We start from the raw sequence: 72,089 nt of genomic DNA on the forward strand, positions 1-72,089 counted from the left end.
TTGTCAGGTGGAAGAGAATGGCTAGAATGAACTGGAATTGGGCAATTCCCTTCTTCATGTCATTTAGGCTCTGATAATACCCCAGCAGGTTAGGTGCAGGTTAACTAGTTCCTCCTGAAGGTAGCACCTTAAGAAGAACAGAATACTCTGGGATATTTCAAAATGATTTTTTCATCCTCCCTTGCTGGAAGCTCAAAGGGATGTTGCTATGATATTTACTGTGGGACTTTATTCAAGCTCATGGTAGTATATCTCACAAAAGGGGGTAGGGTAGGTGGGTGGTGCCGAGATTGATCAGGTTCTTTTTGGAGTATTTTACTCTAAGGTTTGTCTACACCAAATCTCCAGCAATCAATCAATTCCAGTTCTGACTTTCCTACTTCAGTATTGGTTTTTTAATTGTTTTCCACACAAGCCGGATATGGTAAGAAATTATTCTTGGGCTCCCAAATCTTTGGGGGTAGCAGTTTACTCTGTTTCCTTATCTGTCTTTTAGACTGTAGAAGAGTTGTTCATTTTCTCTGACTTTCTGCTTTTTACTTGATAAGAAAGAATAGTGACTTGCCAGATTCTTATATCTGAGAACAGAAACAAGAATAGAGTTTCTCTCTTCTTTCCTTCTTTGTTAGAATTTTCATCTCTCTGCTTATATTACCCATATGGTCTTGTTTTTTGTCCACATTTCCATTAAAGTACTTAACATGTTAATCATAATTTTTAAAAAAAATCCCTGGTCTGACAATTCTAACATTCCTGCCATATCTGACTCTGGTTTCCATTTTATTCACTCTTTTCGACAATTGTCTTATCTGATAATTTTAACATTCATGACATATCTGACTTTTGTTTCCATTTTGTTCAGTCTTTTTGAAATTATATATATATATATATATATATATATATATATATACTTTTTTTTTTTGCCTATTAGTATGCCATCTTATTTTTTCATGAAAATTGTAAATGACATTTTGGGGAAAAATAACATTAAACAGGCTATAGTGCCACCTCACATCTGTCAGAATAACTAAATTCAACAACGGAAGAAACAAGTGTTGGCAAGGATGTGGAGAAAGGGGAAGCCTCCCGCACTTTTGGCAGGAATGTAAACTGGTGCAGCCACTTTGAAGAACAGTTTTGAGGTTCCTCAAAAAGTTAAAAATAGAACTGCCCTATGATCCAACAATTGTACTACTAGTTATTTACCCAAAGGATACAATCTCACAAAACAAACTGAGGGTTGCTGGGGGGAGGGGGTTTGGGAGAAGGGGGTGGGATTATGGACATTGGGGAGGGTATGTGCTTTGGTGAGTGCTGTGAAGTGTGTAAACCTGGTGATTCACAGACCTGTACCCCTGGGGATAAAAATATATGTTTATAAAAAATTAAAAAATTAAAAAAAAATGCTAATTCAAAAGGATATGTGCACCCCAGTGTTTACAACAGCATTATCTACAATGGCCAAATTATGGAAACAGTCCAAATGTCCATCAGCTGATGAATAGATAAAGATGTGGTGTGAAATATATATTATATAAAGATGTGTTGTGTAATATATATATGTATATATGTAATATATACAGATATATACAGATGTAATGTATATATATTCTGTAATGCATGTATACATTATGTATACATACATAATGTATGTAATGTATATATATTCTGTCTATATATTCTGTCTTAATATATACAGATGTAATGTATGTAATATATGTTATATATATATATATTACACACCACATCTTTATATAATATTTCATTTTATACATATATATATAATGGAATATTACTCATCCATCAAAAAGAATGAAATCTTGTCACTTGAAATGACATGGATGGAGCTAGAGAGTATTATGCTCAACAAAATAAGTCAGCCAGAGAAAGACAGATAACATATTATTTCATTCATATGTGGAATTTAAGAAATAAAAATTATCATAGGGAAAATAAAAGAGAGATGCAAAGCAGGAAACAGACTCTCAACTACAGAGAACAAACTGATGGCTACCAGAGGGGAGATGGGTGAGGGTTAAATAGGTGATGGAGCTTAAGGAGTACACTTGTCATGATGAGGATTGGGTGTTGTCTGGAAGTGTTGGATCACCTGAAATTAGTATCACATGTATGTTAACTAACTGGAATTTAAATAAAAACTTAAAGAAAAAAAAAGGCCATGGTAATGTAGTGAAATGGGTAATCATTCTACAGTCCTATGATTTGGTCTCAGACTTTTGGTGAACCTATGACCTGAATTGTAAACTTCATCAGTGCCTCTCTGGGTTTTTCTCCTGTTAGGTAGAACAGAATGGCAAGAGGGGACTGAAGTTGGACATTTTTTTTTTTCCACTTTGTGTAACATTAGAGCCAGATGGGCTTGGGTATTACCCTGCCTCACCTAGGTTAGATTCTGATACAATCCAAGATGGTTAGGCTTGGATAACATAGTTTCTCTTGGAGGGCAGGTCTTGTTAAGAACAGAATGCTCTAGGGGCACCTGGGTGGCTCAGTGGGTTAAAGCCTCTGCCTTGGGCTCAAGTTGTGATTTCAGGGTCCTGGGATCGAGCCCTGCATTGGGCTCTCTGCTCAGCTAGGAGCCTGCTTCCTCCTCTCTCTGTCTGCTTCTCTGTCTACTTGTGATCTCTGTCTGTCAAAAAACAAAAAACAAAACAAATAAAAACCCAGAATGCTCTAGCACATTTCTAATGGTTCCTTTTCCCTCACCTTGCCATATGCATAAGTGTATTCTTCTGTATTTATTACAGTATGTATAGTACTCCTTTAGGTAAACATCATGAAGTTTGGGACCCTTGGATCCTTTTGGAACTTTAAATTCTCAGACTTATTCTCACCGAGCCTCTAGAAATTTGTCAGTCAGTTAGCTTTCCCCACCCAAACAGTGTTTACTGCGGAGATTGTGATATTTGTTAGTTGTGAACTTTATATACAATTGTTTGTCTCTCCAGTTTTGGGATCCTGGGACCTCACCTCTCACAGAAATAAAATAAGTTGATTTTTCAGTTTGTTTGTTTAGCTTTTTACTTGTTAAGATGGAATTATAACTTCTAAGTTCCTTAGCTGCTTGACCAAAAACAAAAAAGTCAGATAGTTTATTTGTAAAGTTGGGAGAAATAACAGCCTATTTGAACATTGTAGAAAAAACACAGTAGAGAGAGAAAATTTGATGATTCAAGATAAGCCTTAAACTAAATAATTGAGTAAGTGATGCAAGGTGAATCTAGGGAACAAGTTGGATTAATTGATTAGTAATCTGAATTGAATCTTTTGGAGTTTTCAAAGTATTAACTTCTCAGACAATGCATTTAGAATAATTCATACTGGAATTTAAATGCTGAATTTGACTATAGATCTTACATTCTTTACATAAACGAATGGTTGCTTTGAAATTATCTTAACACATATAATTATTTTCTTTCCCTATAATAGCAAGCTATTTTTTTTTTTTACTCAAAATATTTTCTGCTCCTAGAGAAATAAAATTTTAAAGTATATTTGCAATGTTTTCTTTATGGATAATTTTATTATAGAGTTAAGGTTACTATTTAAAAATTCATCTGATCACTCATTGCTACCTTTAGTATTTTCTTTTTTCATCTTTGATATTTCCAGCTTGATTTATTAAGGAATGTTCACTCACATAATTAAACTCAATACTTTTAAGATTAATTGGGTTTTATGTATTTTTAAAGTTCTCCCTTCTCCAATTTATTATTTCTTAGAAAAAATATCTAACTAAATTGAGGATAATGGAAAAATATTTATGTGAAAACTATTATTTGTGACAAATAATGTGAGGAATAACCAAATACTACAGTGAATTTCTTTTTTATATGTTTGATGCTATAATTACTTGGGAGAAATAAAACCAAATAATATTTTTACTTCAAAGTTGACTTGTCTCTGGAGTACAGATGGTAAGAATTTTCAAAGCCATCCTGTAGAAAACTATTAAAATAATTAGTAGAGAGTGAAACAATAATCAAAGAGGATGAATAAATGTACATTTTTAATAATATCGATCCTTATCATGTTTTAGATTTCTGCCCTTGGAATGGTTTCTTTTGCCCTTGTGAAAAATAAAATGGATATTTTTATTGATTTATGAAATCACTCAAAAGTAGTGAATTGTATATTTCCTATATTTCAGGCAATTTTATACCATGTACAAAATGAATAAGAAGTGACCTCTGCCTTCCTAAACCTCATATAAGGGCTTGTCTTTCAAATTTCTGTATTTCTAAAACACAATTCTTACTATTGGTGTTTGTGTCTTGATCAACTGTCACGCTGAAAATGATTTTTAAAGCTGAAAATTAGTTCTGAAGATATGTTCTAAAGGATTAGAGAGCTGCCACTGGAGTGTGGAATTAGGGTCCAAGATCCATGAGAGAAGAGCACATTGCTTCCCAGAGGTGTTGGCAACTTTGTCAGCTGTAGTTGAGGAGCTAATAACCTGAGCAGAGCTTTTGACAGGCTGAGAAACACAAATCGAAATTTTGAGTTTACTAAGGAGTAAGGTCTATGGAAAACACTTAACATTTTTGTTGGTCCCCTAGAAGTAGAGATGAACTGGAGATAGAATAAATTTTCAGGGTTAAAAGTCCAGATATAAGTTATTTCAACTTCTTCCTGAATTAAAGTAATCAGGCAAAACTAGTGTCTCCAAACTAGATACTTTTAGAAAAAAAGAAAAATGATAGTGGGGCACAAATAGTATGCCAAGTTTCAGTTATCCATAAAACTTTTCAAGAAAACATCCAGTACACAAACAAAACTTATCAGTAAAATGAAAGGATGAGCCATGACAGAGTAACAAAAGGAAAAAAAGAGAGTAGAGGCATGGATTTCTTAGGATTATCAGATACTTCAAGGTATTATTACACTAAAGTGATGAAATACAAAATTGAAATTTTAAGAAAGAACGAGAAATTCTAAAAACAAATGACCTTCAAAGTGAAAAAAATACAGGGGTGCCTGGGTGGTTCAGTGGGTTAAAGCCTCTGCCTTCGGCTCAGGTCATGATCGCAGGGTCCTGGGATTCCTGCTTCCCTTCTTCTCTCTCTGCCTGCCTCTCTGTCTGCTTGTGATCTCTCTCTCATCAAGTAAATAAATAAAACCTTTAAAAAAAAGTGAAAAAATACAATAACACAAAATCAATGATGCAAACAGAATTTTTATTTCTTGGGATGTAAATAGTTATGTTTATTTTTTACTCTTATGGTAAGAGAAAAAATTAAGATAAACAAAATGGTGGATGCATAAAAGGCTTGATATGCTCATTTTTTAAAAAAACTTTTTAAAAGTTTATTCATTAGAGACAGAGATTGAGAGCACAAGCAGGGGGAAGGATAAGAGGGAGAGGGAGAAGCAGACTCCTCGCTGAGCAGGAAGCTCAAATGGGCTTAATGAGGGACTCTGGGATAATGGGATCATGACCTGAGATGAAGACAGACACTTAACTGACTGAACTACCCAGGATCCCTCCTGGTGTATGAATTTGAAGTGGGCAGAGCCTTTCATAGATGAGTAGCAAGCTATTGTAGCTCAGATACTGGTCTGTGTATTGGCAAAACAAGGTGGGTTTTATGTTTGTTTGCTTGTTTTTGTTTTCTTTTTGCCAAACACTACAAGAGTTCATTTCATCTAGAAGGGACAAGTGAGATATAAAGTCATACTGGGACACGCTGAAATGGAACAACCACAGATGCAACAATACTTTGCATGACATAGCAATCCTCCATGCCCTTTTAAAATTTTGCCTAGATAATGAATGACACTGATAAGCAGAAATTGCCCATAGAGTGTTGCATATTCATATCATGCCTGGAATGTCTGAATACAAAAGTCTTATGAAAGGCCAACTCACTCCAGGCATCAACATCAAACATTTAAGTAGATATACCTTTAGGCAGTTACAATCAAAACAGTGTAATTTTATGAGTTTGATGAAAAATATATCCACAAATCCAAGAAGCTCAGTGAATCCTGAACAGTATTAAAAAAAGCTCAAGAAAACCAAACAATATATTTAAAATACTAAAATAAAATATCAACCTAAAATTCTAGATACAACAAAAGGTGTTTAAATTTGTGACAGAATCATGATTTTTTCAGAAAAACAAAGGCTGTGAGTATTACTACTAGCAAAATGTATTATAAGAAATATTAGGAAAAAATAAGATAAAATTCTTTGGGCCAAAGAGAAAGCATAGCAGTAGGAAACTCAGATATTTAGGAAACACTAAACAGCATCAGAAGTATTACATAGAGGGTGCCTGGGTGGCTCAGTGGGTTAAGCCACTGTCTTCGGCTCAGGTCATGATCTCAGGGTCCTGGGATCGAGCCCCGCATCAGGCTCTCTGCTCAGCAGGGAGCCTGCTTCCTCCTCTCTCTCTCTCTGCCTACTTGTGATCTCTCTCTGTCAAATAAATAAATAAAATCTTTTAAAAAAAAGAAATTATTTTTAAAAAGGTATTACATAGAAAGTAAATATGAAAGACTCATTAAATAATTTTTCTAGATTTTGAAATATATTTGCTATTAACATCTCCTTCCAACAGCCTCTCAGTTTGTCAGTGTTGTCAGTGAGCCACTTCGAACCTCAAGCCTACAGCCCCAGTCAAGTCTTCAGATAACTGTAGTCCCGGCTAGTATCTGGGATAATATCTCATGAGATGGCCCAAGTTAGAACCACCTACTCAATTTGTTCCAAATTCCCAACAAACAGAAACCATCAGAGATAAAATGATGATGGTGGTTTTCAGTTTCTATTGTGATATGTTATTCAGTAATTTATAACTAACACATGTGTCTTTGGCTGACAATAACTTTTATTTTGTCTTTCAAGTTTCACTCATTTTATTTTTCTTGTTTTACCACTCAAGCTAGGAACTGTTTTACAATGTTGAATATGTTGCAATAAAAGAAAACTTGTCCTATTCCTAATTTTAAGAATAAGTCATTTCACCATGAATTATGATGTTTCCTGTAAAGTTAGTATACATATTTTATTGTATCATGGAATTTTTTTCAATGACTATTTGCTTAGAGGTTTTTCTTTTTAAATAAATAAATTTTTTTAAGTAAATGTTAAATGATCCTTTTTTCCCATCTCTTAAATGTTCATTTATTTTTTACTTATAAAGGTAAATGTCATGGATTTTCTTTTTCTTTTGTTTTAGTCTTATTTATTTATTTGACAGACACACAGAAAGCACAAACATGGGGAGTGGTAGGCAGAGGGAGAAGCAGGTTCCCTGTTGAGTAAGGATCCCAACTTGGGACTCAATCCCAGGACCCTGGGATCATGACCTGCACTGTAGGCAGACACTTAACTGAATGACCAACCCAGGTGCCCCTGGATTTTCAAATATGATACTATCATTGCCTCCCTAGCATAACCCCACTTAAAGTGAATTGACCTTTCTATACATTGTTGCAGTTAAATTTTAAAAACTGTGTAGAATTTTGCATCTATGGCTATATGAATGACTGGTCAATGATTTCCTTTCCTCCATTGTCAGTTGTTATCAAGATTTTCTGGCCCTCAGGGCACCTGGATGGTTCAGAAAGTTATGTGTCTGCCTTCAGCTCAGGTCATGATCTTAGGGTTCCTGGTATCAAACCCCACATGGGGCTGCCTGCTCAGCAAGGAGTCTGTTTCTCTTTGTCTCTGCCCCTCCCACTTGCTCATGCTCTCTCTCTCACACTCTCTTTCTCAAATAAATATATAAATAAACTTTTAAAATTAAAAAAAAAAGAAAAAGAAGATTTTCTGGCCCCACAAATTAGTATAATAAGTGGGCCAAATATCTATATTGTAGAGGATTAGTGTTATTTTTTCTTAAATGTTTAATAGAATGTACTGGTGAAGCCATCTGAGCCTTGAGTGGTTTTTGTTTGTTGGTTTTTGGGGTTTTTTTTTTTTGTTTTGTTTTGCTTTGTTTGTTTTTTTTATGGAAGATGTTTAACTGGAATTACCCAATATTCATGTTAATTCAGTGTGGGTCTGCTCTGGTAAATTCTTTAAGTTTTCTCTTAAACTTTTATTTTTTCCTTTGTAAGTATATGGCATTGGATAAAGAATTTGAGCTTGGCAATAGTTTTATTTCAGTGCTGGAAAAAGCTCTGAGACTGAAATAAAAGAAGATTAGTGGCAAATAAATCCTGTTTGGGGAGAAACTTCCCCCTTGGGAAGATAAAGAAAATGAAGTCACATGTATAGTGAACCAAGATTTCAAATAGCCAAATTCTTGGGCAGAGGACAGACATTGTAATAAGACAAAATTAAAGGTAGGAAAAAAACACTCTTGTTCTCTTACTTTAAAGACAAGGAAAATAACATCAGAGTAATAAGATGACATTTTAGAATTAATATAGCTTGTTGAGAACAAAGTCTAAACATGAACTCACATCCTTAATTCATAATCTGAATTGAAAATAATTCACTATACCATTATGTTTAAGATGAGTAAGCCAGCAAAGTGGGGATAGCACACGTGACTAAGGTAGAGAAAAAAATCAAAATTAATCAAGGGGACATAGTGATGGGAGCTCTTAGTAATATGTCTATTCAAGTTTCTTACAAGGATATATGTATATAGATATATATATATATATATATATATATATATATATATCGAGGTAGGTTTTATGTGCATGGCCTCATATCTTATATATTTTAAAATAACTCTGTAATAAAAATTAACATTTTGTACTAGCAGACTGATGCAGTGTGTTAATTACAAATCAGTACCATATGGTACTGAGCTGTGTTTTGGAGGTTAGCACCACTGGTCATATTAACACACTGCCAAAACAAAAGCATATTAAAATTGAATTACTCCAAAAAAATTTAAAAAATAAAAATCAATTACTTCAATTCTAACAAATGCAAAGGAACTCAAGTAGTTGGACATTAATGATTGTTCTTTTTGAATGTTTTCAATATATTTCTCAAGATTAATTTTTTGAGAGAGAGAGGAGAGAACAAGCACAAGGGGGCAGATGGACAGAGAGAGAAAGTATCAAGCAGATTCAGTGCTCATTGCAGGGTCCCATGAGAGGCTCAGTCTCATGACCCTGAGATCATCACCTGAGCTGAAACCAAGAGTTGGATGTTAACCAACACCACCATCCAAGCACCATGAATTGCTTTCAATATTAAGCAACATATTGGGCAATAATTTTTTTTAACAGCTCTACCACAATGATTTGAGCTCTCTTAGCAGCCATTATGTGTCAAAATTACCGTAAAAGAAAAGAATACTTTGGTGTGTGAAGTTTTAGGAAGTGAACTGAGGTTCACTGGCATTAGCACCACAATATGTTTGTCAACAATACCGTGTATGTCATTTGAATGGTGAGTGCTATGGACTGAGTTGTGTTCATCTCAAAATTTATATGTTGAAGCCATAAGCCCCCATGGAACTAGATTGGAGAGGGACTCTGAGAAAGTGAATACAGTTAATGAGGTCATAGGAGGGGATCCCTAATTTAACACAGCTGGTGCCTTTATAAGAGAAAGAGATACTAGAGTTCTCGCCCTCTACCATGTGAGGACATAGTAAAGAGGAAGAGAGTCTTTACTAGAAACCAATCATGCTGGCACCTTGATCTCAGACTTCTAGACACTGGAACTATGAGAAAATGAATTTCTGTTGTTTAAGCCACCTGTCAATGATTTTACTATAACAGCCCGAACTGGCTAATATAATGAAGTATGCATTATATTATCTGATGTAATTGAAATATGACTCCTTAATTATACTGTCAATTATTCCAGTTATGATCCTAAGTATAAGCTATATCTTTCCCTTTAATAATTATAAATTATATTTTATGTGTATGTACATGCATTGATTTTAAATCATGTGGACAATTAATGAAACTAAGGAATATTTCTTTGTAAATGGAGCACATTTCTATGCTTTAAAAATAGATAAAGCAAAATTAATAATATGTATTGATAAAAATATTTTTTCATGGTATTTCTATTGTATTGACTTGATTGTCTTTAGAGGTTTAGAATATTTTGCATTAAAGTTGATTTTCTATCCTAGTGGCCATTTGTTTTGATGCATACATTTTCTTGGAAGAAATAACATGACAGATTTTATTTCTAATTTTTCAATTACTGTATATTTAGGGTTCTTTTCAAGCCTAGTTTGATGTAATACTTATCTATTCTGAAATGACTACAAATTTCATAATCTTAGGTAATATTTAATTAGATCTTGTTAATTTATCAACTCAGAAGGTATTGAGTGCCCACAAAACTTATAAAAGAGACTTAGAAAAACAACCTAAATAATTTCCATGAAAATATTAACATAGGGCACATGATTTTTTTTAACATTTTATTTATTTATTTGACAGAGAGATTTAGAGAAAGAGTGTACAAACAAAGGGAATAGCAGGTAAATGGAGAAGTATGCTCCCTGCTAAGCAGGGAGTCCTATCCAGGGCTTGATCTCAGAACCCTGGGATCATGAACTGAACTGAAGGCAGACGCTTAACACACCCAACCACCCAGATGCCCCAAGGCACATGATTAAACACTGTCCTATGTAATACAGATATCTTATTAATATCATTTATGTATCAATTCTAAATAATCCCTATTCATATACATAGTTTTAAAGACATCCTTGATATTCAGAAAAAAATAGTAAAAGAAAAGATAAATGCAACATAGAGTGAAGTATAAACCTGTTATTCAGTTTCCAGGGCTTGCTAACTGGACAGTAAGGGTCTTCTGCTTGTAATTCTTCCTTATAAAGTTGGAACCTGCAGTGAGAATTATCAGAACACAATATAATGAGTTGGATCTCAGAAGGACAGAAGGAAAAAAACAGAAACAAATAATGATAGCATTAAAGTCACAACAAATACCTTAGTAAACAAGGAAAGAAAGTTCAGTGAATACTTTTTTCTACCAGTACCACCATCTGGGAGAGGTGGTCTCTGTTGCAGGAAGCCCACACTATATGACTGTTTTCTAAATAAAAATTAATGTATGTACTAAAAATATTACAGTAAGCAATTCATTTTCAAGTCTCTAGGGGTGGTTACTCTGATGTATTTCAGAAGTTGTGTTATGATTTAACTGTAATTTTTAAAAATATTTAGATGGAATTGTTTTCAAAGCAAGACACTCAAGCTTTACAAAATCATTTAAAATTAATAAATTATAGGCTAAAAATCAGTGTTTGCTGAACTTAAAAAATGTGTTTTTCTAAGAAATGGCAATAGTAAATGGACTTACTTTAATATTGTACTGAGTTACCCTTAAAAATTCCACTTAGTGCTTGGACCAAGTTCAAATATTCCTTTTACCTACATATAGTTTAAAAATTTCATGCAAGTTTTCACATTTCATGCAGTCCAGAAAGAGCAGCATAACATGTTATAAGTGTGAAATACTTTTTTAAAATTAGATGGAGCTCCTGGGGGGCTCAGTGGGCTTAGTGTCTACCTTTGGTTCAGTTCATGATCTCAGGGTCCTGGGATTGAGCCCTGCATCCCATCAGGCTGCAGTGAGGAGATTGCGTCTCTCTCTCCCCCTGTCTGTGTGTGCACTCTCTTTCTGACAAATAAATAAATAAAATCTTTAAAAAAAAAGTAAATTAAATATACTATTTTGAATAAATATTAACTAAATCAGGGTGAAAATAATAGTATAAGTAAACCATAACGCAGACTAGGTGAATCATGTAAATTTTGGTAATTTTAATCATATATGGTTGAATATTATGGATGGACTGAATTGTGTTCCCCCAAAATTATATGTTGTAGCCTTAACCTCTGATGTGACTATGTTCTGATAGGGCCTTTAGGGTGATAAATAAGGTTAAATGAAGTCATGGGGGGTGGCTAATATGATAGGATGGGTGTCCTTATTTGAAGAGAAAGGGACACCAGAGCTTTCTCTCTGCACACGTGCACAGAATAGAGGCCATTTAAGGACACAGAAAGAAGGCAGCTGTCTGCACCAGGAAAAGAGACATCACCAGATACTAACCCTGCCAGCACCTTGATCATGGATTTCTAGCCTCCAGACTGTGAGAAAATTAATTTCTTGATTTAAGCCACTCAAACTGTGGTATTTTATTATGGCAGCCCTAGACAACTGATAAAGTATATTAATCACAAATGAGTATCATATGGTACTGAGCAGCATTTAGGAGGTTACCACCGTCAGTCTAGCTATTATCAATCCTGCTATCTGTGAGATAATGCCTTGAGACAAAAGTTGATCACAGTACTACAGCGGCTTGGAGAGTGAAAAATTCATGAATGGGTGTTTCAAGCAGAAACTGTGCTTTCTTCTGTGTGTTTATCAAAACCATCTCCTTTAGGGATCTTGTTCCAGGAATAGAAAAAGCACATTCACAAAGCAGTGGGTGTTAGTTACAGCTTTTTTTAAGTGGGTCTCAGAAATAACAGCTAGGTGGTATTGGAGGAGCTACTACATGGCCCTTAAAATTTGGGGAGTAAATGGTCACTGTGTTTCATAAAAATGTGTCTGTCTATAATTTAAAAGGTTAGTCAATGAAAATGTGACACTGCCATACCTTGTGTTCGCAAAAATGTACTGATTACCAAAGCAAGTTATATAGTAAGCACATAGATCAGCAAGCACCTTGGTGTACTTTGTTTTCTTTATTAACCAGTGACTCTAATTCTGGATCACATCCAGATTTTTTTTTCATTTATTTATTTTCAGCATAACAGTATCATTATTTTTTCACCACACCCAGTGCTCCATGCAATCCGTGCCCTCTATAATACCCACCACCTGGTACCCTGACCTTCCACTCCCCTGCCACTTCAAACTCCTCAGATTGTTTTTCAGAGTCTATAGTCTCTCATGATTCACCTCCCCTTCCAATTTACCCCAACCCCCTTCTCTCTAACCCACCATGTCCTCCATGCTTTTTGTTATGCTCCACAAATAAGTGAAACCATATGATAATTGACTCTCTCTGCTTGACTTATATCACTCAGCATAATCTCTTCCAGTCCCGTCCATGTTGCTACAAAAGTTGGGTATTCGTCCTTTCTGATGGAGGCATAATACTCCATAGTGTATTATGTGGTCCATAGTATGGACCACATCTTCCTTATCCATTCATCTGTTGAAGGGCATCTTGGTTCTTTCCACAGTTTGGCGACCGTGGCCATTGCTGCTATAAACATTGGGGTACATATGGCCCTTCTTTTCACTACATCTGTATCTTTGGGGTAAATACCCAGGAGTGCAATGGCAAGGTCATAGGGAAGTTTTATTTTTAATTTCTTGAGGAATCTCCACACTGTTCTCCAAAGAGGCTGCACCAACTTGCATTCCCATCAACAGTGGAAGAGGATTCCCCTTTCTCCACATCCTCTCCAACACATGTTGTTTCCTGTCTTGCTAATTTTGGCCATTCTAACTGGTGTAAGGTGGTATCTCAAAGTAGTTTTAATTTGAATCTCCCTGATGGCTATTGATGATGAACATTTTTTCATGTTTCTGATATCCATTTGTATATCTTCATTGGAGAAGTGTCTGTCTATATCTTCTACCTATTTTTTGATATGATTGTCTGTTTTGTGTGTGTTGAGTTTGAGGAGTTCATTATAGATCCTGGATATCAACCTTTTGTCTGTACTGTCATTTGCAAGTATCTTCTCCCATTCCGTGGGTTGCCTCTTTGTTTTCTTGACTATTTCCTTTGCTGTGCAGAAGCTTTTGATTTTGATGAAATCCCAAAAGTTCATCTTCGCTTTTGTTTCTTTTGCCTTTGGAGACATATCTTGAAAGAAGTTGCTGTGGCTGATATCGAAGAGGTTACTGCCTATATTCTCCTCTAGGGTTCTGATGGATTCCTGTCTCACATTGAGGTCTTTTATCCATTTCGAGTTTATCTTTGTGTACAGTGTAAGAGAATGGTCAAGTTTCATTCTTCTACATATAGCTGCCCAGTTTTCCCAGCACCATTTATTGAAGTGACTGTCTTTTTTCCACTGCTTTCCACTGTATATTTTTTCCTGTTTTGGTTAAGATTATTTGACCATAGAGTTGAGGGCCCATATCTGGGCTCTCTACTCTGTTCCACTGGTCTATGTGTCTGTTTTTATGTCAGTACCATGCTGTCTTGGTGATCACAGCTTTGTAGTAAAGCTTGAAATCAGGTAACATGATGCCCCCAGTTTTATTTTTGTTTTTCAACATTTCCTTAGTGATTCAGGGTCTCTTTTGATTCCATACAAATTTTAGGATTATTTGCTCCAGCTCTTTGAATAATACCGGTGGAATTTTGATCGGAATAGCATTAAAAGTATAGATTGTTCTAGGCAGTATAGACATTTTAACAATGTTTATTCTTCCAATCCAAGAGCATGGAATGGTCTTCCATCTTTTTTTGTCTTCTTTAATTTCTTTCATGAGTGTTCTGTAATTCCTTGAGTACAGATCCTTGTACCTCTTTGGTTAAGTTTATCCCCAGGTATCTTATGGTTCTTAGTGCTATAGTAAATGGAATCGATTCTCTAATTTCCCTTTCATTGTTAGTGTATAAGAAAGATTCTCAACAAGATCCTAGCAAACAGGATCCAACAGCACATTAAAAAGATTATCCACCATGACCAGGTGGGATTCATCCCTGGGCTACAAGGATGGTTCAACATTCGCAAATCAATCAATGTGATAGAACAAATTAATAAGAGAAGAGAGAAGAACCACATGGTCCTCTCAATTGATGCAGAAAAAGCATTTGACAAAATCCAGCATCCGTTCCTGATTAAAACACTTCAAAGTATAGGGATAGAGGGAACATTCCTGAACTTCATAAAATCTATCTATGAAAGACCCACAGCAAATATCATCCTCAATGGGAAAAAGCTTGCATCCTTCCCGTTGAGATCAGGAACATGACAAGGATGCCCACTCTCACCACTCTTGTTCAACATAGTTTTAGAAGTCCTAGCAACAGCAATCAGACAACAAAGGGAAATAAAAGGTATGCAAATTGGTAATGAAGAAGTTAAACTCTCTCTCTCTTTGCAGATGAACTGATTCTTTATATGGAAAACCAAAAAGACTCCACCCCCAAACTACTAGAACTCATACAGCAATTCAGCAACGTGGCAGGATACAAAGTCACATCCAGATTTTAACAGAGCACTTGATTAAATATGGAACTTGCCCTCCATTATGTCCCTGACATTCCTAGGGAAATTTGTCTTGTTGTATGGACTGAGTTTCAAAGTACTCCAAACAAAAAGGAAATGAAAGAACTACATGTGTTTTGTTTGTTAAAGTCATAAATAATTTCATGCATGGATAAATTCATAAAGATAATGGGGAGCACATAAGCAAATGCAGAAGGGAATATATAAATGGTATTTATTTAGAGTATAATGTATGTATAAATGTTGTGTATGTTATGATTATATACTAATGTAATGGCTGTTACAGGAAATTTATAAAGCAATCCAAATGTACTTTTAGTCTCTAGATAGGGAGAGAAGGATGGAGTTGAAGAGAAATCTATAAAGATCATCACTGGTATCAGAATTATTCCTGATCTTTAAAAATGTTTGATGCAAAAGTAAACAATATAATTAAATAGACTTAAATAGAGTAAACAAAAGTCTATAATGTTATTCTTTGTACTGAAAAAACTAAATAACTCAGATATGAATAGAAATACAATATGACCTATTACCACAAATCTGCCATTTCCAATTATTATTACTTATAAATCACATTACTTTTAAATCATATTTTGAAATGATTTCAAATTCCAAATTCAGTTTACCCATACTCTCTAATCTTTCTAATAGTTTACAATTTAACATTTTTTTTTTAAATTGTGGCTCACTTTGTGTTTTTTTTTGTTGTTGTTGTTATTGTAGTTCAGGTAAAATATAAGTAAAACAAAGTATACAGATTGGAAGCACAAGACTCCAGTTGTCTAAAATTTGGCAAACCCTGCACATGTCACCACATACCATCAAATAGAGAATATTCATCATGACAGAAAAGTTCCCTCAAAGTTCTTTCTGGAAAAATTCCATTTTGAACGTATACGTGTTTATATGTGGGTGTGTGTACTTTTAGACACTTTATTCTATTGATCTATTATCTGTCTATCCCTACAACTTGTAATTAGACATTAGGATATAAAATGGTAATATTTTTAAAGATCATTTTCATTTCTAGGTCCATGTTGCATTATGTAAATTGATCAGGTAACTTCGTAATTTCTGCAAAACATTTTCCTTCTATTGATCTATTGTCTGTATATCCCTACAACTTGTAATTAGACATTGTAGGATATAAAATGGTGATATTTTTCAAGATCATTTTAATTTCTAGGTCCATGTTGCATTATGTAAATTGATCAGGTAACTTCGTAATTTCTGCAAAACATTTTCCTGACTTTTATCTGAATTGCATTCAATCATGGGCCCATTTCATTCCAAGAATGTTATTTTGTAGTTTTCAGTATCAGTTCTTACACACCTTTTGCTAACTTTATACTTAAGTAACTGGACAAAGAAAGTTTTAGCTGAAATTTATTATTTTAGTTCCCCAAAAGCATAAACAGAATATCAGCAGAGTGTGGGAGTTGACAAAGCAAAATCTGTGAGAACCATTCAGTTAAAGTCCTATAGTACAGGATTTGCCCAGCTTATCTGATCATAAACATATAGCAGTGGTATTCATAAATTCCTTGTTGCTATCCACAATAACAATAGTGTTCCAAAGAAAGACATGTTCCAGTTCTAAGAAGTCCTTGTTATTTTTTACATTGCTCAGCTCTTACTACCTGCCTGGAAGTGCAAATTGCAGGAGCTGATGAAACTGCCAAAGGGAGAGAGACAAGGAGATCAGTGTTTACAATGATATAATGAAAATATATATACCTGTAAGTGAATTAAGTTGGCCCCAGATCAATAATGTAAATCAAAGGGGAAATAAACAAAATAAAACAAAACACAGAAGGGATAAAAAGGTAGGGTTCAATTCATTTTGCAGCATAAAAATTATGGTTAAAAGACAGTTCCAAAAGAAAGCAGGGAATAGTTTTAAACAAAGGAGGTGTTAGATCACCAGGAGGAAGTTAAATGCAACATGTAAGTATGGTTTGTCTGCAAAGATTGTTAGCAATCAGATTCCCAAGGTTTTATTATCCATTTGCCAGTTTGGTCTATTAAAATCATAATGCATAAAGGGAGAAATTAAAATCTATTATACATACATACTTTAGAGATATTACAAGTTCAGTACCAGACCACTGCAATAAAGCAAATATAAAAATAAAGTAAATCCATGAAATTTTTGGTTTCACAGTACATAGAAAATTTACAAATACAATATACTCTAGTGCATTAAGTGTTCAGTAGCACTATGCCTACAAAAAAAAATGTACATACCTTAATTTAAAATAATTTTTTGCTAGGGTCATCTCAGTGGCTCATTTAGTTAAGTGTCTGACTCTTGGTTTGGCTCTGGTCATGATCTCAGGGTCTTGAGATCAAGCCCTGCATCAGGCTCTGCACTCAGCAGGGAGTCTACTTGAGCTTCTCTCTCCCTCTTCCTCTGTCCCTCCTGCTCATTCTCTCTCTCTCTAAAATAAGTAAAATATTTATTTTTTCATAGTTCTTTATTATTTTGTTATTTTATAAAATCCAAGAGCATCTTTCTGGTAGCATCTTTAGGGATGTAGTAGCTTCTGAAGAGCATGGCAAGATGTGTTGCAAGGGTCTTTTTGTGAATGTTGCTGAATTTTGTGAAAGCTTATCATCACAGGCAATGCTGCCTGGTTTTGTTTTCCCTGGTCTTTTGGCCTGATTAAAATTTTAGTTTCTCTCCCTTGACTTTTTATTTTATTTTATTTTATTTCTCTCCCTTGATTTGAGTAAACCCATCATGTCTTTTAGGTTTTGCTAATTACTGGAGTCTTCTTTTCACTGATCAGGGTGGTGGTTGTTGAAGGTTGGGGTGACTCTGGCAATTTATTAAAATAAGACAATAATAAAGTTTGCTGCATCAGTTGATTTTTCCTTTCATGAACAAATTATCTGTAGCATGTGATGTTGTTTGATACCATTTTATGCAGAAAATTTTCAAAATCGGAGCTGGTTCTCTCAGTCCATGCCACTGCCTTATCAGCTAAGTTTATGTAATATTCAAAATCCTTTGTTGCCATTTCAACAATCTTCATGGCATCTTCACCAGTAGATTCCATTTTGGGAAACCACTCTATTGTTCCAGTGATAAAAAGTAACTGCATATTCCTTAATGTGTTATTATGAGATCGTAGTAGTTGAGTCATACTTTTACTTCCAGTTCTCTTGCAGTGTCTGCTGCATCAACAGTTAAATCCTCCCCTGGCCTTGGACCATTCCAAATCATCCCTGTGAGTTGGAATCAACTACTTCCAAATTCCTGTTCATGTTGATATTTTGACCTCTTCCCATGAATCATGAATATTCTTCATAGCATCTAGAAAAGTGAATCTTTTCCAGAAGGTTTTCAAATTGCCTTCTCAAATTCATTAGAGGAATCACTATCTCTGGCTTTATGACCTTACAAAATTTGTTTCTTAAGTAATAACACTTGAGAGTCAAATAAAATCCTTGATCCATGGGCTGCAGAATAGATGTTGTGTTAGCAGGCATGAAAAAATTAAACTCATTGTCCATCTCCATCAGAGCTCTTGGATGACTATGTGCATTACCAGTGAGCACTACTATTTTTAAAGAAATCTTTTTTTTTTTTTTTTTTTTTTTTTTTAATTCCTGAGGAGTCGTTTTCCATGGTTGTTCTAAAATATTGGGTAAGTGATGTTGTTAACAGGTATGTTATCATTCAGGCTTGGTTACACACACAGTCCAGAGCACAGGCAGAGTACTTAGCATAATTTTTAAAGGGCTTAGGATCTTTATATGGTATGTAAACATTGCTGTCAACTTAAAGTCAAAACCTGCATTAGCCTTTAACAAGAGAGTCAGCCTGTGTTTGGAAGCTTTGAAGCCAGGCATTGACTTCTTCTCTCTATGCATGAAAGTCCCAGATGGCATCTATTTCCCATATAATGCTGTTTCCTCTACACCAAAAAATCCATTTTTAAAAAAAATTTCAATCACTTTCATGAATTACCTTAGCTAGAATTTCTGGAGAACTTGCTGCAGCTTCAACATTAGCACTTGCTGCTTCCCTGCACTTTTATGTTCTGGAGACGGTTGCTTTTCTTAAACTTTATGAACCGACCTCTGTTAGCTTCCAATTTTTTTTTCTGCAACCTTCACACCTCTCTCAGCCTTCAAAGAATTGAAGAGAGTGAGGTCCTTGCTCTGGATTAGCCTTTGGCTTAGGGAGTGTTGTGGCTGATTTGATCTAACCAGACCACTAAAACTTTCTCCATATCAGCAATAAGTCTGTCGTGCTTTCTTATCACTTATTCTGTTCACTAAAGTAGCATTTTTAATTTCCTTTAAGAACTTTGCTTTTGGGGAAAAGAACTCATTTATGTTCACAACTTGACTAAGTATCTGGCAATTAAATCCACTGTCTCATATGTGTGTGGTTCATTGTGCCCAAAAACAATTACAATAGTAACATCAAAGATCACTCATAATAGATCACCAAAACAAATATAATAATAATGAAACTCTGAAATACTGAATTGATTAAGCAATAAAGTACTTTTTATGTAGCCATGTATTTTAAATATATACATATATGTCATTATACATACATATATAAATAAATTATATATATATATAATGCTATTATACATATAGCAGGAAGTAGTATAGTATAAACATAACTTTTATATGCACTAGGAAATAAAATTTCGTTTAACCTTATTTATTTATTTTACCTTTTTTAAGATTTTTTAAATTTATTTTTTATTTCTTTTCAATGTTTCAGAATTCATTGTTTATGCACCACACCTAGTGCTCCGGGCAATACATGCCCTCCATAATACCCACCATCAGGCTCACCCAACCTCCCACCCTCCTTCCCTCCAGAACTCTCAGTTAGTTTCTCAGATCCACAGTCTCTCATGGTTTTGTCTCCTCCACCAATTTCCAACTCACTTCTCTTCGCCATCTTCCCATGTCCTCCGTGTTATTCCTTATGCTCCACAAATAAGCAAGACCTTATGATAATTGACTCTCTCTGTTTGACTTAGTTCACTAAGCATAATCTCCTCCAGTCCCATCCATGTTGATATGAAAGTTGGGTATTCATCCTTTCTGATGGTGGCATAATATTCCATTGTATATATGGACCATATCTTCTTTATGCATTCACCTGTTGAAGGGCATTTTGGCTCTTTCCATAGTTTGGTGACTGTGGCCATTGTTGCTATGAACATTGGGGTACAGATGGCCCTGCTATTCACTACATCTGTATCTTTGGGGTAGATATCCAATAGTGCAATTGCATGGTGATAGGGAAGCTCTAATTTTAATTTCTTAAGGAATCTCCACATTGTTTTCCAAAGTGGCTGCACCAACTTGCATTCCCACCAACAGTGTAAGGGGATTCTTCTTTCTCCACACCCTTTCCAACACTTGTTGCTCCTGTATTGTTAATTTTGGCCATTCTAACTTGTGAAGGTGGTATCTCAATTTGGTTTTGATTTGAATCTCCATGATGGCTAATGATGATGAACATTTTTTCATGTGTCTGTGAGCCATTTGTATGTCTTCATGCAATACATTGCCTTCAGAAGACACAGAACAGAAGTGTCTGTTCATGTCTTCTGCCCATTTTTTGAACATGATTATCTGTTTTGTATGTGTTGAGTTTGAAGAGTTCTTTATAGATCTTGGATATCAGCCTTTTATCTGTGAGTACTCAACCAATACCAAAATAATGACATTATTCCCTGCATATTTTCAGACCACAATTCTTTGAAACTGGAACTCAACTACAAGAAAAAGTTTGGAAGGAATTCAAACACCTGGAAGCTGAAGACCGCTTTGCTTAAGAATGTTTGGATCAACCAGGAAATCAAAGAATAACTTAAACAATTCATGGAAACCAATGAGAATGAAGACACTTCATCCAAAACCTATGGGATACAGCAAACGCGGTCCTAAAGGGAAAATACATAGTCATCCAAACCTCACTTGAAAAAATTGAAAAATCCAGAAAACACCAGCTGTCTTTACATCTTAAAGAACTGGAGAATAAATAATAAATTAAGCCACCCCACACACAAGAAGGGAAATAATCAAGATTAAAGCAGAGATCGATGAGATATAAACAAGAGATATAGTAGAACACATAAATGAAACTAGAAGCTGGTTTTCTGAAAGAATCTATAAGATCAATAAACCATCGGCCAAACTAATCCAAAAGAAAAGAGAGAGAACCCAAATTAATAAAATTATGAATGTAAAGGGAGAGACCATAACTAACACCAAAGAAATAGAAACAATCCTCAGAAATTATTATCAATAGTTATATGCCAATAAATTAAGCAACCTAGACACAATGGATGTATTCCTGGAAACATATAAACTTCCAAAACTGAATCAGGAAGAATTGACAACTTGAATAGATGAATATCTAGTAATGAGATTGAAACTGTGATCAAAAACCTCCCAAAAAACAAGAGCCCAGGACCTGGTGGATTCCCTGGGAATTCTACCAAAGTTTCAAAGAAGAAATAATACATATTCTTCTGAAGCTATTTAAAAAAATTGAAGCAGAAGGAAAATTTCCAGACTTTATGAAGCCTCCATTACCATGATACCCAAACCAGGCAAAGATCCCACCAAAAAGGAGAATTTCAGACCAATAACCCTGATGAATATGGATGCGTAGATTCTCAACAAGTTTCTAGCTAATAGATCCAATGGTACATTAAAAAGATTATCCATCATGACCGGTGGGATTTATCCCTGGGATGCAAGGGTGGTTCAACATTTGCAAATGAATCTATGTGAATGAACAAATCAATAAGAGAAGAGAGAAGAACCACATGGTCCTTTCAATTGATGCAGAAAAATCACTTGACAAGATGCAGCATCCATTCCTAATTAAAATGCTTCAAAGTATAGGGATAGAAGGAACATTCCTCAACTTCATACAATCTATCTATGAAAAACCCACAGCAATTATCATCCTCAATGGGGAAAAGCTCACAGCCTTCCCTTTGAGGTCAGGAACACCACAAGGATGCCCACTTTCACCACTCTTGTTCAACATAGGATTAGAAGTCCTAGCAACAGCAATCAGAGAACAAAGAGAAATAAAAGGTATTCAAATAGGCAAACTCTCCCTCTTCACAGATAACATGCTTTATATGGAAAACCCAAAGACTCCACCCCCAAACTACTAGAACTCATACAGCAATTCAGTAATGTGGCAGGATACAATATCAATGTACAGAAATCAGTTGCTTTCTTATACACTAACAATTAAAATATAGAAAGGGAAATTAGAGAATAGATTCCATTTACTATAGCACCAAGAACCATAAGGTACCTGGGAATAAACCTAACGAAAGAGGTAAAGGATCTGTACTCAAGGAACTACATAACACTCATGAAAGAAATCGAAGAAGACACAAAAAGATGGAAGACCATGCATGCTCATGGATCTGAAGAATAAATATTGTTAAAATGTCTATATTGCCTAGAGCAATCTATACTTTCAATGCCATTCCGATCAAAATTCCACTGGCATTTTTCAAAGAGCTGGAACAAACAATCTTAAAATTTGTATGGAACCAGAAGAGACACTGCATTGCTAAGGACTCAGGAAGGTTTATAGATGGGTCCCAGGTAAAGAATCATAACCAGCTTAGGTACTTGCCTTCAGGAACTTGCCAGCTTTCTTTCCTCTCTTATTCTATTATTAGCTGACATAAGATGTATTACTGTATATCACAGTATTTAAGAATTGTTAACTTTAAATAATTGTACTTAAGATATAAGATAACCAAAAATGTCACTCAAAGATTTTACCTCTTCTGTGCATGGGGTTAGTAAGTTTTCAGTTGTGTGTTCACAACTGAAGTTGTGAAAAAACTTCAGTCATTAGTAAATTTTCAGTTGTGTGTAGAATAGTTGTGTTGAGATAGTTGTACTAGGTTAGGTAGACTTATCCTTGTTACCGTGTTTATTTAGATATTAATTATGGATTACAGAAATTAATAGGAGTGCAATTAAATATTAAGATAGTTAATTTTGTGGGTCAAATTGACCAGGCCATAGAATGCCCAGATGTCTGTTTAAACATTACTACTGGGTGTGTCTGTGAAAGTGATTTAGGAAAAGAGAAACATTTGAATTAATGGACTAAGTAAAGCAGATTGCCATTTCTGGGACCACATTCAACTCATTGAGGATTCCAGTAGAACAAAAAAAAGAAAGTTGAATTCTTTCTCTCCACCTGATTGCTCCAGATGTTGGTCTTTGGCCCTTGAACAGGAACTTACTCTATCAGTGCTCCTGGTTCTCAGGACTTCAAACTTGGATTGAAATTTATACCATCAACTCTCCTGGGTCTCTAGTTTGTAGAGGATATGGCAGATTAAGAGGCTTCTCAGCCTGCATAATCATGTGAGTCAATTCCTTATGTTAGGTTTTCAATGTATATGTGTTGTATGTACATATACATGTATGCATATGTATTTTGTTTCTCTACAGAACACTGAGTAATACAGAATTTGTGTGTGTGTGTGTGTGTGTGTGTGTGTGTGTCTAGAGTGATGGAGAGAGACAGCAACAATAAGGAGTTATGTATACAGCAACAATTAACAGAGAATGGACCTAAAACTTAAAAGAAAAAAAAAAGGAATTTTTATTTTTAATTTCCCAAGGTTTTTTTTAATTAATTAATTAATTAATTTGACAGAAAGTGACACAGCAAGAGAGAGGGAGCACAGCAGAGGAGTGGGAGAGGGAGAAGCAGGCTTCCAGCCAGGCAAGGAGCCCGATATGGGGCTTGATCCCAGGACCCTAGGATCATGACCTGAGCTGAAGGCAGAGGCTTAACCACTGAGCCACCCAGGCGCCCCAAATTTCCCAAGGTTTTAAAAGGCATGACATATAATGCTATCAGAAAAATAAAATCTTCAATTTTTAAAGAAAAAAAATGGTATGTTTCCTTGTGATACTTGATTGACAATAATACTATGAGGAAGATAAACTTCATGAATATAATTCATCATGATAGAAAAATACAAAAGAGATCAAGAACTATTAGGTTTCTATTTTCTAATTATTTAGAAAATATTGTCTCTATTTAAAGGCCTTCTTGAAAGACAAGGACTTAACTATAGTTCTGTTAGAAACAGAATTATCTGTTTGAGTTTTGTCAAATAATTTTTCTGTGTCCACTCAGAGGGTAATGTGATCTTTAGCCATCTTTCTATTAATGTGGTGCATCACACTGATGGATTTCCCTATATCAAACCATACTTGCAGCCTAGGGATAAATCCCACTTGATCATGGTGTATGATCCCTTTAATGTGCTGCTAACTTGGTTTTGCTAATATTATGTTGTGAAATTTTTTGTACCCATGTTCATCAGGGTTATTGATCTGAATTTTTCTTTTTGGTGTTTTTGTCTATCTTTGGTATCAGGGGCATGTTGACTTCATAAAATGTGTTCACAAGCGTTTCCTTCTCTACCCTTTTGGATGAGTTTAAAAAGGATTGGTATTAATTCTCTAAATGTTTGAAAAGAATTCTCCAGTGAAGCCATCTGGTCAGGGCTTTTCTTTGCTGACAAATTTCTGAATGTTAATTCAATCTCCTTATTTGTTTTTAGTCTGTCCAGGCTTTCTATTTCTTCATGATTCAGTCTTGGCAGGTTTTTGTGTGTATTTATCCAGTTCTTCTAGGTTGTCCAACTTGTAGGCATATAATTATCAACAGTGGCTCTTTATAATCTTTTAAAAATTTCTATGGCATCAATTGTACAATCTTCTCTTTAATTCCCAATTTAATTTATTAAGATAGATTAAATCCAGATTTTACTATAACCCAGGAAGTTTGGCATGTTGTATTTTTTGTTTGTCTTGAGATATAAACAGAATAATGTAACAAGGCCCTCAGGAGCTAATGTAGTATTATAACGTGGTTCAGTTATTTTACTAATCAATTTGTTTGGGGGACCTGCATATAACTTCCTATAACTCCCTAGTTCCACTTATATACTCTGTTTATCAAGTAATTATTTTTAAATAACTTTTTGTTTCTTGGATGGAAGATTTAGGCTACAGCACCTCTGGGTTGTTGTAAAGAGTAATTTTAGGAGCGAGGTTTTTTGGCCGACCCTGTGAAGTGTGCTTTTACATCAAACCAGCAATATGGGACTGGAATAAGTTTTCCAGAATTTATAGAATGGGTACTCTGGCATTAAAAAGGAAAGAACTCCTAAAATATCCTAGCTTTAAGTCCTCCTTTTATTATACTCACATACACTGGCCCACATTTAAGATAATGAAAATAAAAGTTAAGTGGTCTTCCACTTCCAACACTGATAGAATAACAGGCTAGGACTTACATTCCTGCTGTATATTGCTGAACAACTGGCCAAAATACATGAAAAAAATATTTTTAGACAGCGAACAGCAAGCAACACAGAAGTGTTGTGAGCTTTACTTACTTCATCTTGCCTGATAACACAACCATGCCAGGGAGCAGGGCTGGGGATCCCAACCAGAGCATGGTGAACCCCCTTAAGTTGAGATGGTAAGAATTCAGGGAGGCTGAGGTGGCACAGCCACCAGCCTCCACTCAGTTGCAAAGTGGAGCTCCAGAGAGAAAGAAACAATGTTAAAAACATAAATGGGGACCTCACTGAGTCAGCAGAATACTAAACCAGCCTCATGGGCATCAGGTAACATTCCGTGAGGCTGTGCAAAGAAACTCACAGTGATAGACAGTTGTTTTACTAGCTGGAACAGAAAGTGCTCATTCATCACCTGGGGCTTTGAAAGGAGAGCCTAGAAAGGTCAAACATTAGTAAGGGCAAATTACCCCAAGACTGAACACCATCTTAGGCACACCCATAATAGTTTTAAAGTAAGCCTCTAAAGTAAGAATGCACAATCTTTGCCTAAAGGACCTACTAGTAAATTTTTTATGCATTATTAGTCTTTGCTTTTGTTTTGTTTTGTTTTGTTTTTACAAACCTGTAAACATATGTATTAGTTTCTTAGGCTGACATAACAAACTAATATAAACTAAGTGGCTTAAAATGAGAGAAATTTATTCTCTCAGGTCTGGAGGGTAGATTTCTGAAATCACAGTGTCAACAGGGCATACGTTCTCCTTCCCAAGGCTCAGGGGAATAATCCTTTCATGCCTCTTGTAGCTTTTGGTGATTTCTAGAGAGCCCTTGGTTTGTAGATGCATCAGTCCAATCTCTGTTCCTTCTTTACATGGCCTTTACATCCATGTATAGATGTATTTTCATGTGTCTGTGTCACTTCTTCTTTGGGGACAGGTGATTGGAGTTAGGGCCCAGCCTGATCCAGAGAGACCCCATCTTAACTCGGTTCCCCAACTCATGCTCATTCTAGACCTCAGTAAATTCTAGACCTATACACTTGGGTCAACATCAGTACAGTTTTTAACAGGTTTTCTTATGTAAGAATATATTTACATTAGCAGAAAAGTTGTCAGGATACTACAGAGATTTTTCTAGCATACCCTCTATCCTATGTTCCAGTGTTACATTTATCACAACTAATGAACCAATAGTGAAAGAATATTATTAACTAAAGTTCATGCTTTATTTAGATTGTCTTAGTTTCCATGAAAGGATCTTTTACTGTTCTACTTATACAGGTTGCCTTGCCATCCAAAAGTAGAGCATCCCTATGAAACCTTGCTTAAGCCAAAATGGCATAAAATGAAGAAGCAATTGCCATTAATTTTTGTAGAGACAGTTTTGAGCATTCCCAGACCCCCAAAATAACCTCTTAGGTCTTCTGATAACTCAGGACACATCTTGCTAAGGGATGCACAATGTAAATGGAGATTAAGCATAGTGCCCACAGGCACAGTTCAAAGCTATGGTGGCTTGATGCTGAGATGCTGAGTATCTTTCCAGAGGAAGGAACATGGTAGAGCCATTCTTGGTGCTCATAGATGGTATGTACTGCTTTTGTAACAGCTTGCTATAAAACAAACCTTAAATACTATTTTTGCTTTTTGTCTTTTTTCAAAAAAAGTAAAAATCCTCTTTGGATTTTTTTTTTTTTTCTAGATAACAGGTACAAATGTAGGTCTCTAAAAAAAAAAAAAAAAAAGAAAGAAAGAAAAAGAAATGGCATAATATGAACTTTCAAAAACCAGGGGATATCTTAATGTGATACATCATACCTTCTTAGACTCCTCTGGGCTATAAATGTGTCTCAGACTTCCCTGATTTTGATGACCTTGAGGGTTTTGAGGACTTGTGCTCAGGTATGGGTATGTAATAAATTTCCCTCTATTAGTGTTTGTCTTATTATTTCCTTTTCTTTTTAAGGACTTATTTATTTATTTGAGAGAGAGTGAGTGAGCGAGCAGGCAGAGGGGCAGAGGGAGAAGGAGACAAGCAGACTCCCTACTATGTGAGGAATCCAACGCAGGCCTCGATCTCAGGACCCTGACATCAGGACCTGAACCAAAATCAAGAGTTGGATACTAAGCTGACTGAACCACCAGGCACCCCTCTCTCATTATTTTTCTAATGATTAAACTGAGGTCATGGTGATACCAGAGACTTGGGGAGTTCTCTCTCATTGAGAACTTAACCATCAGTCTGTGCCAGGTTCTTGACTTTATTGCAAAAAAGAATTCAAGGATGAGTCAATCAGAAGAGGTTTTATTGCAAAGGAAAGGTCCACACTTGAGAGGGAAGTGTGGGGGCAATTTGAGGAACTGAATCATGCCAGGTGGGTGTAGGGTTCTGGTTCATATAGGCAATTATAATTATGGGACACAATATCCACTTAGGGTTTTGGAAAAAGGTGGGAATTTTTAAAAATTCTGTATATCATTACAGCTACTCTATAAAAGTAACTATACATAGGTGTAGTCTGAATTTGTTAGCATATACTTCAAATGTACCCCAAATGTATGAGGAATCCTCAAGCATCTCAGAAGAGGGGACATTCGCTATCATTTTCAGGCCAACTGGGACTTTATTTGTATATCTGCTGGCAGTTGGCAGTTGAGCGAACTTGTGATATCTCTGCAGCTTGTCATGGTCACACTGGCCTCTATATTGTCTTTCTCCTTCATACAGTTGGAACCCTTACTGTGACCCCATGCTGAGTGACTCGAGTGTTGTATCTATTGACAGACTTCTTCCTTATATTATTACAATATTAATGACCCTGAATTTTCTAACATTATGTTGTGCATGTTTATCACACTATGTGTCTCAGAAATTACTTAGTATTTAAATATGTTCCTTTAAAAAACAGTTATTCTCCTTCAAAATAAATTGTGTCCTGGAATATTATCAAAGAAAAATGCTTAATCAATCTTAACATGCAAAATAAAATATACGATGACTCATTATTTGTTATCTAAAATTTGTTGCAATTTAACTACCTGGTAAGTAAGAATACATTGGGTAAAAGATGAATTAGCACTGAAAAACAAACAGCTTGTATTTGTGAAGCCAGAAATAATTTCACTTTCACTTAAAACCATGAATTATTGTAGGATAAGAATCACAAAAAGATATAGCATAAACTAGAGCAACTTTAGTTGCATTATTTGCAAAATATAGGTTTTGTAACAGAGAAAATAAGGATTTCTCTTAGCCTTAGGGCTTTTATTGTAAAATATGTCTACTTTGCTTTTAGGAGGTAGGTTTTTTCCCTATTGTTTAATTATCAGATTGCCTGAAAAGATGCAGTTGTCCATTTTGTAACATTATCAATAACTTTGTGGCAAGTAAAAGAAAGACATTAATATCAAATTGTGGTGAGCCAGCCTAACAGATACAGGGAATGGATTTCTGCTCTCTTGCAGTGGTAGGCTATCACGGAACCTATTGGAGGGCTGGGAAGTAAAAGAGCTGAGGAATACAAATCATGACTCCTACAAAAGTGATATCCACTGATTGATGCATTCTGTAGAAGGGGGTTTGTGAGTAAGCTGATATGTTAAGGATATTAAAAACCCTTTTTCTTGGGATGCCTGGGTGGCTCAGTTGGTTAAGCAGCTGCCGTCAGCTCAGGTCATGATTCCACGTCGTCCTGGGATCAAGTCCCACATTGGGCTCTTTGCTTGGCGGTGAGCCTGCTTCTCCCTCTGCCTCTGCCTGCCGCTCTGTCTGACAAATTAAAACACACACACACACACACACACACACACAAGCCTTTTTTCTTGTCAGAATAACTGGTGCACAGCCTTCTTGGTCCTCCCCAACATGCTGTAGACTTAGGTTTTCAGAGTATTTGTCCTTCATGCTATTGCATTTGAGACAAGTTAAAAAAATTAAAAGTAATTACTATCCACGGCTAAATCAATAGAGAAAAAATGTGAAGATTGGTAATTAATTGTTTCTAGAACCACCATATAAAAGAGAACCTTCTTCTCTAGATTAGGCTTCAAACTTCACTTTTTTTTTTTTAAAGATTTTATTTATTTATTTATTTGACAGACAGAGATCACAAGTAGGCAGAGAAGCAGGCAGAGAGAGAGAGAGAAGCAGGCTCTGCACTGAGCAGAGAGCCCGATGCGGGGCTCGATCCCAGGACTCTGGGATCATGACCTGAGCCGAAGGCAGAGGCTTTAACCCACTGAGCCACCCAGGTGCCCCCAAACTTCACTTTTGTATTCAGTCTACCCAAACTGTTTTTTTCATACCCTCTGTTTTAACCAGAAACTTAGAATACTCCATGTCACTATAATGCCATGAGAATTGCTTTGATCGAACAGAACTAGGCAATAATGAAATGATGTGTGATGTCAATGGCCATGTTAGCGACAAAGGTTTTAAACAAATTGATAAAGATCAACGTAAGTTTAATTTTCCACCATAGTTTGTAGACATCAAATAATCCATATATAACAAACTTGAACAGATTTTAACATATTCAAATCATTTCTTTTCATGATAAAAGAAAGCTATGGCAATCTCCTCCAAGACCAAAATTTGTACAGCATCCCTTGTATTGCATTCTATTCACCAAAGCAAATTGCAAAGCAAGTCTAGAGTGAAGGGACTAAATCAATACTGCCCTTTGAGGAGAGGAGCTGCATATATCTGTGGCTGTTTTTTAATAAACCCAACCCACTGATGATGGCATCAGTATAAATATACAGATGTCACTATCCAGGGCTTTATTTTCTGAGGCAAAGCTGTTAAATTCTTACTAGTTTCTCCATACTTTGACCTATTATCTAATCTACATTGTATTATCATATGTCTAATCTCTCTATATTGAGGATCATTATTGGATTATTTTCTTCCCTTTGTCATTAAGACAACTAAATACCAAAATGTAGCAACTTAAGATATAAATGACATTTTTACAGTGCAGAAACTTCCATTTGTTGTTTCCTCAGTTACCTCTGGGAAATGTGTAAAACGTTCTAGTATAAAATATTTTAAACATGCAGTAGCTTGTTTTAGTGAAAGAAGCTAGACACAAAAAGTCATATGTTGAATGATTCCACTTATATGAAATGTTCAGAATAAAGAATTCTATAAAAATAAAAATAGTTAAAATAAAGATGCATGCATAATTTTTTTAAATAAACTAAAAATATAAAGTAGGTGGATAAATATAGGTGGTTAGCGGGGGCTGCTGAGAAGGGGGAATGATGAGAGACTGCCGTGAGTATGAATTGTTTTAGGACAGGGATGAAAGATTTGTTGGTGATGATGTTTGCACATCTCTGAATATACTTACTTTGTGAACATACTTATGTTACTACCAGGGTGAATTTTATATTAGGTGAATTATATATCAATTAAAAACTATAAATTGGATTCTTGAATGATCAACGTTACAATATCTTTTAAAGGACCATTGTTGGACTTTGTAGTTAAAAAGGACATTTTACTTTTTTAAGTGATTCAGAGAGTTGAGTGATGTGTCAGATCAGTAGTTAGAGTAGTATCTGTGATTATATGTCCATATAATGAATATGTAATCTGCTAGATAATGTTATTAATTAGGGTCATAAAATCACTGAATAAGACACTTCGAATAATAGGAAGAGTCATAAAGAGAAGTTAGGAATTTGTTGCTTTTCAATAATTTTTAGACTTACTAAAAGTAAAAAAATAAATGTTAATGTATTTATCTGAATTATAATTTTAATTAACCTTTTCTTAGGGTTGATTGCAAAAAAAATCTGTTTATCATAGATTTATGCTTATTTATAGCAACTATGCTGGGACAGCATAGAAAATCACATGATGATACATGTACGTGTACTAAAGACTTTGTGCCAGGCACTATTCAATGCAAAGGGGATACAAAGATTAATAAAACTATGACTTGATACAGTTGTTGCCTTTGATGGAGTATAGAGTCTGTCAATAATCTATTCAACAATTATTTCTAGACATTGATGATACATCATCAGCCATAAATGAGGTTTACTTAGGAAAACAGCAAATGTTTTGTGGAAATGGATGATTTACAATATAAATTAGAGTTCACATATATATAGGATGTACTGTGGAAAGGAAGATCTGAGTAATTTAAGAGATTTGGAGGATCAGAGAAATTCATGAGCCATGATAAGCTGAGGCATTTGTGGAAGCTGGTTGGTGTTTGCAGGAAAATTCCAGATGCTTTCCATGTCTGACTGTCAAAGTGGATCAGAAAGGGAGAATTCAGGGACAAGTGTATAGAAGCTGCCACCACTAAGAAAATTACAGTGGCGCATTTAGGGAAAGCCCACTGATCAGTGGGACCAGTAGTCTGGAAGAAGCGCTGGAACCTGGAGTCCGCTGGTAGGTCCACATTTGCTGTCACTCTGCCTGAGTGCTGTATTCTTCAGGGAGGAATGGCTTCTTCTCACTCACGTTCCATTTAGTAGTTAAAAATGAGAAAGAAGTGGACAGAAATGTTTATTTCTATAAATGAATGTTGAGTAAATAAAAAAATGTGTAATAATATATACTATAATGCTATATGTAACACTTTAAAGATCAAAAATATTATTCATTGATTACAGTAGAAAGGGTTTATTTATTTATTTATATTTCATTTATTTATTTGCGAGAGAGCAGAGCGAGAGAGGGAGAGAACATGAGCTGGGAGGAGGGACAGAGTGAGACAGAGAAGCAGACTTCCACTTAGCAGGGGGCCTGACTCAGGGCTCAATCCCAGGACCTTACAATCTTGGAATCTTCGAATCATAACCTAAGCCAAAGGCAAACACTTAACTAACTGAACTACCCAGGTGCCCCTAGAAAGGGTTTAAACAGAGTTCATAATGTCATAGCTCCTTAATAGAAAAAGATCACAAATATATAAGAATGTTAAAAAATTAATTTGTGCATTAGGAGTATAAATATTCTTCATATTATATTTTCTACCCTTATTTGTGTGTTCAAAATATTTTATAAACATTTAAAAAATAATTCAAATGGAAAAACTTTATACATACATTGGTTTTGACTACTGGTTATTCTAATGGAATGTATGAAAGTAAACATTAAATAATATGGGAATTATACAGTAATATTATAGGTTATTTCTCCAACAAGATTGTGTTTTTAAAAGTTATATCACAGAGAAATGCTTACTTTATAATATTACAGTTGAGCAGAATTCGAAAGATTCAAATTCCATTCTTAAAAACATATGTGTGTCTATATATATACATATAGACACACATATATACACATATTTTAACATGTACCAAAATGCTTGACAGAGGGACACCTGGGTGGCTCAGTCAGTTAAATGTCTGCCTTTGGTTCAGGTCATGATCTCAGCGTCCTGGGATCAAGCCCTGCATCAAGCTCTCTGCTCAGCAGGGAGCCTGCTTCTTTCTCTGATTGTGCGTGCCCTCTCTCTCTGACAAATAAATAAATAAAATCTTAAAAAAATTAAAATGCCTAGGAGAATGTAAATTTTAGCAGGGTAATTTTGATACATTGTGAAGAAATTTCAAAATTATGAAAACTCTTTGAAATGTAATGAGCTGCCAATTAAAGGGATGATTTCCTTAACTTGGAAGTTACTCCAACAAAACTCATTTCTTAACAACAGGAGCTATGGAGAAGATTTAGACGTGAAGTGGAGGTTTTGACTGGAAGACCATCTTTCTAATATTCTGACCAATCTATAATAGTGCTACTATAATGATACTGAGTCTGGCTTGTTCTGTTTTTGCCTGTTTAGGCAATTAATACAGTGCCAATCAATTTAATTTATTTATTCACATAGTTCATTATAAAGACAGTTGTAAATCTCATTCTCCTCAGACAGACCACTTCTCAGTTTCTAAATCATTTACTCAACAACGTGTACTAAGACTTTGTGCCAGGCACTATTCAATGCAAAGGGGATACCAAGATTAATAAAACTATGATTTGATACAGTTGTTGCCTTTGATGGAGTATAGAGTCTGTCAATAATCTATTCCAACAATTATTTCTAGACATTCAAAAGCTTAAACATAAAGGGAAATATCACTTTTGAATATGGAAAGAATTTCCCCACCTTACAGATCAGTATTCAAGAGATAATGTTATGCAGACTTACTGCAGTGCTCACACAATTTCTGTGTTGTTTATTGCTATGGCATTGTGCACCTGTCATTTCCAATCATTCTCTCTCGTCTCTGACTCTATCTTAGTCACTGTTGAGTTGCAGTTTGGTCCCATGATTATTTGCTTTTCTAGAATTTTGTCTATATTTTCTTAAAGTTAAGGCATTTTAGCATGTAAGATTTCAAGGCTTTGACTGTAAATATGCTCATAATACACATTATTCATGAATTAAAATTACTTGAAACATATTCAATTCATGTAAGAATATGGTACCTCAAGGCAAACCAGATTCATACAGTCCATAAATCATAAACTTTTTCTTAAATCGTATAAGTAAATAAAAACTAAGAAACTCACATCCAACTACATGTCCCTGCTGTTGTCAATAGTTAAAAACTACCAGATGTGCTTTGCAGGGGCAAATTGGGGCTGGTGGGAAGCTGAAGTTGGCACCAGTGTGAGCTATGTGCTCAGAAGGGCCCAAACGGGGGCCGTATCTGGAGTGGGCAGTGAGCAGGAGTAGCCCGAGCAGCTGCCGCAGTCACACTGCGCATGTTCTCCCTGCACTCCGCCCCAGCCATCTGGATCCCAGAGGCCAAGGGAAATCAGCCTTCTCCCCCTCTGATCCCCTTCCAGCTTTGTCTTATGTTCACACAACACAGAGGATGCCACAAAGGAAGACCCAACTCTGCCCATAATTTGGCGTGGGCTCCTCCTGATGGTGCAGGAGCAAGTGTGTCCTTCCTTTCTCCCCAGTAACCCTAAAGTCGTTTAACCCCAAATAACCTTAAACTCTGATACCCATCACTTGTCCTCTCCCAGGTGAAGTCCTTTTCATAGAGTTAGTGGCGGGCTGACTGGTATTACGGTAACAAGATGCTCTATCCTGAGTGAGACTGCCCAAGCTGGGTTCCTGCTCTGCTACTTCTCTTTCACTCTGGCAGTTTGTGATCCCCCAGGAGCTTCCGTTTGGTTTCCTCATCTTTAACGTGGAGGAAATGGTACCTAAGTTAAAGAATTCTTACGGGAATTAAATGAGGTCTACTGTATGTAAAGAAGTGAGCAGAGCAGGAGGCCAGAGTAATCTCTAGATAAATGATGCCTCCCATTACCTTCTATCTATATATAGCAAATGTACCAAAGCTTCCCTGAAGCTCAGCTGGGGATAGTTATGCTAGATCACTAACTGCTTGCACATTCATTGGAGAGAATAAGCACATGAAACTAGGAAATCTAAATCTTGAGGAAATATGTCTGAGAAGTTTTTGTGGAGAGATCAGATGCAATGAATTTTGCCATATTGGTTGGTGACAGGAATCAATTTTATATCATGACTTAATGAACTCTCAAAACTTCAGAATATATAAATTTATATATATATATATATATATATATTACCAATCAAGCTCATTAATAACCCCTTTTTTTGCTTACAAGTATTGGGTCATTTCCATGAGAAAGCTTTTTCTAAATGAGTTTTTTTTAACCTCATATAATAGAGATTTTAGAGGGGGAAATTCAATAACAGTCCATGAACATTAAGCAGAAGAATGAGAGTTGACAATAATAAGACTCTTACTGAATGAAAAAGTCCTCATCAAGTGGAAAAACAGTATACCAGTCCATTTAAAATTTCCTACTATTGTTTGAGCAATTATAATTTTTAGATATTCCTAAAAATTGTTATTCACATTAAAACAAGTAGGAAGAAATGTTTTATTACCAGACTTAGCATATCTAAGTTAATCATATAAATTAACCATATATAAAGAAATATTAGTCTCTATTAGCATATATTTTGAAGCATAGTTTAAAGGATCACAATACAAATAGGATAGAAGTAAAAACAAATAAACAAATAAAAACACAAAACTTCAAAGGATAGTCACCTCAGAAAAATTCTTCAATTACTCTAGTGTTTTATGACCCTTAGGTCAACATCATAAAATCTGAAGGAAAATCTGTAAAAGCTTTAAGTAACTCTATGAATCCTTTCTTTCTTTCTTTCTTTCTTTCTTTCTTTCTTTCTTTCTTATTTATTTGACAGAGAGAGTACAAGCAGAGGAGTGGCAGGCTGAAGGAGGAGGGAAAGCAGGCTCCCCCACTGAGCAGAGTACCACATTCCATGTCTCCATTTTTATTTTCTTCATATTACTCAATTTCACTTAATATATCTTTTTAAAAGATAATTTATTTAATTATTTGAGAGAGAGAGTGTGTGCACAAGCGGGGTGGGGCTGGCACAGAGAGAGAGAGGAAGAAGCAGACTTCCTTCTGAGCAGAGAACCCACCTCAGGGCTCTATCCAGGACACTGGGATCATGACCTGAGTCACCCAGGTGCCCCTCTAAGAATCATTTCTTTCCTGCAGTAATAGAAAAAAAGTGGCATTTACAATGAATAATAAAGCAATGTGTTTACCTGCATGGGTGGTTGGTTTATTGAAGTTTGATTAACTCTGGTCAGAAAGTTTATAAAACAGTTAAAAAAATATGGAATTTTCCATTTATATTAACATCAAAATAAAATTTCAACAATAATGCTAAAATAATGATTTACTTTTCATGTCACTTTTAATTTTGAGTTCATTTTAAATACAAAAGCCTAGAGAGTGAAGACATTTTGGAAACCCCCAGAAATAATTGGAGAGAGATTGGTTCTATCAGGAAAAAGTAGAGTTTTTGAAGAAGTTATCTAGCAAATGCCCACAGGTCAATTGGACATTCCTACCAAAAACATAGATATGATAATAGCAGCACTGTTTTCTAAATATAGAAAATCCTATAAGGTGGGTTTTCTATTATATTCCATGTCATATGCTTTAAATAACCAAATGAGTTAAAACAAATTAGGATCATGGGAATACTAAGATCACAGAAATATCCCCTATCAATTTAATTACTTCATAGGCAACACCCACATTTAAGTATTAATAAATGTTTATTAATACTTATGTCTTAAGTACTTAGAACAAATTTAAGTATTTATTATTTTTAAGTATTAAGTATTAATGTGTATTTAAGACAAATTTAAGTATTTAAAAAGGGAAAAGAAAAGTCATGAAATACACTAGTTCAATTACAATGTTTACAAATTGCAGTGACATTTTGTACTTTTGTCTCTTCCACAAATAATTATTTCATGTCAAAGCCAAAGTGCCCCTTTAAACAATACTCAAACAGCCTTCCTATTGATCTTAGACTGAATTTCAAAGTCCTTACCGTGGTCTATAAGACATTAAATGGTGTGTCCCCTAATCCTTTTCCTTCTGTCATCCCTCTCACTCCACTCTTGTTATTCTGGCCTCTGTTGTTCACAGAACAATTGTTCTTCCATTCGTCTCAAAGCATTTGGACTTGCTATGTCATAGGACATTCTCTAGATACACTCATGGTTCTCTCCAATTTCATACAAATCTGCATGCAAATGCATCCTATTCAAAGAGATTTTCCCCTGTCTTCCTCCCACTCTGTCTAGAGCAGCCATGAACATTCTGCATTCGATTTCATTGTCTTATCCATCTTCTCTGCCTAGCAGTTTTTCACTAGCTATCTGCAAATTATATATATAATATTTTTGACCTCTAAATCTTCCAGTAAGGTCCATTAAGGTAAGTTCAAAGTTATTTTGTTAAATGAAGGTTGACAAAACCAATTACTACATATTGATTTTAATTTTTATCATTCTATTTTAATGAGAGATTGCCTTTATTAATCTGTTTCAGGAGTTTATCCTTAGACAGAGCTTCAAATTATTTTTGCTTTTTGGTAACTAATAAATACATTTGTAAAAATAAATTTTAGAATTTAGAAATGATAAGCATTGAGGTTTTTCCTTCTCTGTTCAATATTCAATCATATTCCAGAATGTGTCTTTTTTTTTTAAGCCTGTGTTTTCATGTCTTACCAGTTAATATAAATGACTTAAATATAATAACAATCTCTTTAATTGAATTACTCAAGACTGAATCAGTCAAAACTCAGGAGCCTTTGTAATTTCACGCCCAAGCTAAACTGTATTATGCTTTGCTTAATGTAGCTAAGAATTTGGTGATCTCGGTTAATTATGACTATTTATTATGCTAATTACAAACATTGATTTAAAGTGACTTGGGTGTGATTTTTTGAAGCAGTTATTTTCCAGTATATTGCTTCTTTAAATGTTATTAAATTCTAGCATCTGAATGTTTATTTCATTTACTCGAGTTATTCAAATTTGCATGATTAAAAGTTTTGTAGTATAGAGCTATAAAAATATTTTTTCTTTGCAAGAGAAAAATATTAAAAGATGAGTCATTATCTATATTAGATATTTTATTTATTTCTTTCTTTGAGAGAGAAAGAGAGAGCACAGGAGGGGCAGAGGGAGAGAGAGAATCTTAAGCAGGTTCCATGCCCAGCGTGGAGCCCTACCTGGGGCTTAATCTCAGTACCATGAGATCATGACCTGAACTGAAATCAAGAGTCGGAGCCTTAACAGACTGAGAGTCATTAGCAATGTCTATACCATAAAGTTCCTAACGTACTTCATGTATTATCAAAGTTCACAATATCAGTTAATCTCCTTCGGAAAATTACATTTCAAAAAGACACATAAATAGTTGAAAAGATGCTTTTAGCTAAGCTATTTATGTAAGTGATAAGTTACAAAATACTGACATCAAAATGTTATATTGCATACCTAATGAAAAGGACTAATTATCATATTGATTTAAGATACAGTACCTAATTGTAGTGGGGCTTTCCACCTTTTAAAAAATGTTTCTCATAACAAAATCAATATAGGATTTTAAAAGACACTTTGTCCAATATGTGGCATTCTCAATGGTGCTCTCTGTAACGGTTACACCATTTCTCTCTTGGTTCTACTGAAGAGTTGTTTATGGACTGTTAATTCTTTGAAGTACCATAGTACAGTTGATGTTCTGTAATTAATAGTCTAATTGACAATTACACTGCAAAGACAAAAATAACATGAACAAATTAACATTATATATTTAGCTTCTAGGGTCTTTTATCTTTTAAAATATGCAAACTAACAAAAAATCAAGTTGAAATTTATGTTTTTGAAGGGCAGAAATATAAATATATACAGATATGTATAATCTACCACTTCCCAGGGAGGAAGACTGGGTTCAGGTCAAAGATTTAGGAAATTTAGGGATAGATATCATAATTAATTTTGACCATTCAATGCAGTGTGCATCCCACTTGCCCACTTCTTGAATGGAAGTGATTATTGCATGTTTCCTATGCCTTTGGTGTGTGGGAGTCAGAAATCTTTTTTCTTTAGTTCACATGTCTTCAGATCAAGAATAAATGCAACAAAGAAAGGAGCCCAAGGGTCGCCTGGGTGGCTCAGTTGTTTGAGCCACTGCCTTTGGCTCGGGTCATGATCCTGGTGTCCTGGGATCGAGTCCCACATCGGGCTCCTTGCTCGGCGGGGAGTCTGCTTCCCCCTCTGTCTCTGCCTGCCATTCTGTCTGCCTGTGCTTGCTCTCTCTCCCTCTCTCTCTCTGACAAATAAATAAAATCTTAAAAAAAAAGAAAGGAGCCCAAGGAACCCTTCAGTGCCTGGATCTAATTTAACTTTCATTCCTAACAAACTCAAGACTGTTGCTCTATTGAGGTGAAACTTTTGTTTGCATCTGGAAGAAACAGTGTATATTTCATGTGAAAGGAAACATTTGTTATCAAAGGAAAGAATGTGGCTACCTAAAAATTACCTACAAATACTGTAGTACCCTTCTTATGCAAAGGATGTCTCTGCTTCCTCCCCCTCCCCTTATACCTGCTCCATCTTGAGCTTGAAAGTTTTGTCCCCACTTTGACCAGAAAAGTGACAGGACATAACTTCCAATGCTAGGTCCCAAAGGGCCATAAAATTCCTGTGTGTTTCACAAGAAAACTCATTCTTAGGACCTAAAGCCACTACTCTATGACACTACCAACTGGAGAGACCACATATAAGCATTCTGATAAATAGTTCCAGATGAACCCAGCCTTTGCCTCATAATTTTTATTAGATGCTAAACAATGTGAATTTCCCATTGTTGAGGACTGGATTTTTCTAGCTGACTATAAAGTTCCTTGTAGGGCACCTTGATCCTTTCAAGGATTCTTGAAAACTTTATGTGGACAAATGTGAATTAACTTTTTTCCTAGGGCAAGTTTAGCTTTACTTTTCTTCGGTCTCTAAAGTAGAGTTTCACGACTATCCCCAGAGAATTCTGATTTCTAACTGTTCCAAACTTGAATGTCCCCTAATCCTGTAGGGATTCTTGGAAACATTTACATTTCCTCCATCGTTCTTTGATTGGCCTCAAGTATTTTAACCAGTGTCTAGAGAAGACTTTTGCAGTTTTCCGAACCATGTTAATCACCTTTTTCTGCAGTTGTAATGCCTAGCAAATAACAGTGGCTTCAGCATCTTCTAACTCCAGTCTCTCCTCAATTCAGCAAGGTTTCCAGCCTCTTCTTAGGGTTTCCCCTCCCTGTAAAAGCAAATCAGTGTGAGTTTTCTCCTTGGTGAGTCAGAAACTTCATCAGGTCTCACAAAGAAAACATTATTTTTCTCTTTTTCTTTTTAGTTTTATTTTTTCATTTGTCAGAGAGAGAGAGAGAGAGAGAGAGAGCAAGCACACATGCACAAGCAGGGGGAGCTGCAGGCTCCCAACAGAGCAAGGAGGCTGATGTGGGACAGGTTCCCAGGACACTGAAATCATGACCTGAGCTGAAGGCAGACACTTAACCAATTGAACCACACAGGGGTCCCACGAAGAAAACTTTGGTTTGCAAGAAATAAGGAGATCAAGAGAATAACTTCCAAAGCTGTGACTCCCTGAACTAAGGTGGATGGCTTCCTTTTGTTTAGGATAAGGAGGAATAGTTATATAGGGAATCCTTGTTCTTTGATGTCTAGGTGGGCTTAAGTTCCCACATGCACCTTAAGGAAACATTCCATATGCATATATTGTATGTTATGTAAATGAGGCTTGTGCTCCTCCATGGGTGGAGATTTTAGCATTACAATGAGGTAAAGGTAGTTGTTGACCATTCTGGAAGTTACTCCATGGATCCTGTGCATCTACACAAATGGGGGATGACACTCAAATTAGTCTGGGTGGTCTGGGCAGACTGGAGGTCTTGTCAGGGCAGTCGCTATCACTCAGGTGATGGTTTCAGTTTCCATTTGCCTGATTTAAGAGATAGGTGGAAAGAAGAGCTTAAGGAAAAATGTGGGACAAACATTGGAGACTATATGAAGGTGGGCAGTAAAAGTCTGATCTTGAGGTCTAGCTGGTGACCCTTGCACAGTGGACTGGGAAATACTTCCAGGCAGATATTCAGGGCAATTGTGGGGCTCACCTCACTTCTCTCCTCTCTGTCAGAGATGATAGTCTTATGTTCTCAAATATATGAAAACAAGTTATTTCATATAATTAGTCCAGTTTGCCAATTATTTACAGTAGGAGTGTAAGTTCTTTCAGTTATTCTCTCATGACTGAAAGTAGAAGTCTCCATTTGAATTTAATAATTATCTACCATAGGCACAGAGGTCTGCGTAAAGGAGGAATACCCACCCCGTAAATACATGGAATTATATAACCAATAGACTGATACCAAAATTTTTGAAAATATTGTTATACATGCTTTATTCTCTGTCAAAGAAAAGTGCCAATAAAACTACTGGAAACAAACATCATATTATATATTACTACAATACCCTTATAGATTTCAATAATTTTAGAAGTCTGACATATTTATATTTTTATAAAGATATTAATGTGAAATCTAAAACTCAAGCCCTGCCCTTGGACTACATTTAATGTAAAGCTTAAATTGAAAATTTAAACTGCAGAATATCATTTGGTATTACAAACTCAAAGAAAGGAAAGATGTATGGCTAAAGAAGTTTCTCTACTTAAAAACCAAGGGAAGAGCTAGAGGGGAAGAATTTGTAAAGTTAAGAGACAATTTTAGCTAACTCATAATTGTCTTTCTCCCTTTCAATAATAAAATAACATTTCACATCTATGCATAAGTATTAGTGCTCTTCACTTTGATGTGTACCTTTTCTGAGGGCAACATCTATCACACTTGCAAAGGTAGAGCTGGAAAGCCTGTCAAAAATAATGCCAAACAGAAATATAATCAGAAGTTCAGGGGCGCCTGGGTGGCTCAGTGGGTTAAGCCGCTGCCTTCGGCTCAGGTCATGATCTCAGGGTCCTGGGATCGAGTCCCGCATCGGGCTCTCTGCTCAGCAGGGAGCCTGCTTCCTCCTCTCTCTCTCTCTGCCTGCCTCTCTGCCTACTTGTAATCTCTGTCAAATAAATAAATAAATCTTTTAAAAAAAAAAAAAAAAAAGAAGTTCAGCTCACAGATTGCGCAAGTGTTTTTTTATATTTAGTTAGTATGCCACAAAGTGATCAAAGCCATTGTGTGTTCCTATAGAAAGACTGATAAATTCTCTATTTAAAATAATAAGTTACAAAAAGGTAGATGTACATTTTCCTGAGTAAACTCTTGATAATTTCCACAAGACACTGCTCTTTACTTTCACCTTTTCCCCCTCCCCAACTACTTTTAACAGGTTTGATTTTTTTTTTTTTTTCATTTCTTGGTGTCCTAATTTTTGCACCTCTATTTGTAATTCTTCACTGATTTAGTTAACCCCAAATAGCATTCCTAATAGAGCTGTCAGAGCCAACAGCTGACTAACAGCTATGAAAACCAAATAGAGAAGTCTTACTATGGTAAAATATGTAGTACTTTCCCTAACTCAGGAACATTGTCTACAACAAATTCCATATGCAATTGTTTGACTGTTCTAGAAATTGCAGGCACACATTGATCAGATTATTTTGTTCAATATCTTAAAAGTAATTACACCATTTGGACTGCATCTTTTGTTAGTGCACAACATGCAGAGTAACAGTGATAAAAGGTAATTGGCCATTCTAAATTTAATGTGTGCTTTATTATTTAAACCATGTAGCACTTTTATTTTGAAATGTATATTCCAAACTTCAAACTTTAACTATCAGTAATGATTATGATCTCATGAGACCCAGAAGAAACAAGAAATTTGCTCCAGATCCTAAGAGAAATTTAGACTCACATGAAATTCGAATAGAGCAAGGCATTAGCATTTACAAAAGGAGCTGTTTTTCAATATATGTATTTTAGCAAATTTATATGCAACCATCATAAAATGAAACAAGAGGTTCTTATCTGCTAGAGTAAGGAAAATCAATTTTGGGCTTTATAGCCAAAATACCTTCCTATGAACTGATAAATAGTTCTCCCCATCTAACCACCACTCACCCTTAAAGGATATAATAAATGCAATTAATGCCACTGTTATTGTTATTGATAACACGGCAACTATTCTTTTTTTACAGTGTTTCGTTGTTGCTGTAGGGAACTATTTCTACGTGTGAAGGATTTACAGTAAGGGGCGATACAGTACAACAGTGAAGAGCACATGCTCTGAATCCAGACTGGATTCAAATCTTGCTTTTGACATTTACTAGTTGTGTGATCTTGGGCATATCTTCCTTAACCTCTTGGTACCTCAGTTTCTCATCTGCAAAAAAAAAAAAAAAAAAAAAGTAAAAAGTAAGGGGGAAAAAAAAGATATTACCACTCCGTATCGACCTCATTGGGTTTTCCAGAAAGGATGCATTTATAAATCTGAGCAAAGTGCTCCAAACAGCACCTGTAAACGCTAAGCACCGTGAGAGTTTGCTTCTAACATCATTATGGGGATGATGCTGTTTTTATAACCATTCTGATGAAGAGCAACCAGAGTTCTAGCCTGCCTTGTCATGATTACTGACGAGGATGCCACTGAAAAAGAACTGGGGAGCATCCCGACGGGGCCAGCGGATTTCAAGAGGCGACGATCAACGTGCAAGATCCACGCTCGCAACCCCGGGCCTGGCGCCGGGCAGGGGCGCGGCACTCGATTTCCTTCCCTGCCTCCGCCGTCCCCCTGGCGCGCATGCTCAGTCCGGCTCGGCCCTTGCCTTTGATTTTTTTTTTTTCTGGGCGGCCGCGGCGACCCGGGACTGGCTCGGGGATGGGAAGCGAAGCCCCCGGAGCTGCGGCCGCGGCGGCGCTGTGAGGAGCAGCCAGGGGGAGGCAGCTGCGGCTCGTCGGTGAGTATCTGGGAAGCGCTGCCATGGCGTTTCGTAAGAAGAGCACCAAGAACCCCCCAGTCCTGAGCCACGAATTCATCCTGCAGAATCATGCGGACCTCGTCGCCTGTGTGGGGATGTTCTTCGTGCTGGGGCTTATGTTCGAGGGAACAGCCGAAGCGTCTATCGTTTTTATTACTCTTCAGCACAGTGTTCCCTTCCCTGCGGCAGCAGAGCGAGCCACAGAATCAAAGTTCCTTTACTATTATGGCATCAAAGATTTGGCCACGGTTTTCTTCTACATGCTGGTGGCAATCATCATTCACGCCACAATTCAGGAGTATGTGTTGGATAAAATTAACAGGCGAATGCAGTTCCCCAAAGCGAAACAAAGCAAATTTAATGAATCTGGCCAGTTTAGTGTGTTCTACCTGGTGTCTTGTATTTGGGGCACATTCATTCTCATTTCTGAAAACTGTCTGTCAGACCCAACTCTCTTATGGAGGGCTCATCCCCATAATATGATGACCTTCCAAATGAAGTTTTTCTACATATCACAGTTGGCTTACTGGTTTCATGCCTTTCCTGAACTCTATTTCCAGAGAATCAAAAAGCAAGACATCCCTCGTCAACTCGTCTACATTGGCCTTCACCTCTTTCACATCGCCGGAGCTTACCTCTTGTACTTGAATCATCTGGGACTTGTTCTTTTGATGATGCACTACTTTGTTGAGTTACTTTCCCACATGTGTGACCTGTGTTATTTTAGTGATGAAAAATACCAGAAAGAGTTTTCTCTGTGGGCAATTGTGTTTATTTTGGGTCGACTTGTGACTCTAATTGTGTCTGTGGTGACTGTTGGCTTTCACCTGGCCGGAGGGCAGAATCGGAATCCAGATGCTCTTGGTGGAAATGTAAATGTGTTGGCAGCTAAAATTGCTGTTCTTTCATCCAGTTGCACCATCCAAGCGTACATAACATGGAATTTATTTAATGTCCAGCTTCAGAGGTGGATGGAGGAAGACACTACTCTTCAGGCCCCCGTTGTGAAGAAGAAACGGACTAAAGGGAGGTCTTCTAGAAAAGGAACAGAAAATGGTGTAGCAACTTCAAATAGAGTAGACTCTCCCCATAAAAGGAAAGAGAAATCTTCATAGTGAATTACAAGCTAATTGATTACTGTCCCCAAAGAAGTCTGCCCTTTACTATAAGATATCTTTGTGTGCTACAGATTTTTCTGTTCTTCAAAATAATTTGTGCTGTCTTTGATTTCTGTTATTGTACTGTGTAATGTATTTTTTTAAAGGCACTTGAGGGGAGGATGCTTATTATGAGTGGAAAAAAAATTGATATAGACCAAGCAACATCAAACGGTTCAGGGATGACCACCATATTTTGTTTTGTTATTTCGAACATTTTTCCTAATGATTTGTAGATATAACTAAAAAGTTCCACATATCAGTGACACAATTTCTTGCTCCTGGCAGTCTTTTATACCATTAGCAAGGTGGTCTGGTATAGCAATGTCACATTTTTTAATGTTCTCTTTTAGGATAAAATGGAAATATTGTAAAGGTGGAATTCAACTTCATTACGTTTTCGGTATTCTCTAATTCTTAGAATTTTTAAACTTTTGGTTTTTTTTAGAACTTACAACTGAAGAAAAGATTTGTAAAAGCACCAAAATAATGATGTGTTTTATATGTAGTGTTGTTATTATTACAGCCCCATTAAAAATATTAATGGGTAATGTGTGGAGATTTATGACCATATATTGAATCAAAATATCATGAATTAATATAAAAGTGTTATTGAAGAGGTAAAATCATTCTTGTCCATTTAAACACTTGTAAACTAGCAATCAAAAAAAATTAAATATTTACGTAAAAGGAAACCAGGCTTAGTCTTTTTTGCTATGTTTATTAAAAATTATTCTTAATGAAGCTTGTTATAAGTTTGGTATCCTCAGCAACTTGGGAAAAATATTATTTAACCTGCAAATCATTTTGAAAAACAATGCTTAGTTGATTTATAGCTATAAAAAGAAGGTGAGCTAATTATACACAGAAAAAACTTAATACACTAACCTAAAGTACTTTGAAAATCAGGTGGATAGTCTTATGAGAGGTCTGTCAAAAATACTGTTATAATTATACTGCTGCTTTCATCTTTAATTGGGGAAACATTCATCTGTATGAGCCCTATTTTGGATATGTATGTATACTAAAGTATACGAGGATATATAGGTATAAAGATAGTATCTTTATTGAAGCCAATAGAAAGAATGGGTGTAGTGGGTGAGTATTTTATTTATCTCCTTTTCTCAACCTTCATTTTCATTTCATTTCCATAATGTGACTGTTTATACTTTTTTGTGAGATTGTGCCTCACACTGTGCCTCTCATCTCTGCTTTTGATAGTCTTCTGTTTGGTTTGTTGTGGGGAATTCAGCTTTTCCAGTCATGGGGGTGGGCAATGGTCCTTGAAAATTAAATTTAGTATACTTGTATTGTAGACTAAAGACAGAAGAGCCAGTCTTGGCCAAGTTTTCTTTTCTCTTTGGTTTGAGTGGTGCACAACAAAGCAAGATTGTTTTCTTTTTAGACTATAGAATCCATTATCCTTCTTTTCTTTCCCCCTTCAGTTGCCTAAGGCTGTCTTGTTGGAAACACATGCCCTGAGGCCCAAATTATAAGAACACCACTTTAACCAACCATTGTGCAACTGTAAAAGAAGGATTTTCAACTTCTCCTGTGAGAATGGTCTTTCACATTTCCTCACTTCTAAAGAATTCTAGCCTGTTACTTGTAACTCCACTCCTGGTAACAAATTTCTTATCCATTATATGCTTCATCTGAAAGTAAGTGCAAGCCCAACTCAAATTGGTAAATGATTACAAGAAAATCACTATCTTATGTGACAACTTCAAAGAATTAAACTGGGTTTAACATTAAATAGGATTAGAGTCGGATGGATTTTCTTGGCTTTGTCCCTCTCAGATTAACTTTCTGCTTGGTAGCATATGGTTATAGCTGTTCTAGACTTTATACCTATACACTACATGGTAGAGAGGAAGGGAGAAAACCAGATTTCTAGAATTCAGCATACTGAGAGTTACCTTTAGTGAACTCCTATGATAGAGGGGTGTACTAGATTGGTTGGTGAAGTTAGTCTGTATGCTTCACCTGTGGAAAAAGGCAAAGCATATTTCTTGTAAGATGCAGATTCATGAAAGGTAGCAAAGATTTTGAAAGAGAAAGGGGGAAGGATGCTGTGTACATCTCAACTATTCATAAAAATTAAATAAGAGTTCCCAGAATATAAACATATGCCAAATAAATTATGAAAATAATGCTACCAGTGATATTCAGCAATACAAATTAAGTCCCTCTTTAATAAACACTCCAAAAAAATAATCATGCTATAGTAGATCTTACTGCAATAATTGGTTTCTGTTAAAATGGACCACATGAAAAACAAAATTCCCATTATGATTACTCAAGGTGTTATTAAAGTAGGCATTCGTTAACCTTATGAAAACTCAAATAACTAATTAATCACCAAAAGTTGCATAGGTCATAAAGGTATGTCTGATATTTTAATTTGAAGATTCTGCTCTGATTTATTGGCTTTGATGATTGCCAAACTTTATTCTTTTTTTTTTTTTAATATTATTTATTTATTTATTTGACAGACAGAGATCACAAGTAGGAAGAGAGGCAGGCAGAGAGAGAGGAAGGGAAGCAGACTTTCTGCTGAGCAGAGAGCCTGATGCGGGGCTCTATTCCAGGACCCTGAGATCATGCCCTGAGCCAAGGCAGAGGCTTTAGCCCACTGAGCCACCCAGGTGCCCCTACCAAACTTTATTCTTTAAAATAAGTCTACAGGTATAGATTTCCTAGGAAAGATTCAAAGTAAATTTTCTTCAAAAAAAAAAAAATTACTCTAGCACTTAACTAGAAGTATATCCTATCTTTCTTAAATAGTATACAGTCCTCTGCTCTACCAACTGAGCTATCGAAGGCTCCGCTTTTTCTTACATAGTATAAATGTGTTTCTCAATCTATACATCTCATAAAAGATAAGCAAGTTTTAGACCCTATTATTTTCCTAGTGACCAGTGTAATTCTCCATTTCATTTCAATAAAGAAAATATAATTGTAAATATTTCTTTATCTATAGATATGTATGGCCAATAGTATATTAACCTGGAATAGATTCAAGAATATTACTTGCAGCATTAATAATTTAAAGATATATTAAAGATATATTAATTTAAAGATATATTAAATAATTAAAGATATATTGAAAAAAGGATATACTCTGATATTATTTTAATTTGGAAAAACAAGGGTAATATTTTAATTTCTCACTTAATCAGACTAAATGAGAATAGTTTAGAAAAGTAATAGAAGACTTACCACTGATGCTCTTTACTGGACATGACATATGGGAGTAGTTCGTGAGAGGAAGTTCCTACAGGGGAAGCAAGCTGGAGAATGTGGCCTGTGCAGTGGGCTGGAACTCAGGTAATTTTGTTATGGCAGGGAATGCCTCTTGTGAACCTAGACCATTGTAATCGGAGACAGAGGATGCCTGGCATGGCAGGGATAATAGACAGTATGAGTGAGTAGTATATGGAGGTAATTGAGGTTTAATGACATATCACATTACCAGAGAATTCACACACTCCCATCTCCTGATTTTCTCTGGAAATGTTTTTGTTTTTGTTTTACTGCCATCTTTCAATCAAACCTATATTCTGGGAGGAACTACCCAAACTGAGTAAAAAATGCAAATTCCTACCAACTCTGTAGAAACATTATAAATACATCATTAAAAAAATCACACATTTCTAAGTATTAAATTGGAATTTTCCTCATGATTTTACAATCATATGACTAAGTTTTACCTTCTAAGTCCCTGTGAACAAATCCTTTTAGGGTCCTGCACCACATGGAATTTTAAAATATTTAATAACTATGAAAGAAGTCAAATGTTAAGATGTCTCCAAGGTGATTCACCTTCTTCTTCCTCAGTCCTGGTCATGTGTTTTGAGCTACTGCATTGGGTCAGCTACATCTTTTATCAGCAATGCCAGTACATCTTTACTGTGACATTAGTTTAACTCTGTTCATTTTTAATTACAAGCAGACCTTTAACACACATCACATTCCACTTTTACTTCCTACATTTCAGTTGTATTGCTATAAATTCGGCAAAGAAAGGTAATAATATGATTATAAATAATGGTCAATAAAAGAAATTATGGCTGTCCTTGCTGTGGTCCTTAGAGTTGTGTGAACTTTGGAAAACACTTAAACATTCTAAGTATTGGATTGCATGTCTCTAAAATGACAAAGATATTTATCTCAAAAGCCTCTTTGAACATTGAAAATATATGTACACACAGTATCATGAACTGCAGGTACATAGGCAAGTTCACATGTTTTATATATATATACACACGTATATATATACACGTGTGTATATATATATGCCCACTTATGTATGTAGTCTCATTTATACACACACACACGCATATACTTATGTACATAGTCTCACTTAACATATATGCATTTACGTATACATATATATGCATGTATGCACATACAGAAGTAGGTAGTTTCCCTTATACATTTACTTGTTTATTTTTTAATTTATTTTTGATGTATTTTAAGATTTTATTTATTTATTTGACAGAGAGAGAGTGTGCAAGCAGGGGGAGCAACAGGCAGAGGGAAAGAGAAAAGCAGGTTCCCTATTGAGCTCCATCCCAGGACCCTGGGGGTCATAACCTGAGCTGAAGGCGGACACTTAACTGTCTGAACCACCCAAGTGCCCCACTTGTTTATTTCTTAATAGACTTTAATTTTTAGAGAAGGCTTAAGTTTATAGCAAAATTGAGCAGAAAATACAGAGTCCCCATATTACTCCTAAGTCCCTCCCCTACCCAAACTTCCCTATTATTAATATATCCACTAATTTAGTATCATAAAAAATAGTTCCATTGCCTAAAAGTTCTCTGTTCTCCACCTATTCATCCTTCTCTCCCCTATTCATTTTTTTAAAAGATTTTATTTATTTATTTACTTGACAGAGAGAGAGAGAACAAGTAGGCAAAGAGGCAGACAGAGAGAGAGGGGGAAGCCGGCTCCCTGCTGAGCAGAGATTCCCAATGTGGGGTCTCAATCCCAGGACCCTGAGATCATGACCTGAGCCAAAGGCAGAGGCTTAACCCACTGAGACACCCAGGAGCCCCTTCCCTATTCATTTTTGAACCCTCTACAGATATACAGGATTGACTTTTCCCTTAAGTCTTAGCAGGAGGCAATGGAAAAGTGTGATAGTTCAAGTATAGTCCAAGAGCTCCACTTCTGTATTTAGCTGATGTTTTGTAAGGGATCCTTTCCCAAATGTATGAATTATTTTGACTAAATAATGCACATCATAAATACATACACAACTATATTTAAAATGTCTAGAAACTGTCTTTTGAGTAAATGTTCACTTACAGAGTTACTAAATTCCTAGTAACCATGAACTATTTTTCTGACAAATTATGGAAAATATGAATGATTTTATGTAAAAACTTTTGATATGTATAAATTCTGAGTATAGGTCTTTATACTGAAAGCACTTGAAAACATTGGTCTAGATAAATTGCATTACCAATAAAAATTCAGTTCATAGCATATTAAAATTACATTTCAGACTAAGTAAATGAGCTAAGCATTTATTTAGGAAAATCCAAGAGCATCAACAACCATTTTAGTAGTTATGAGTACTAGACAATAAGCTCCTTTGGTGTCAAGTAATATATTTTTTCTTTCAAACATTTCACTCTCATTAACTAACATAGTGTCTCTTAGTAGTTTCTCAGAATTTGTTGAACTCAGTTGAAATAACCTTTTATTTCATAATTAAATAAGGAAGCAATATTTAGTATGACATTCCTTTGCTATCTTTTTTAATATTGACTTCCTTTCTCTTTGATACCCTTTTCCAGTTTGAAGTATTAATTATTAATTTATTGCTGGTTTCCCATACCAGTCCGAGGTCTGGGATTGTGAGTTTGTTTGTTTGTTTTTTGTTTTGTTTTGCTTTGTTTTAAGATATTTATTTATTTATTTGTTTGTTTATCTTAAGTGGGTTTCATGTCCAACGTGGGGCTTGACCTTACGATATTGAAATTAAGAGTCCCATGCTCTACTGACTGAACCAGCCAGGTGCCCCAAGTCTTTAAATTACTAAGGTAAACTTAACATCTAGTATAATACCTAATACAGTGGATGCACACAGTAAAAAATGTGTTCACTGACGATGAACTCGATCTGTGGCAGAGTATACATTATTTACTGGGCTACCCATATCTTACAAAAACTAACATATGTAAACTTTGATCTTTTGTTTTTAAGCTACTTAAATGAAAGCTGCGGTTCCAAACATTGGACTTTCCTTTGGAAATATCTGAGAGTCCTGCAGCATCTACCTAATGATGCTTGTGATTTGCCAAACTCTGAAACTTCAGTGCTTTTTCTAGGAATTAAGCTGGTACCGCTTCCAAATATGAAGCTACTTTAAAAACCTCCAATATATGAATCAGAATTTTATTTTTAATGTGCATATGAATAAAAGATATGATATTTGATCCACATCCTGAAAAGCAGTTTTGTAATGCTAAAGAACAAGGAGAACAATGCTATTTAAAATGATGAAAACGACTAAGGCAAGGAAGACCCATCACAGAAGCCAAACCTGAGTAATGGCTGATGCCATAGGCAAAAAAAAAAAAAAAAGTAAACGATGTCACGGAACCCAAAATGAAAGTATAATAAGAGAATGAAGATATCAGTTTTAGCCAATATTATTGATCAATCAAGTTTCTTAAGATTATAAATAACAAAGCCTGCACTAGGCAACATTTAGGCCACTGGAGACAATGGCAAAATCAGTTTCAGTGGAATTATGGGATGAGAGGAGCCCTAGTGAAATGGATTAAAGAGAGAATGGGGGGGTAAGGATGTGTAATGTGCTATCACAAATACTTTTTGTAACGAATGTCTCTGTGAAGAACAGAGAAAAGGAAAAGAATAATGTATCCTCTTATGCAATAAGCAAAGATGGACAATGGAGTCAAGAGTTGGTTTTGTTGTTATTTTTATAATTCTTTTTAGGTTGAAAGATATTAGGAATATCTATATATTTGTATGCTGAAAAAGATATGACAGAATGGAGGACAGCTGCAAGAGAAAAGCCCAGTTACATGAGTTCACCAAAGAAATGCATATACAATATGCTTTCTTGATCACTTTTAATCTCCAGTTTGCATATTTTCAGGCAACCTTTGAAACATCTGTATACAATAGACACATATAAGGAGATGCATATAGCTCCTTGACTTTATTCTATATTATTGCATTAGAGTAGATATTAGATTTACTATTATGACCATTAAAATCTGAACGGTGGTAGTAGTATATAAGGAGATGCATATAGCTCCTTGACTTTATTCTATATTATTGCATTATAGTAGATATTAGATTTACTATTATGACCATTAAAATCTGAACGGTGGTAGTAGTATAAACATTTTTAAGGGATAGTGTTAGTTGATCCTTTTCCTTTTTTTCCCTTTTTTTTTTCAATATGTGTTGTTCTAACTTAACTGATTTTTTTTTCTCCCAGAAATGAAAATTAAAATCTATTCAAATGGAGAAGACATTGAATTAAGTATTTGCAGTTGACCTCTCTCTTTGGTTGACATATTGACAAACAACTCGTATCATTTTGTAAGGGCTGGGTGGATGTCTGTTTCTGTCCATTAAGGAACTTGTCAACCTTAACAGAGGGTAATTATCCCCAAACAACAACAAGTTGCCATTAAAAAGGTTGTGAAATGTGTGCAAATATAATTTATTCAACTAAGCAAAACTGATTGCTTCTATTAGCATACATTCCACACTTCTCAAAATCCTAGGAGTACTTTAGATGCATAAGGGTCCTCTTAAATTCTTTCTATTGATGCAACACATAACCATTACTCATATGAGCAAATATATGTCACATTATAGGATTTTAAAGTTTTATTTTTTTGAAACACAATCCTAGATTTCCATGGCTTTAAACATTTTACCTTGCTAGGCCATTTATTCAGAGAAATTAAGCAACCAACCACCAGATACCTTTAAACTCTTATCAGAAAATAGCTTAATCCAAGCAACTACTAACTCAGAACCTATACAACATTTTTAACCACAGAGTCTTTGCTGTGGTTATGTCACCAATGTGGTTATATGTCACCACATTGCAAGTTAGACATAAAATTAATAAAGGCCTGCTGGAACTCAGTGAAATCTAATATCTGGAAATTTTATGTTTATCATAACAGTGATTAAAACCTATATTAAACAACAAAATGTACATTTACAAGGTCATTTTTTTTTTAGTTCTCATATCTTTAAAATACCTACAGAAAATTTTAAAATATCCAACCTATACATAGCACAGTCAAAACTGTAAACAAATCTATAAATTTTAGAGGAAAAAAAAATGTCAAATAGTTAAAAAATAATGCCAGCAAGCTGAATTTCAGCAAATACTGCATGCACTTATGAAAATCATCAGGAGATAATGAAAATATATTTGAAAGTAATATATCTCTATCCATAATGTACAGATATCTTTTTTGGCTTTGCTTTTGCCTCTTTGTCCTATTTTTTTTCTCTCTCCATCCTTATTTTCCTAACAAATTCAAATAATATAATGGATTTCAAAAGCATCAGGTGTTCATCTGATTCTGAGAAAACAGGAAATCTGAGCTGTGTTTTCTTTTTAATTGAAGTTTCTATCTTTCCATTCAATTATCATGGATAGGACTAAGCAGAGCTCATGACAAGTTAAAATTTTAAAAAAGGAAAGAATAGAAAGTATGCTTTTTTGAAAATTCACACCAAAAGAAAGGCCTGCTGATATTTTTAATCAATTTCATTATTCCTGTCAGTAATACGAATTCATAGTAAAACATCCAAAAACTCACTCACTAACCCTGCTTAAATACCTAATATTACTATATTTTGGAGGCTGACTTTTTAAATTTTCTTATGTTAACAAAAAGGACATATTTTGAAAGCAATTTTTCCCATTTGAAAATAACCTATTAGTTACACTCTATCACATACATACACATTAGTAGAGAACAAAACAACATAAACTAGGAATAGCTTTACGTAACACACTTACATAACATGTCTGATAAAATCATGTAATTGGTTAAACAGAGAAAGATGTCCAAAGGATTACAAGAAAAAAAGCCGGCAAGGGAAGTTTTCAATGAAGCTCCGGGAAGTTACCTTAGGTAACCAGAGTGCCTAAGTGTCACGTGGAACATTCATTTCAGGTCAGATGGCATGCCTGTTACTTGAACTTGCTCCAATTTTGGCAGTCACAAAGTCCTGTAAAACAAAGAACTGTTCTAGCTAACCTAAACTTGAGGCCAAAACGTCTACCTTTTTCTTTAGAAGAAAAGTGAGTCTCAGTAAGCATTCCTCAAATATTTCTTAGGCATTTTCCAGATTTGGTGGTAGGCAGTGAGGAGCTAATGATAAACAACATATCCAGCAACAGGCTGTAGTTAAGTGGTATGTACAGCTTGAGAATCAGCCACACTATGATATTCAGAAGCTGTCTAGACAAGCAGAGTATCAAAAATTTCCTTAGAAAGACAAATACAGTGGCGGAGTGTGCATCATCCCCTAGAATGGCTCCAACAGTAATGCAGAAGTAAGCGATGGGCAAAATAACATATGATTTCAACACAGTCTTGATTTCAACACAGTCTTGACTAGCTGTTCAGAAGAATAAAGTAAGCCTGGCATTGCTACTGGGTGAGTCTTGGGCTTCAGTGTGGACAGGAGGCACGGCGCGCTCAGGGTGGTTGGAGAGCTGAATGCTCCAGCCTCACGAGAATCGGTGCCCTGGGTGAAAAGGTAGTGGTGCAAATGGCACAAAACCTTGCACATGGCAGCATTATGTGCTGATCTATGGCGAGGTGGGAATGGTAGAGGCAAGAACAGCCGGAAGCAACTTATGAGAGTGGCTGTGACTAGGTATGGAAGAGAGGAGGGAGAATTTGAAGGAGTCAACAACTCCTGAAGTCACACTTGTTGAAATTAAGTCATTGACAGAATGCTGTTAGAATGAGCTGGTTGGTGAAGTCTAAAGAAAACAAGTAGCTCACTAAAATAGATCAGAATGGAGACAATTCAGTGTGATACATCACATGGAAAACACATACTCCATTTACCAAAACATAAGCACATCCAAAGTTTAATGATGATTATGTGAGAATAGTGGATAAAATGAGAATATTTGTAAATCAGAATTGGAATCACGTATATCCACTTCAAACTTCCTATGAATTTTTTTTGACAGCTGTTTGAATTAATCCTTGGTGCCCTGTGGCGGCATCTCTGTACTACATTATTTATTATCTCCCTGCATGATGGTCCTTATGTGAATAACTAAGCCCTTTAACAGTCCCCTCACTGGAGTCGCTCTTTGGAATGTGACATTATTAAAGAGATATACTTGATCTCGGTTTTAAACCTTGGAGAGAAGAAACCATGAGTGGGTCAAATGAAAGTGTTAAACAGGAATAGGCTCTGGCAGGGAAATCTAAAGTGAAGTGCCAGCTCATTCTCTGCCGGGGCAGTATTACCAGGATGACCTCCAACTCAGCGGCTTTTTAAACGTGCGGTGCTGCTGGCCAGAAGCAAGCATCCTGTGAAGTTCTCAGAGTTGGATTTTCTTCCTGGGGAAAAGCTATTCATTCGCATCTGTTTTCAAGGTTTTTAAGAAAAAAAACAAAAAACAAAAAACAAAAAACACAACATCAACGCTTGCCTTCCTGCTGCCTACAGGCAGGCTTAGAGAATGACATTACCATGCCTTTTAAAAATATTGAATTAGCTGCCTAATAATGTTTTCTTCTAAATTATTCTAAAAAGAAAAGTAGTTGGCATGTATTGGGGCATGTTTTACATAAAAAAGCAATTTCAGTATTGACTGAAATAATTCAAATAAATTGTTCTCATTTTAAACAATAAAATATAAAGAAGAAAAAAAAACCTACCCTTTTTAGTTATTCCCATGTATTTTACTTAAGTGTATTTTAACCATGTTAGAAAACTTGTAAGAAATGTTTCACTATATTTACATTGATTTTGAGATATATGTCAAAATGATATATATATATAACAAAATGTTTTAGTTTCTGCACTAGAATTAAACCCCTTGGTGATTATGACAATAGCCTTAAAATTTTGAAGTTACTAAGATTTCCTCATTATTTAATTTCTGTTTTTTTAGTACATTATTTTAAAATATCAGAAATAATAATAATAACAACAACAATAATAATAATAATAACCTGACTGTGATGTACGGTTGTGGTGAAGTTAATCTATATATGAAAATTTATGAGACAAAATTATTCACAAATAATGAAGACTTAAATTCTCCATTTTTGTTATCATTCTTGAAATCTGTTTTATTAACTGAAATACATATAATAGAGAGGTTAAAAGATTTAAATATTGTCAATATCAGAAAAAATACCTAACAAAATTTAAATGGCATTTTTGAATGATTATATTTAGATTTGTTTTATGTTATTCTCCAGATTCCATACATTATTATAACATTAAATATGTCAAAGCTTCATAGCTATTCAAGCTATTTCTGACTATTATATATTATTACATTCTGATTAGGGGCATCATTACAATTACTATGCTGCCTTAAATTCCATATTTTGATCACTACTTCTCTCACTAAACTGTAAGTATGTGAAAGAAACTGAAAATATTTGTGGAAATGAATGTATCTGTTTCCAAATGCTTGTTTATTTTTCAAATTGGATAAGGTTATTCTTATTTATCATGGAAATGATATTATTTGCAGGCAAGAAATTGGGCTTCGTTAGGGTTTAGCAGAAGACAGGTATGATAAAATTTCAAGGACTTATTAGTATAAATGCTCCAATGATCTCCTATGTGAATTGTTTCCTGCAATACATATTTGACAATAGTGAACAACATTGTTCGTCATCTTTATCTACTTACAGTCATAATAGGTTTAGGTAATTTATGGCCAATTAAATTATAACCCCTTGAGTACAGAGATCTTATTCATTCTATGCCTTAAATTCCACAACATACAGTATGATGACCTGTCAAAGATGACACTTAAATTATTTAATTGATTGTACTTGGTATAAAAGTGTAATTCAACTCTCAACTCAGCAAATGTTAACTGAGTGCCTTCTGTGGCCAACACGATGCTCAGGCCTGCATCAACCATGAGGAGACACAATCACTCACTGAAAGAGAGGAGTTATCAAGCAGGTATGGTGATGTAAGGTAAGCAATGCGATTAGGTGGGTTTTTCATGCTCTAGAAGAAATTATTCTCATCTAAATGGTTTAAGGAAGAATGTCAAAGAGCTGATGTCGATGATGATAACTGTAGGAAAGCACAGAAGTTAGTTCCAGCAGTGGGGTGCACATTTTGCAGAAGGAGAAGAGCACATGGAAAGGCTCAGAATGCCAGAGGGCATGAATGTCTTGAGCACTAGCAATATTGTTAGAATATACAGCACAGAAGAGGGAGGAAAGGAAGACCTTGAATATTATGCTCATAACTCTACACTGATCTGAGAGTAATTTCTTATCAATATCTTCTTTTGACACTCTGGTTTGGATAAATTAGCTGCCGAAGATACTGTTTTCTGAGATCGAAAATGCAGAGGGAGAAATAAGTTTGTGGACTAACATCAATTGGGTTTTAGATACTTTGAACTGAGGTGCTCTTGAAACAACAAAAAATATCAAAATAGAGAGTACCAATATTATCAAAACATACCAGACTGGAAATGAGGAGAAAGAGCTCAGGTGGAGAGCTCTTTGGAAAGATATACTTTGGAAAAGTAATCATTATGTGGATGACACGTGAAGTCATATTGTGGGTTGAAATCTCAAAAATGAATATGTAGAGGGAAAATGGTCAAGGATTCATGAAATCTCTGTGGATGGATAGGTAAAAGGAAAAAAAAATATGAAAGTGCCAATGAAAGAATCCTTAAAAACAGCAAACAGCATTTCTAGGAATGGACAGATTATGTCTTTACCAAGGCAAATGTTTAAGTAAATCATTAAAACCAACAGGGTCTATTTCTGAGAACTCTCTTCTGTGTGGTTCAACAAAATGTACAGTCTGAGGTAAGAATTGGAGACATTAAATTGGCTAAATTATTTAGCAAAAGGAACTTCTTTTATTCAGTTTTCCAGAAAATTGTTTAAATAATTACCACACATTATTTTACAAAGAAACTAGCAACTCACAATAAATCAAATAATAATTAACCACACAAGAAAGCAAAGCATCATAAACATTTGGTAGATGAAGAGAAAGACTTTTGTATACTGTTGACAGATTTCTTGTACTAAATATCAGAGATTTTAAAACTATGATTAGTATGTTAAAAGAAATAACGTGAGCTCCAACATATTTTCAGGAAACAAAAAACTAAAAAATGTGATGTAGCATACTTGGATAGAAAATAGAAACTCAAGAAGTATTATATATATAACAAGGAAAATATAAAACTTAAACGAAACAGACAACAAATTAGAAACAAATAAAACTAAAGGAGATGTCAAAAATGTATGCCAAAATAACACAAGGAAACAGAGAACATAAATGCTATAATGAGAAGGTTTAATGTGTATTTAACAGGAGTTCCAGAAAGAGACGCAAAAGAAAACAGCATATTTTAAAGGTGATAGCTGGAAAATTTCCAGAACTGCCAAACAACACATATCTTCACGTCCAGCAAGCCTAATAAATTTCAAACACAATTAAAACAAAGCACACATGCATAGACATGCCGACTCATATCCTAGTGTCACTTATGAAACTCAATGCATGGAGATGGTCTTAAAAAAATTGCTAGAACAGAAGGAGAAGTTGGGTACAGAAAATGGACACTCTGAGAAGAATTGATTCTTTACAGTGATGATAATCATATGTAAATCTCTGTACTGACAGAAATGGTCAAGCTAGGAGTCTGTATCTGTAAAAAAACATTTTTTACGGAGAAACAGTACCACTCTTAGGACACTTGAAGGCAACTCTGACTTCTTCCCTGACCTCTTGGTTTTGTCTTTTTTTGTTTTGTATTGTTTTGTTTTTGTTTTTGTTTTTCCTGGGTCTCCTTTAGCATGATGTTAACTAACTGCCAAGGATGTTAATCTCTGTGGAACTGAGGATAGGCCTACTGGAGCCCAACATCCATTTCCTTCCAAATTATGCTATATGGATCTAGAATCCCAGAATTCTGCACAATAATAGCTTCAAGTTGCTTTTTAGGCCTGTGCAGGACACATCCTCAGTCTTACCTGCCACTGGGTGAATGAAAATTCTGCTCTAACACTTGTTGCTCTCCCAGGCTTGAGGAGGAGCCAAAAGATGGCTCTTTGAAGAGATGGGTGGGATTTTGGACAAGGTGTCCACACTCAGGTACTTAGGAGCCTTGGAGGTCCGAAATGTAGGAGGGAAGAGGAGCACCAGGAGTCTCCAAGTGTATTCTTGCACTGGGCTCTAAAAATATTAAGGGTGGTTATGTACTAAGAGAGTTTCAGGGTGTTTGTTAACACGTAGAATTTTGTTAAATAATTATTAAGTCCTCACTTCGCTCAAAAGGAAAAATGAAAGAGAATGAAAAAAGTAATTCAAAGAGAGAAAAGAAAGGAAAGAGAAAAATAAAAATTAAACAAGACCCACAAAAAACATAAAACAGCACTATAAATAAAAAAAATTAAAATTACTCATAGTCAGCTTAAATCTAAAAGGCTCAAATCTTCCAACAAAAGAGTAAATAAAAAATATGTATACTCATCTTTACACTGTTCAAAGGAAGCACATCGAAAATATAAAAAATTAAAAATCTTGAAATCCAGGAACACACGCACACTTATATAATACACACACGTAGATGTGTACATAAATTTCTATTTATACATAAATACTGCACAAATGTGGTTGTAGCTATATTCCTATCAGACAAAAGAAACTTTAAGGAAAAAAGTAATACTGGCTAACTATATGAAAACAGCACAATGATTAAAGTTTCAACTTAACAGGAAGATAAAACAATTTTAAGTTAGCATGCATCTAAGAATATAGCTTTACAAAGGATCTTTGATTTTTATTATTATTTTTTTAATAATTTTTTATTTTTTATAAACATATATTTTTATCCCCAGGGGTACAGGTCTGTGAATCTCCAGGTTTACACACTTCACAGCACTCACCAAAGCACATACCCTCTTTGAGTCAAAGTTCTCCAATTTCAAGCAACAGAAAGAAAAACCAGCTTAGGTAGAAAAGAAAAATGTTGATACCAAATGAAGTGATTAGCATGAGATGTCTGAAGGGCAGGAAGAATGAGAAAACAGAAACGATTTCCAGGCTTTAACCCCTGCACCCAAGGACATAAGGACATGGTGCAAGGAAGGGTCCAGACCCTGGGCACAGCTGCCTGATGCTGCCATGGCCAGATGTGAATCAACTGCATGCTCCCCTGATTCTATTCCTTCCGAGCCCCATATTGGGAATAATACAATATGGTGTCTCTTTTTTTTTTTTTTTTTTTTTTAGGTTTTAGGTTTTAGGTTTTGTTTTCATTAAGGGTGAGGTAAAGAGCTTCAAATATTAGGTAATTGCCTCCATTTTCTGAAAGACTAATTATTATGCAATTTCCTAAGAAATATATGACCACTTAAAATGAGGTGTGTGTGTGTGTGTGTGTGTGTTTGTGTGTGTATATTTAAGAATATAAAATAGGGTCACAACAGGCTGACTACCAATTCCTTTCTGTGTTCTGGCTTCACACAGCTACATGCATACCTACACACATACATACTGACATGTATCTAGTACTGGTATTTAGTAAAAATGAAATAAAATGACAGGCTTAGCAATATTAAAATAGACTATTGCAGTGGCAAATAACAGAATAAAAACTTCCCTCAAAATGATAGCCTAACATTCAAAGATGTGATTTTTTTCATGGAAATTACTACTGAGAAGGAATTCAACTTGCCTTTTCATGCCTAACTCTGAATGGTATTTCTGAATTATTGATTTACCTATAAGAAATGTTCCTAAAATAACCTTAGTAATTAAGAGGATGGAATTCAGTTTCCAAATAAAAAATAACTTGTCTCATATCCACTCTGACCACATACACACACATTCACACATGCACACACACACCATATAGGACTGAGACCTTTCTGTGTGGAACTCTGCTTGCCATCATCACTTACTAAACTAGTCTTGAGGAAGCAACTGGCAATTTGACAGGGAGAGAGGCAAGCTGACAGTTTCTCATCAAATATCAAGTACTGCTGCTGTGTTTCCTAAGTCAATCTAGATTTGACATTTAATTTAAGAAGTATCTTAACATAGGTCTACACACAATAAAACAGATAGCAGATACAAAACCAATTTTTTTCATATTTAATATTGTAAAGTGCCTGTTGCCCAGAAGGCAGAATTATTTTAAGAAAAGCATCAGTGCTTTAACTCTGGGAGTATTGGCAGTACTAAGAAAAAAGCATTTTTCAGTATTTCGAGATATTGGATTTGGCTCAGAAAGAGAAAATCATGGTGTTTAATAAGAAAATTGTGTTTCTGTGAATATAGAATTTCTATTGATAGATTTAGTAACCAACTTGGATAAAAGTTTACTCCACCTGTGTGTGTGTGTGTGTGTGTGTGTGTGTGTGTGTGTGACAGAAAGAGTGTGTGATTTCTCTCCCACATACAAGTATGTACAAAAACGATAAATGCATCATAGAAGCATTGGTATTGTGCATCTCATAGATTGTTTCTTTCTTTTTAATAAAGGTTTTATCTTCTCATGAAAAGTTGAGAATATACTCTTAAGATAACATAATTAGTGGTAGAAGCAATATTTTTCTTCATATTATTAACCTAATAAAATTGTTTTGATATTATTTCATTGTGACAAGCTGAAGGAAAACAACTTTTCATAAATAAGAGGAGATTTCAATTTAGTGTTTTCATTGTTTTAGATTATATTAGGAAATGAAAGCTTAATATTCTTCATTACTCTAAAATTTCAAATTAAATTATAAAACTATGCTAAATTATCATAATTAAAATCATAATCAGATTATTTATTTATTATTATAAAAATACTGGATAACAATGTCTTAGGATAGCAAATATCAAGTCCTGCTAAAACACTAGATCTATTGGGGTGCCTGGGTGGCTCAGTGTTTGGGCACCTGCCTTAGGCTCAGATCATGATCCCAGAGTCCTGGGATCAAGTCCTGCATTGGGTTCCCTTCTCAGTGGCAAACCTCCTTCTCCCTCTTCCAGTCCCCCTGTTTGGGTTCCTGCTCTCACTATCTCTCTGTACCAAATAAATAAATAATGTATTTTTTTTTAAACTAGATCTTTCTTGTTCTTTAATAAACTTCACATTACTCTCCTTTCGTGTAATATATTTCTTAGAATTTTCTTCCCTCAATGGTTCCAGATTAGTATTTGCTAGTTGGATGGCCGCGAGTTTTGATATGAAAAGCACGAGTAGGAAGAAGTCATATTCTTAAGAGATACTAAAGACCAAATTTTCCAACTTTACTGTTGCAAGTTAATATAGTGTGCAGCGTAGTATGCAAATGATTCAGAAATTGTGGTGTTTTCCCTGAAAACTTTCAAAAACCATTTCCTTCAGTTATGCAGGCTTTTATGACTGTTTCCATGACCTTCCAGCAGCAGCGCCATGATCTGTCTGCACAGCCTCTGCTCTTTCTACATGTGTGAAAACCCTAAATATTTTATTAATCCTTTTTGTCTCATACTATTTAGTGTGCCTCTGTTTATCTGACAAAGTATAGAATGATGATCTTCACTGAAATAATGTACTGTTTAAACCTTAATGACCTACACTGGAGACCTATAACTATGATGGGAATAAAGTAGCTTTGTAGCTTCTGGGTACTTGTTATCTGTTTGTGGCATCTCAAGGCAGAGCTGGCCCATTATCCAAATAAACAACAATCAAAAAAAGCAATTACAAAAAAGCGAAGAGACTTCCTTTCACTTGGAAGTTAATAACCTGAATTTTATTCCTTGATAGCAATTCTTGGCAAGTTTTTGTTTCCTCCTACACAAAAATACTTAAAGTGGTATTGCTCTAAACCATCATATATATCTTATTGTGAATAACAAATCTAGGGCTGCAATCTCTACAAAACCATGCTATTTTCCCCCAAACCATGCTGTTCTAATGTTCTTTATTAATTTCACTTCTATTTGGTCTTAACTACTATCTTCAAGTAGAGAATCATTATCATCTTTTGGCTGAAACAAAACTTAAAAAGTGGTCTTTAAAACAAAACATCAGTGTTGTCTTTTTGGAAACAATAAATGAAGAAGATCTGTCTCACTCAGATAATGCTCTACCCTTTTCCTTCTGGTATAAACTGATTGTGGGTAAAGACCAAACCTTGTTTATCAACATACACACCTTTTGCCTTCTCAACCACGGTATACAGCATAGTGCCTTGAACATAAGTAGGTACTGTCTAGATGTCTTTAATTAAAATAATAAAGTTTAACTTCAAGTAAGGTGAGATACAGGGAGGTTGGACAGAGAGCTATACTGTATTAAAACAAAACAAAACAAAAAAACAAACAAAAAACTATGGTCAGATTATACTTTCTGCATAAATGTGGTAGGACCTGTCCATGGGAGAGTAAGAATAAGAACAGAATGACGAAGATGGTCCATCTTAATAGGAGGCTCTTAACCTTCTCATCAATTATGTATATACACATCTATATAGAAAAAAAGAAGCTGTTGCATTTTACTTTTTTGAATTTGTCAAAATGATTCTATATCTTTCATAAACTTTAGTGCTTATAATAATCTTAGTTGGAAAAATTACCACTACTTACATAATCAAATTCAAACTTCTCATATATCATTTCCTCTAAGGAACTTTTATTTTTCATCTCAAATCAAATTATTCGCTCTCCTCTGTGACTCCATTTTATATTACACCCAATTATATCATAGCAATTTTAACACTTTATTGTACTTATTTCCCTACCAAACTGGCCCTTCCCTACATTGAGCCTACCTTGGAGACAGAAAATAAGCATTTAAAAACATACTTCCTGAGGCACCTCGGTGACTCAGTCAGTTAAGCATCTGCCTTAGGCTCAGGTCATGATCTTGGGGTCCTGGTACTGAGCCCCGTGTCGGGGTCCCTGCTCAGCAGGGAGTCTGCTTCTCCCTCTTCTCCCCCCTTGCTCATCTTCCCTCTCTCTCAAACAAATACAATCTTTAAAAAAAACACACATACTTCCTCATCTACTAGTATAGTTCCAAGAACATTCTTCTTGAATGAATGAATGTATGAATGCATGAATTGATGTTTCTTGAATGAATGCATGGAGAAACTTTTTTTTTTTTTTTCTGTGTAGGCTTGTATACCAAATAGTATTCTTACCTGAAGGCTTGGATAGAATGTTCTTCATTCCTAAATCAGCCAAGGAGAATGAAAAGAGAGAGGACACAGAAAAAGTAACAGAATATTTGGCTCATTACTCCTGAAGTGGATTACTCAACATTAATCTACCACTGCACACCTTGTATCTGTTGTATACAGTTGTCTGTTTTTTTGTATAGTAGTCAAAAAGATATTTTTGTTGGAGAAAAACCTGGCAGGAGAAAGAGTGATTATAGGGTTGATGATGGGTAGATTATAGGGTAGATGATCCTCTATGGCTCCAGGAAAGAAACTTGAACAACTACCATCAAGGGGTGAAGGCCGCACGTTCTCAGAATTGCATAGAAAAACTGTGCAAGTCTCTGGCTGAAAGCCCAGCTACTTTGGTGTCCAGGTGACCATGTATAATATACACTGAGATGAACCCTTTTCTTCTGCGACGAGGGAGAACTTTTCATGATTCTGACTGTAAGAAAGAGAAATACTCAGGACATTTCAGAGTGGTGACTTGCAGTGGCAAGAATTCCATGAGTGACTTTGTGTGAAACAGGTGTGGGCAAGTGGGAGCTGAAGGAGTGGTGGGAGCGTGGGGTAATACAGCATGGGGACTGCAGTTGTGCAAAAGTCTCCTCCGAGTGGCCTGAAGTAGGAACAAGATGCTGTGGAAGGGAGAGGTGTGCTCACACCATTGCACAGGTCAGGGCTATCAGACTCAGTCATTTGAGTAAAAGGATTTGAGTAAAAGGTTTTGAGGACACAACTGAAATTGGAAACTATAAATCTGCCTCACCTGGCAGAGTTATGTGATTTTCTCCAAGAAGCTCAGCAGCTCAGAAGATGGAGAATGTTATTAGAGAGATCCAGGTTGAGAGTGTGTTCAGATGGAAGTAGAAGAAAGGCAGGATCACAGGGAGATTGAAGATAAGAGTGATAGGAAGTGGCCCAGCATGATGATGAAGCTCATTAGGAATGTAAAGCCAAGAAGCACGATATGAAAAGCTATATATATATATAAAGAGGGATTTAAGACCCAAGTGAATTAATGGATATATTTAGTGAGGATAAGCTTTTGTTATTAGAGTGAGGGATTTAGGATGTAGTTCAGTTTATGAGATTATAAATCCTGCCTTTGGCCTCAGGAGGAGTTTCCTGAAGAAAAATGATGTGATATCATTGTTGTAAAAAAAATATTAAGAAATTTGGAATGCAGTAAAGTTACTCAGGATAATGAAAATTGTGGAAATGGGGAAATCAAAATGAGTGGCTCATCGCATTCTCCTTATAATGAAAGGCTATAGCCTTGCATTTAGTTGTATAGATTAAGAAAAAGTAACAACAGTTATTCTTAATATCCTCAAGTATCATTCCTTGAAACCAGAAAGCTCTCTTTTTGATACACAGCATAGTGCAAATGGCAATGCGGTAGGGTGATCAAGGTGCGCAGGATTCTTCCAGGTGCTTGGGTCCTAACAGGATTTGCTGAGAGATGAGAGATGGTAGAGCGAGGAGGTTGGAGCGAGGTGTTTCAGAGGCTAGCCCTGGAAGTGGTATACTCAGGTTCACTTCCTTTTCCTTGGCTGAAACTTAAAAAGCACCATGTAATTACATAAGAGCTGGGAATTATAGTTTGTGTTCATAGGAAGAAGAGGAGAAATATGAATATTTGTAAACACCAGCATTCTCTGACACAGCAGGTCATGGCAAAAACATGTTATGTAGTCGGATTTTACAGTGAAGGACAAGAAGGTTGTAGTCTGGAAGGCTTATGTAAATCTGGAAAAATTCTTAGCTTGTCCTCAGACAAGACTCTTGTGAGGAAACAAGTAACTTTCTGAGAATGTTATCAGGATAAAATACCATTCAAATTGTGGACCCTAAATATAATCTGCAATAACAATGGGAATAGATTAGTGTTTTTAAAGTTACATTATCAAAGTGAGGATTAGTGGCAAGTCATTGAGGAGACTCAACAGAGGGAAGACTGGTTGAGCAACTGAGCTCCAATGGATGAAGGAAGTTCTCGCTATTGGTATCACAGGATGTCTTGGGAAGGAGAGAGGACAACCTGACAGGGAAAGAAGATAGAGACCACATATACTAAGGATTTCAAGTATAAGTAAATTATTTAATTATCTGAGAGTATTACTGTCAATAGATGCACCACATATCAATGGTTATGAAAGCTCAGAAGTAAATCACCAGCAACATTTCTGGTGGTATATTTCTGCGACAAGAGGATCAAACTATCTTATTTACTTACATGCAGGAAATATTTAGTTATGACATATCAAAATAAATTCTGTGTTACTAATTTTTTTATTCTCCACAGTTTTACTCTTTTTCTTCAAATAATACATGTTTATGGTCTCTTGTAATATACTTCATTTGACCCCCACGGGAGGAAAAAAAAGTGGGACAGTCTGCCCTCAGACTATTTAAAGTATAGTAGGAATAATCATGGGAATATAGGTGAGTGCCACAAATGAAAGAGCTATGCACAAAAAGTTATTTACATAAATATGGAATACGAGAAATATGACTTAAATGGATAACACGGTCACACACAACCATGTACATACCTCACACACACACATTAGGGAGCTTGTCTGGCTATACAAGAAATATGTATGTCATGGGATAGTAGACAAAGAGAGGAAAGAACAGTGCGGAATGACATGCTTCCTCAGTAGTAGTCCTTTCCAGGGAAATATCTGAATTTTGTGGAGAAGAGGGAGAGGGAACACCTGAAGAATTGGCAGGAGACAAAACTGAGGAAGTCATTACCTACCAGAACATGAAACACCTTTGGCTCAATGTTAAGGCATTTGAGCCTAAAATAATCCACTGAAGAACTGTAAACAGGGAGATGGTTTTACCAATGAACACTATAGGAAGATCACCTGACTCTGGTGTGGAAAGAAGCATGAGAATGGGTATGAAATTTATTAGGAAGTTATTCCAATTGTTCAGGTAAAACTGGTAAGTCCTAAATGAGGGTAATGACAGTTGAAATCGAGAGAAGAGAATGGATATTTAAAAACAACAACAACAAACTAAGAATGTAGAATCTTTACCTCTGGGGCTTACTGAAAATAATAGGATGAGTGAGATCAGAGAGACTGGTAGTGGTCTTGTCTGAGTGATTTCATTCACTGAGATAAGAAGAACAGGGAGACAGGAACATATCATAAATATTTTCCTTTCAGATGCCCATGTGTTTTGACTTTTGGTATGGTGCTTGACAGATATGATTTAGTTGGTGATCATACTCTGAGATTTGTCAGCATTTACATGGTACTAAATCCATATTGTACATGAGTTCACCCAGGAAGATAGATACATATAACAAAAATGAATGCCAAGGGCAAAGACTTGGGAATAGAAAATGTAAGAGATGACTAGAGGAAGAAAGTCAGGAGGAGGAATGAAGTGAATGCTGGAGGAAAATCAGATATTAAAAATTGAGAGAAATTAGGAGAGAAGACTTTCAAAAAAGAGAGAACTTTCAGTAGCTGCAAATAATGTAGAAAGCTTCAGGAGGCAGGAAAGTGTTGATTCAATTTCTTAAGCAGGATGATGAAACCAGTATCTTACTTATACAGATTGCAGAGGCATTACAGAGGTCAGGGTGATGATATCTTTCAAAAGGACTGCTTTTCTCAGCAATGCTTTTCTTTAGTGATATCTAAGCCTGAAGTATATAAAGTTTGATCTCCTATTTATTTTACAAAGGTAGTTTGAACATGCTCCCATGCATGTATATTTAATGCATAAAGAGCAAAGATACTGCTCAAGATCTTAGTTTAAAAAACAATAACAGAGAAAAGTAACAACAATAAAATAGATACAGAAGAAAGTGTGATAGGAGCAGCAGACTGTTATCAAGGAGATATTCAATTAAAATTACATCTCAAACCCAAGAGTAAAATATAGTATAGAATATGAACATTGCATAATTCCAATAGTTGATTTAATGTTTACAGAAAAGTCAGTGAAGAAATGAAAGTAAGTGATTTTATTGTGGTCAAAGACTTTAAACAAACTGTGCCTTCAAGAGGATAAGACTAGTATTTTCAAAACACAGATTACAAAATTTATTCACAGGCAAGGCACAATGCTTATAAGGAGACTCTATTCATTCATAAATTGTTTGACAGGTTTTGTTTGGCCAAAATTAAATAATCAAGATAATTTATCATATGGCTGAAAGATTTATTTTTCTGAGTATGGAAAATATGACTACAATAGTGTTCTAAATACTGAATATTAGCACAAAGATTTTTTTAAACTCTTAAAGCTTTAGTTTTACTAATATTTATAGAAAGAACATTACAGGCCCAATTTTCCAATACATACTTTCTTAAAATTTAATTTAATTTATTAATTTTTAAATTAACATATAATCTATTATTTGTTTTAGGGGTACAGGTCTGTGAATCATCAGGCTTACACAATTCACAGGACTCACCATAGCACATACCCTCCCCAATGTCCATCACCAAGCTACTCCATCCCTCCCATCCCCCCTCCCCTCCAGCAACCCTTAGTTTTTTCCTGAGATTAAGAGTCCCTAATGGGTTATCTCCCTCCCTGGTCCCATCTTGTTTCATTTTTTCTTCCTTTCTCCCCAATGACCTCCCACCCTGTCTCTCAAATTCCTCATATCCAAGAGATCATATGATAATTGTCTTTCTGTGATTGACTTATTTCACTTAGCACAATACCCTCTAGTTCCATCCATGTCATTGTAAATGGCAAGATTTCATTTTTATGGTTGCATAATATTCCTGTGTGTGTGTGTGTGTGTGTGTGTGTGTGTGTATGTGTGTGTTTATACATATACCACAACTTCTTTACCCACTCATCCATTGATGGACATTTATGCTCTTTCCATAGTTTGGCTATTGTGGACATTGCTGCTATAAACATTTGGGTGCACATGCCCCTTCGGATCACTACATTTTTATCTTTAGGGTAAATGCTCAGTAGTGTAATTAATGGGTCATAGAGTAGCTCTATTTTCAAACTTTTTGAGGAACCTCCATACCGTTTTCCAGAGTGGCTTCCCCAGCTTGCATTCCCACCAACAATGTAGGAGTGTTCCCCTTTCTCCTCATCTTCGCCAACACCTCTCATTTCTGGACTGGTTAATTTTAGCCCTTCTGACGTGAGGTGAGATCTCCCTGTGGTTTTGATGCACAAAGATCTTCTAAGTAGTTTTGGAGGTCATTGATTTATTTTAAATTTAACTTTCTTAACGGCAGCTATATATTTTCTGAGGATTAGGATAAAGTCATGCAGTCCATTATTTTACTTTAAAAAATAAAATATTGAGGTTCATCAACTATAATGTGGAAACTAGAATGTATACTGTAGTGAAATGGTTTCTCAAATGATCTCGAGGGAGGAATAAAAGCAAAAAGGAAGTAGTTGGTGAAGAGGGAATGACAGCCACTTGGGAAAGAATAAACATTATCATGCCATCATCACATTTATGGTAGCCATGCAAATGAGGACATATCATAATGATTCATGGACCCTAGAGTTTAGGAAAACAGGTTTTTAAAAATTCAGATACAAGTTATTTATTTCATACCTCTGAAATTGGCAATATCTCAGGCAGTCTGGAAAGCCCTAAAAAACCTGTATCTCTCTGTGCAATTATGTATAACCTTAGTGAAGAAGAAGAAATGGAGGTGTATTTTAAAAGTTAGTACAGTTGCACTTGAATTATGAGAAAATTAAAGGGTGAGGGAGTACTTACCCAAGATGGAAGTGAGGAACATTAAAGCATATGAGGAATTTATCACAGAATTTTAAGAATAATATTAGTAGGTCCTAAGCTTCAATAGAACTGATTTTATTATATGAGCATTAACAATTACTAATGATTGCAAATACTGCTTTATTAAATATACTTAGAACTAAATGATATAAGAACAGTTGGATCACTGCTTCAGGCTGATGGTTTAATGTTTATGAATAAGATTGCAGTTGCAAAATCTGCCAGCTCCTATTCCCTTCAGTTTTCTCTAGAAAATAATTTTATAGAAAGCATTTGTAAGAATGAATTGAAATCTAAGATGAAATAGTGATTATAGGATAACTTTAGCTTCTTTTTACAAAATCAAGTCTCTTGGCTAAGAATAATTACATCCCATTATACTGAAAGTAGCTACAAATTAATTGTTTGACCATGGCAAATAATCACTGAATAATGGTGAAAACAGTAGAAATTACCAGATCATTGAGAGCAGGCAAATGTGATTATTTTAATCTACTTATTTCTATGTTGGTTTAGAAATAGATAATTAATCAACATTTTAATAAAACATGATACAACCACTATCAGTTTAGATATATTCATATTTATAAAATATCTTATACTTTATTCTTAATTTTACTCTATTAAATAATTGTGGCAGTGATATGATCAGAGAAATAAAAATCCAGAGTAAATTTGGCTGAAGTTAAGAATCTTTCAACATAAAAGGAAAAAAAGAAGGTGATTGAAATATTAAGTTTTAATTCTCTGGCACTTAATATATTTATCCAACCCTCAAATCAACCCTGTAAGTTAGACATTATTATATATATTGTGATTGTTAATTATCTATCAACTTGATTGGGCCAGAGTGCTCAGTATTCAGTCTAATATTATTGGGTGTGTGTGTGAGGATATTTTTGGATAATTTTAATATGTAAGTCAGTAGACTTAGTAAAGGAAATTGCCTTTCCTAATGTGGATGGGTGTCATCCAATCAGTCAAAAGCCTGAGTAGAACCAAAGGCTGAACCTTCCCCAAGAAGGGAGAATTCCTTCTGCCTGACTATCTTCAAGCTTGGACATTGTTGTTTTCCCTACCTTCAGACTCAAAACATTGGCTCCTTCTGGGTCTTGAGCCTGCCAGCTTTCAAACTGGACATGTACCATCAGCTCTCTTGGGTCTCCAGCTTGTTGACTACAGACCGTGCAATTTTGAGCCAATTCCTTGCAATAATCTTTCCTTTTCTGTCTCTTTCTTTCTGTCTCTCTCTCTATAGATAGATAGATAACATAGATATCTATATCTATATATCATTTATATCTATATTTATATATGGGCTCTTCATTCCTCTGGAGCCAATTCATATATATTGAGAGATCTATTGGTTTTGTTCTTGGGAGAACTCTGACTAATACACATATTTACAGTTGAAGCAACAGAACTGTAGAGGAAATTATTAAAGTAATTGTAACTCACATGGCTGCATCTGTGAACTGAGATTCAAGTTTATATCTCAGTGATTCTAAAACCTCAGTTCACTTGACTACCTCAACTTGACTCCAGCACAGACTAGAAGAGGACCTAAAATCCTCAGAAGATATTGATGAATGGGTTAGATAAAAATGTATGTGCTCTAGCACACATATTGAAATGATCCAACTGAATAAACAGACTATAGCAACACAAATAAAAATGATATATGGGGTTCATTCATTCATTCATTCATTTTCTTTCTTTCTTTTTTTTTACTTCTTAAATAAATATCCATTAAGCACCTCGGTTCCAGATATTTTTTTAAGAGTTACAAAAGTTGAAAAAAAAAAAA

At 35.3% G+C, this 72,089-nt stretch overlaps 1 protein-coding gene across 1 annotated transcript; it reads left to right on the plus strand.

Moving 5' to 3' along the window:
• The first annotated feature begins 43,685 nt into the window (after nucleotides 1–43,685).
• On the plus strand, nucleotides 43,686–45,783 carry TRAM1L1 (translocation associated membrane protein 1 like 1). Its single transcript, XM_059169742.1, has one exon. It carries the CDS (start codon nucleotides 43,931–43,933, stop codon nucleotides 45,041–45,043), a length of 1,113 nt encoding a protein of 370 aa, XP_059025725.1. The 5' UTR covers nucleotides 43,686–43,930; the 3' UTR covers nucleotides 45,044–45,783.
• Nucleotides 45,784–72,089: the final 26,306 nt, after the last annotated feature.

Source organism: Mustela lutreola, chromosome 1 (genome assembly GCF_030435805.1).
Source record: "Mustela lutreola isolate mMusLut2 chromosome 1, mMusLut2.pri, whole genome shotgun sequence".
Taxonomy (NCBI): domain Eukaryota; kingdom Metazoa; phylum Chordata; class Mammalia; order Carnivora; family Mustelidae; genus Mustela; species Mustela lutreola.

What these genes read in the sequence shown, in the direction of transcription:
- TRAM1L1 (XM_059169742.1), top strand. Translation starts at nt 43,931, where the DNA reads ATGGCGTTTCGTAAGAAGAGCACCAAGAACCCCCCAGTCCTGAGCCAC.